Below are 72,089 nucleotides of genomic sequence, written 5' to 3' on the forward strand. Positions count from 1 at the left end.
TTCTTCCAGAGAAGTAGGCAAGCATGTAACAATGTTACATGTCCGCGATACCTGATTTGTTATTCTCACACTAAACGGAGATAATATTTTCTAATTATTTTACAAATTTTCTAATTATCAGTCCCAATGATGAATAATTATGTCCTAAAGATTATGCAATCGTATTCCTGAAACTTATGCTGCCCATACACTTGTGCGATTGCATTTGATGCAATCTTCGGTTCGATTTCCCTTGAAGCTCAGCATTCGATAAATCGCATGAAAAAAGCATTTTAGTGCATTTGATTTTACATTTGATCATGCGATTTTTTCGAATGCACCGTTCGATAAAAAAAGAGGAGGGGCCAGGAAGTGACCAGAACTCTTCAAGAATCGCATGTCGCCGTTTAGAAAAATCATGCGCACAAAACAGCATTCGTCCGCACATATAATTTGCAGCACATAAGACCGTGAGACGCGGCATTCGAGCGGCGTGTCCGTGCATCGCGTCGAATGGTACACATTTTGTGCATACAATCATTCGATTTCTCGGCCAGATGAGGTCGAAATTGAAGGATTGTATACGATATCTCACAAGTGTATGGGCAGCAGAACTATTACTGATTACCTGTAAACAAACTCCTCTGAGTTACACAATAATATTACAATGACACGCTCAGACGTGCTTGGCTACAACAGCCCGAACCCTAAGGCAGCAAGTTGGCACCACGGCTGAGGTCTAAAGTACCCGTCACTGACACTGATGAAGGAAGGAAGCTCTGTGTGGATAATGTGCTGCAACAGAACGTTCCGGCAGATAAACTGATCAAGATCTGTACAGGTGAGCTAGGAATAAAGCACAATGCAATGATACAATGACTAATACACAGCACAGTAAAATACAGCACAGTAATATACAGCACAGTAATATACAGCACAGTAGAATAGGCCAAACCAGTCTTGGGGAAACCAGTGGCGCTACTGCTCTATGGACTAATAACCTCTGTCCACTATGGCAGCTTTTCGATGGCAGAGTTTGCTGGTACCCATAAGGGTAGAGGTGTGGGTTATTAGATAGACAGAGTCTAGTATAGACAGCCAATAGGTCCACCCCCAAAAGGCCGACATGCAATAGGTTGACAGGGTGAAAATGTCAACAGGTCCAGGGATGATTACGGACGATCCCATTAATTTCAGTTTTTGTACACGGGATTGGCCGTAATCAGCCTCCTTGGTAAATTGTGTATTTTGGCGGCGCCCCCGATGTCCGTCGTACGATGAACGGATCGCATTGCATCGCATGCCATGCACCCGATGGCATGCGATGCGACGCGATTTTGACCCCCTATACGATCAAAAATCGTATAAGCACCCTAAAGGGTGCTTTTGAGCACCCAAATGGGTGCTTACAATGTTAAATGCACCCCCACGCCACCCCCCCCCCACTATAAACGTGAACCCGAAGCGTGGCGAGCGCAGCGGTACGCGTCCTACGACCTTTTCATACCCCCACTATCCACGTCGGCGTGGAGTTGAGAATAGAATAGAGTGGCGAGCGCAGCGAGCCCCGCGAGGGGACGCGGATACCTTCACAGGTATCCGCGTCCCCTCGCGGGGCGCGCTGCGCTCGCCACGCTTCGGGCTCGGTGGCTCACTGCGCTCGCCACACTATTCTATTCTCAACTCCATGCCGACGTGGATAGTGGGGGTATGAAAAGGTCGTAGGACGCGTACCGCCGCCCCTCGTGGGCTCGCTGCGCTCGCCACGCTTCGGGTTCACGTTTATAGTGGGAGGGTGGCGTGGGGGTGCATTTAACATTGTAAGCACCCATTAGGGTGGTTATACAATGTTTAATCGCATCGCATCGTATGGCATCGTATGCCATGTACAATGGCATACAATTTCAAAATTGTATGCCATCGTGCACTATCGTACGATATCGCGTCGCATCGCATACCATCGTATGCGTTATGGTATGCGATGCGATGGGCGCCGCCAAAATACACAAGTACCAGGATAATTAAACAGTCACATACATAATGCAATAATATAAAAATTATAATCAAAAAAGGTACATAGTAATAAAAGATATATTGAATAAAACAGGATGAGGTATTCTGAGTATCAGGTCTCCAGTAGTTTGAGAAATAATATTGATATTAATAATATAAGGCTTTTGAATAAAGTTTGTGTTTTACACGATTGGGAATAATGGCGGATGGTGGACCACTAATATTGAAAAGAGACAGTCCTTTTAGCATGTAATAGACACGCACATAACTTTCGGAGGCAGTTTGATGGTAAAGCACGCATTAAAAGTACATATTCTAAAGTGAAGTTTAGGGAGCAGAAAAGATGGTAATAGGCTCAGCTAATATTTGCGATATCCAGTTTGGTTGATGCGCCGGTAATTAGGCAGCCAGGGCGGCTTATGGTGGAGAAAAGCCGGTGGTGTATTACAGCTGCGCTGGTTCTGGATTTACCCGTGATGTTGAAGCGGGTAATTGCACGGTGTCCGTGCTGGCGGGTATGATGAGCCGACAGCACTTCCGATGCAGGAGACAGAGGTCACTAACCACTAACATACAAGGGTGGATCAATAAGTACCTGTGTTCAAAGACAGGTGGCGTTGCTGAGGATAGTTGGTATTACTACCTCATACTACCATCTTTCAAACAACGCCACACCAAATTTCATAGCGATTCATAGTTTGTTTGTTTTCCACCACGACAATGCACCAGCTTCCCTTATCCGGAATGGTTTGCGGCCAAATTGCATGAATTGCGCTAAAAATATTTCTATTTTTTCCATAAGCCACATTTTCAGGTTAGGGAACAGAAAGAAGTCACAGGGAGCCAAGTAGGGCGAGTATGGCGGATGCGGCAACAATTCATAGCTCAATCCATTCAATTTGGCCACAAGAATTCCGGATGAGGGTGCTGGTGCATTGTGGTGGTGGAAAAAAAAATCTACAGTAACCTATGAATCAATCTGAAATTTGTTATGGCGTTGTTTGAAAGATGGTAGTAAGTACAGGATAGTAATACCAACTTTCCTCAGCAACGCCACCTGTCTTCAAACACAGGTACTTATTGATCCACCCTCGTAAATCTGCATGACTTATTTCTGTATATATTAACTTTTTTTATATGCACTTGACTTTAATGAATAACTGGTTTACTGTCGAAGAACAAAGCTGCAATATCTTCCTTTTCAGAAGGATCTGAGCTTTGAGCTTGTCGTTTGTCCACTCATGACGGAATGAGCGCAGTTCCCTCGCCTCCCGGTAACGGGATCATGGAAATCAGAACAGAGAAAATCCACCTGAAACGTGAGCTTGGGCTTACTAGTGCCGTGTCTCTGATAGCTGGCACCATGATTGGTTCTGGGATCTTCATGTCTCCTCAGTGGGTTCTGTACTATATGGGGAGCCCTGGGGCCAGTCTATTAATTTGGGCTGCCTGCGGGCTCCTGGCTATGCTGGGGGCCCTTTCGTATGCAGAACTTGGAACCGTTATTAAGGAATCTGGGGGGGAATACATATATATTTTAAGGAACATTGGCTCTTTGCCGGCCTTCCTCCTGGCCTATACCTCTGTCACTGTGGTGAGACCAGCCGGTATCGCTGGAGTCTCTCTGAGCTTTGCCGAATACGTGGTGGCTGCTTTCTATCAAGACTGCCCGTCGCCGCAGGTGGTGGTCAAGTGCACAGCCGCTGCCTGCATCCTGGTTCTGGGCATCATAAATTGCCTCAACGTCCGGCTATCTGCTTTCATCATGAACTTCTTTACAGCTGCTAAGCTGATAGTGTTGTTGGCCATAATAGTAGGTGGTGTGGTCCTTTTGGTCAAGGGAAACACACAGGTCTTACAGAACGCCTTTGAAAACACAGCCACAGATTTTGGTCCAATAGGAGTGGCCTTTTATCAAGGACTCTGGTCGTACGATGGATGGAACAACCTCAACTACGTCACAGAGGAATTGGAGAACCCGGAAGTAAGTGAGAGTTTGTTTTTAATTGGATGATGCCCATTGCCTGCACTGGGCAGCTGCATTGACTAAAGAGAAGCCACTGATGATCCCCATCAGTTTCTAATGTCCTATACAACCATGATCTCCCCTGAAGTTCCATTGTGGCTTACAAGCACTGCACAGATCCCACTGCAATACTGCAGTGCATTCATTCTAGCCATTTAAAGTTAGCGCACAAGCATGCTATGCTAGATATTCTCCATCAACCCCAAAACCTCTGTATTTATCCTTTTTCTTTAGTGGACCTTTAATAATACTCGTGTATTCTGCGGTATTACAGGTGAACCTTCCGCGAGCTGTGATGATCGCCATCCCACTTGTCACCTGCATCTATCTACTAGTGAACGTCAGCTATTTTGCAGCAATGACTCCTCAGGAGATGCTCTCCTCAGATGCTGTAGCTATCAGCTGGGGGTCAGTCTCTGATTCATATATATACTGTATATTATCAATGCGATGATCGCCATCCCACTTGTCACCTGCATCTATCTACTAGTGAACGTCAGCTATTTTGCAGCAATGATACCTCAGGAGATGCTCTCCTTAGATGCTGTAGCTATCAGCTGGGGGGGGTCAGTCTCTGATTCATATATATACTGTATATTATCAATGCGATGATCGTCACCCCACTTGACTCCTGCATCTATCTACTAGTGAACGTCAGCTATTTTGCAGCAATGACTCCTCAGGAGATGCTCTCCTCAGATGCTGTAGCTATCAGCTGGGGGGGGGGGGGGGGGGGCAGTCTCTGATTCATATATATACTGTATATTATCAATGCGATGATCGTCATCCCACTTGACTCCTGCATCTATCTACTAGTGAACGTCAGCTATTTTGCAGCAATGACTCCTCAGGAGATGCTCTCCTCAGATGCTGTAGCTATCAGCTGGGGGTCAGTCTCTGATTCATATATATATTATCAATGTGATGATCAGAACTTTGCATGCGTCTTAGGCAAATGAGGAACACAACATGAAAAGTTGGACACAAAATGAATTTATATTCTCTCCACACAAAATGCGTCTTTAAGTAGTACACATTCCCAGAAATAGTTCCTTACAGCGCCCGTCATTAAGGGGGATGGGACGGACTGGAGGGGGCATGCAAGTGGCGAGTCTCTCCCACTGGGTATCGGTCATTGCGTCAACCCAATTTAGGTCGACATGAAGGTCCACAAAGGTTGACACCTGAAATAGATTGACATGGCTAATCTCGACAGGGTTGGAAGGTCGACAGAAGCATTAGGTTGACAATGGGAATGTGGACAGTTAAAAAGTCAACATGCATTTAAAAAAAAAATCGTCTGAGTGTCAACATAGTCGACATGGGCACCATCTAAGTGTACGGCGCTCGCCATGCTTTGGACACGGTGCCAAGCTGTGCTTGGCACACTATTGTATTCTCCCTCCATTCCCTAGTGGATGTTAGGGCATGAAATACCGCCTGTCAGCCCATGTCGGCTCAAAAATAAAAAAAATACTTGAAAAACTCATGTCGGCCTTTTGTCTGTTGACCTTCCCATTGTTGACCTTAGCCATGTCGACCTATATTAGGTGTACACCTAAGCCCTGTCGACTTTCTGTGGTCGATTCAATGCATATCGACCTAAATAGGGTCTACCTAGTGGCCGTATCCCCTCCCACTCAAGCTGTGAACAGTTCACATTATCACAGCGAGATTACCAAGCGTTCCGCAGTAATAGAGAATATTTTTTTTAAATGATCTACATCTATTAATGTCATGGAAGGTGACGACTGTGTTCTGTGAATTTATATGAACCTACTAAAAAGTCATCTTGTATTTGCATCTTGGCTTAATTTCATTTCATATAGTGAATGCAAATTTCTCAGGACGTCCTAACACTGTCTACCCATGTATTGTATTGTGTACTGGATTTGTAGCATATAATACCTACAGGGCCAGCTACAGATCTACTAGCACCCCCTGCAACAATTTACTACTGAGTGCTACCAAATTTCCCCTGACCCATATAAAAAAATAAATCAGGGAGAGTTAGATTTGGGCGGGGTGTGTTGTTTCTGTGCAGGGTAAATACTGGTTGCATTATTTTTACACTGCAGTTTAGATTTCAGTTTCAACACACCCCACCCAAATCTGAATTAGGCACATTAAACTTACAGATGGAGCTCCCGGCGCGCCAATCACCATCCGCCGAATGGGGCACGCGCATGATGGAGACGCTCGTTTGCCCCATTCTCGGCATTGGACATGCCAGCGTGTGAGACGCTTGTGCATCCAAGTCTGCTGGATCGCCATCCGGCAGATACCAGCGGATAGCACGCCAGCAGACACGCTAAGAACGGCCTCATCTGTATTACTGGATTGTGGGGGGTCCACAAAAAATGGATTAGGGAGGGTTTCCCCCCTGGGCCAACTCCTTTGATGAGTATCACACTCGTCGAGGTGCTCGCAGGGGTAGAGGAGGGAGAGGGGTGTGCAGGGGGAGGCATCAGGAAAACGTGGGCGGGCCAATGCCTGCCGGGGGGCGGGTGGCTAAAATCACATGACGCCAGCGCCCACCCCCTTTTTGGCTAACACCGACGGAAATAAAAGTCAGTTCAGACGGAATTTTCTTTCCGAAGGGCATTTGATATTCTGCATCCATCAAATGGTTTATTTCCCCTTCAGCTGCATGCCGTAGGGGGGGGGGGGCGGACTGGGGACACACACGTGCGTGAGCGTTTGGCCGGGCTGCGTTCAGGGGTGCCAAATGACAGCCCACCAGTTGGGATTTTGACGGTCAGTATTCCGACATTGCCATCCTGACTGCTCAAATGTCTGGATCCTGACTGACGGCTATTGTCCCTCGTGGGGGTCCACGTCCTCCATAGAGCGAGAATAGAACCTGTGGCTCGCAAGGAGCTTCTTTGCTCCTTCCCCCCCCTGCGGTCGGGATTCCGATGTCTGTATAATGACTGTCGGGACTCGGAATCCCGACTGTCGGGCCGGCATTCCACACCCAACATCAGTACCCAACCTATGGGTTAATGAGCACTGACGGTGTGCATGTCCCGTATGCGTGTGTGTATGTTTGTGCGTATTAATGAGTGCTGGCCGGGTGTGTGTATGTCTGTATGTCATATTAGTTGGGGCATTTCTATATATTAAGTTATAATATGAATTAAAGTTGATGCTGTGTGGAATAATATACATTGGGAACACTGATGTGTGGCATATTGTGAGTTGCAAGGAGCATGGGCACTGGCTGAATTGTTGCCTAGGGTGACCGGAAACCTTGCCCCGCCCATGGATGGGGGATTAATTATTTGCATTATGTACACTGATTGGAACAAAATATCATTCACTCTCCATGAATCTTATTACTGTAGACTGAAAGTGCTGGGGACCTGGACGTGGGTAATCTCTCTGGGTGTCGCTCTTTCCACTTTTGGGTCGGCAAATGGGACCTTCTTCAGCGGAGGACGTGTGTGTTATGTGGCCGCCAGAGAGGGGCATTTGGTAAGCTTCCGTCTCTGTCCATTTATAACAAGCGGCCACTAGAACTATGATTCTATATGGATTCTACAGTTACAGATATATATTATTATTTTACAGCCAGATGCCCTATCAATGGCTCACGTGAAGCGGCTGACCCCGTCTCCTGCCCTCATCTTCACAACCGCCGTCTCTATAATAATGATAATACCGGCAGACTTTAGCAGCATCGTAAACTTCTTCAGGTAGGTACTGTAGGACCAGATGTACTAAGCCTGAAAACTGATAAAAAGAAGAGTGATAAACCACCAGCCAATCAGCTCCTACCTGCCATGTCACAGGCTGTGTTTAAAAAAGGACAGGTAGGAGCTGATTGGTTGGTGGTTTGTCACTTTCCATTTTATCACTTTTGAAGGCTTAGTACATCTCACTCTCAGAGTTTAATTCTAATCTGCTCCGATGGGGACTGAGCGGGTCCCTAGCATCCCTTTTTTTTTTTAGGAAAGGGGGCGGGGCCATTTTCCCGTGGCCATGCCTCTTTTTCAAATTTGTTCCGGTTTCTGCCCTACGGATGTTGGGGTGTATGTTACGTTTTTTGGCTTCCCTATTTATTCACTATGTGTAACCTGTCATTACTAATTATAGCGTTTTTTCTTGTCTCATTCAGCTTCACTGCCTGGTTGTTCTATGGTATCACCATTGCTGGCCTCTTGTACATAAAGATTACAAAGCCCGATATTCCCAGACCATATAAGGTAAGTACTGAAGCGTTCTCATTGCTGGTATCCACTAACAGGATACAGGTAAACTGTAACTATGACATCACATCCTTATTTCCTGCATCCTAAGCTATTTTCAGGCTATTTACACAGTGCGACTGTTTTAAATAGGTTTTGAAATGATTTTGTTGTTTTCAATAGAACAGGAGATCAGTTTTCTTTGTACAGAACTAAATATCTCCTAATTTATGTATAAACACCAATATGCTATAGTCTCAGTGGCAAAAGCAGGATTTTTAGAGGGGGGTTTCCAAATGTAATACAAAAACGACCACAATGCAGGGCATTGGAGTGATTATGGGATTCTGGGGGAGCGTTTACAGCCCCGAAAATTGGATACTGTATGGAATGCAGTATTAATATTTACCAGTACAGATGGTTTATAGTATAGGCTGTTTCAAACATTTAAATAAGATCAGTGGTCAGGAAAAGGTTAAACATATAATAAATAAATACACAAACATAATAGAACCAGTACTGCACTTTCTAAACTCACATTCTCCCACTTCATGCTAAGGCTCCTGTCTCTTCCTCCAGGCAGCTGCTCTCTGGTCCAGTGCGATGTTTGAGGGCTCAGATCCACACATACAGTAAATGTGGTAAAAGAAGCTGGTACACTGGGCATGTGCAGCAGCTCTGCTCTGTCCATTACACTGCATGGTGTGGTGGCAGCTCTATTGATCATATTATATACCAGTGCTATTGTCATAATTGAAGGCACTTGCCAAGAGGAGGAGGGTTTCCAGGCATACAATACAATTTTCAAAGCAATAGCTACTTCTAACGTTGACGTACACAACTTAGAGGCCGATTCAGGTGGCTCGCTGGGCAAAAAGATTGTTGGGGGACTGCGCATGCACATAGGCAGACCCCCGAAGCAAGCGCCTTCGGCAACATTTCTAAATATCTTATACTGTGTACGCACCTTTAGTCCACCAACATTTTACCTTTAATGTGCAGACATATTTGTGTTCATTATTGCTCATTATCATCATCAATTGGGGGGTTATTCTAGTTCATTCTTTCTGGCAAAATCCTTTTTAGATGGACAAAACCATGTGCACTGCGGGTGGGGCAGATGTAACTTGTGCAGAGAGAATTAGATTTGGGTGGGGTTTTTCTTCAAAGTGAGATCTATATTGCAGTGTAAAATAAGGCTGCCAGTATTTTCCCTGCACAGAAACAAAATAACTCACCCAAATCTAATTCTATCTGCACATGTTACATCTGCCCCCCTGCAGTGCACATGGTTTTGTCCATCTAAGAAGGATTTTGTCAGAAAGAATGAACTAGAATAAACCCCTTGGTGTTTTCTTTCCTAGTATGTAGTCACTAGTCAAAGGTGAAACTACCATAGGTGCAGGGAGTGCAGCCAGAGCTGAGAGGGGCCACCTTCCCTGTCACAGTTACATGTGTTATATACAGGGTGTAGCTACCATAGGTGCAGGGAGTGCAGCTGCTATGGGGCCAGAGCTGAGAGGGGCCACCTTCCCTGTCACAGTTAAATGTGTTATATACAGGGTGTAGCTACCATAGGTGCAGGGAGTACAGCTTCTATGGGGCCCAGAGCTGAGAGGGGCCACCTTCCCTGTCACAGTTACATGTGTTATATACAGGGGTGTAACTACCATAGGTGCTGGGAGTGCAGCTGCTATGGGGCCCAGAGCTAAGAGGGGCCACCTTCCCTGTCACAGTTATATGTGTTATATACAGGGTGTAGCTACCATAGGTGCAGGGAGTGCAGCTGCTATGGGGCCCAGAGCTAAGAGGGGCCACCTCCCCTGTCACAGTTACATGTGTTATATACAGGTGTGTAGCTACCATAGGTGCAGGGAGTGCAGCTGCTATGGGGCCCAGAGCTGAGAGGGGCCACCTTCCCTGTCACAGTGACATGTGTTATATACAGGGGTGTAGCTACCATAGGTGCAGGGAGTGCAGCTGCTATGGGACCCAGAGCTGAGAGGGGCCACCTTCCCTGTCACAGTTACATGTGTTATATACAGGGTGTAGCTACCATAGGTGCAGGGAGTGCAGCTGCTATGGGGCCCAGAGCTGAGAGGGGTCACCTTCCCTGTCACAGTTACATGTGATATATACAGGGGTGTAGCTACCATAGGTGCAGGGAGTGCAGCTGCTATGGGGCCAGAGCTGAGAGGGGCCACCTTCCCTGTCACAGTTAAATGTGTTATATACAGGGTGTAGCTACCATAGGGGCAGGGAGTGCAGATTCTATGTGGCCCAGAGCTGAGAGGGGCCACCTTCCCTGTCACAGTGACATGTGTTATATACAGGGGTGTAGCTACCATAGGTGCAGGGAGTGCAGCTGCTATGGGGCCAGAGCTGAGAGGGGCCACCTTCCCTGTCACAGTTACATGTGTTATATACAGGGTGTAGCTACCATAGGTGCAGGGAGTGCAGCTGCTATGGGGCCAGAGCTGAGAGGGGCCACCTTCCCTGTCACAGTTAAATGTGTTATATACAGGGTGTAGCTACCATAGGTGCAGGGAGTACAGCTTCTATGGGGCCCAGAGCTGAGAGGGGCCACCTTCCCTGTCACAGTTACATGTGTTATATACAGGGGTGTAACTACCATAGGTGCTGGGAGTGCAGCTGCTATGGGGCCCAGAGCTAAGAGGGGCCACCTTCCCTGTCACAGTTATATGTGTTATATACAGGGTGTAGCTACCATAGGTGCAGGGAGTGCAGCTGCTATGGGGCCCAGAGCTAAGAGGGGCCACCTCCCCTGTCACAGTTACATGTGTTATATACAGGTGTGTAGCTACCATAGGTGCAGGGAGTGCAGCTGCTATGGGGCCCAGAGCTGAGAGGGGCCACCTTCCCTGTCACAGTGACATGTGTTATATACAGGGGTGTAGCTACCATAGGTGCAGGGAGTGCAGCTGCTATGGGACCCAGAGCTGAGAGGGGCCACCTTCCCTGTCACAGTTACATGTGTTATATACAGGGTGTAGCTACCATAGGTGCAGGGAGTGCAGCTGCTATGGGGCCCAGAGCTGAGAGGGGTCACCTTCCCTGTCACAGTTACATGTGTTATATACAGGGTGTAGCTGCCATAGGTGCAGGGAGTGCAGCTGCTATAGGGCCCAGAGCTGAGAGGGGCCACCTTCCCTGTCACAGTTACATGTGTTATATACAGGGTGTAGCTACCATAGGTGCAGGGAGTGCAGCTGCTATGGGGCCAGAGCTGAGAGGGGCCACCTTCCCTGTCACAGTTACATGTGTTATATACAGGGGTGTAACTACCATAGGTGCAGGGAGTGCAGCTGCTATGGGGCCCAGAGCTGAGAGGGGCCACCTTCCCTGTCACAGTTACATGTGTTATATACAGGGTGTAGCTACCATAGGTGCAGGGAGTGCAGCTGCTATGGGGCCAGAGCTGAGAGGGGCCACCTTCCCTGTCACAGTTACATGTGTTATATACAGAGGTCCAACTACCATAGGTGCAGGGAGTGCAGCTGCTATGTGGCCCAGAGCTGAGAGGGGCCACCTTCCCTGTCACAGTTACATGTGTTATATACAGGGTGTAGCTACCATAGGTGCAGGGAGTGCAGCTGCTATGGGGCCCAGAGCTGAGAGGGGCCACCTTCCCTGTCACAGTTACATGTGTTATATACAGGGTGTAGCTACCATAGGTGCAGGGAGTGCAGCTGCTATGGGGCCAGAGCTGAGAGGGGCCACCTTCCCTGTCACAGTTAAATGTGTTATATACAGGGTGTAGCTACCATAGGTGCAGGGAGTACAGCTTCTATGGGGCCCAGAGCTAAGAGGGGCCACCTTCCCTGTCACAATTACATGTGTTATATACAGGGTGTAGCTACCATAGGTGCAGGGAGTGCAGCTGCTATGGGGCCCAGAGCTAAGAGGGGCCACCTTCCCTGTCACAGTTACATGTGTTATATACAGGGGTGTAACTACCATAGGTGCTGGGAGTGCAGCTGCTATGGGGCCCAGAGCTAAGAGGGGCCACCTTCCCTGTCACAGTTATATGTGTTATATACAGGGTGTAGCTACCATAGGTGCAGGGAGTGCAGCTGCTATGGGGCCCAGAGCTAAGAGGGGCCACCTCCCCTGTCACAGTTACATGTGTTATATACAGGTGTGTAGCTACCATAGGTGCAGGGGGTGCAGCTGTTATGGGGCCCAGAGCTGAGAGAGGCCACCTTCCCTGTCACAGTTACATGTGCTATATACAGGGGCATAGCCAGTGGTGCAAGTAGAAAAAAGGTCTAAGTGGTACTGTGCTGTGCACCGAAGGCGTGTGTGGGGAAACGGGCGTGGTTTGGGGGCGTGGTTTGGGGGCGTGTTCATATGACATGAGGGGGAGTGGCTACATGACAAAACTTTAGAACATAATGACATTTTTGCTTGGGCTTGTGCATTGCACCCTGCACACAAAATGTAGGAGCCAGATAAACTACAAACAGGGATATTGCGCACCGAGAGCGCGTGGACAAAATTTACACAGTTACGTGTCACACACCCAATACATATTACCCATGCCATAATGCCCGTTACACATTATGCTCCACACCATAATGCCCATTGCGCTGCTGCCGCACAACTGATGCCCATTACTAATATACCCCCACAATGCCAGATATGCCCCCACAGTGCCACACATATGCCCCTACAGTGCCAGATATGCCCCCACAGTGCCACACATATATGCCCCCACCATGCTCTGAAAGCAGAAAACACATGGCATAATCCCCTAACTCCACCTCCTTACCCCCTTATGCCAAGTGTAACCCTATTATGGGTAATGTGACATGTATATAACTGTATATGTATACACAGGGGGAGAAGGCTGAACTTACGCTCCCAGCTGACTGCAAAGAGTGAGAGAGCCGCTACCGCTGCTGCTGTAGTTCCCAGTCAGACAGAGGAGGGGAGTGGAAGAGCTGTGTTCTGTTGCCGTAGAAGATGCGCTGCTCTGCCTATAGCAGCCACATATAAGCTCCGCCCATCCGGGGAAGAAATGCCACCCACTCTCGGCCCCATCCAGCCGGAGGAGAGGCGCCGCGCTGACACTTCCTATAGCAGCCTATAAGCTCCGCCCAGCCGGGGCAATAAGTGCCGCCTACTCAAAACCCATTCAGCCAGAGGAGAGGCACGGCGCTGACATTGCCTATAGCAGCCTCACATAAGCCCCGGGGAAGAGGTGCCGCCCACTCTGCCGCTCGCTCCGCGAACTGTAAAGGGATCAATGCCGCCCAGCCAGGAGATATCCTTAACCTAGAAAGCAGTGCCACTCACTAGCAGAGTGACAGCACTCTGAATGGACTCCGAAGGGAATCAGCTGTGGTGGGGCAGCGGAGGCCACGCCCCCCACCACTTACATATGCGCGCATGTGCATTACACAGTTCGGGGGGTATTTGTTATGGCGGTATGGGGTACCGGCAGTATATGTTTTACTGGTACGCCGTACCACCCCGTACCGCCATACTTACACCCCTGGGCATAGCTAGCATAGGTACAGGGAGTGCAGCTGCTATGGGGCCCAGAGCTGAGACGGGCCACATTCCATGTCACAGTTACATGTGTTATATACAGAGGCATAGCTACCATAGGTGCAGGGAGTGCATCTGCTATGGGGCCCAGAGCTGAGAGGAGCCACCTTCCCTGTCACAGTTACATGTGTTATATGCAGGGGCATAGCTACCATAGGTGCAGGGGGTGCAGCTGCTATGGGGCCAGAGCTGAATGGGGCCACCTTCCCTGTCATAGTTACATGTGTTATATACAGGGGCATAGCTACCATAGGTGCAGGGAGTGCATCTGCTATGGGGTCCAGAGCTGAGAGTGGCCACCTTCCCTGTCACAGTTACATGTGTTATATACAGGGTGTAGCTACCATAGGTGCAGGGAGTGCAGCTGCTATGGGGCCCAGAGCTGAGAGGGAATTCTCCCATTTATTAAAACTTGCAACAAAATTTACAATATATTACAATAAATAAACAAATAAATAACAAGTATTTTACATCTTAACACACATGAAATATTAATACATAACATAAATTAATGCAAACCGTAATAGATCAATTTTTACTAGTCACCTTCTTAGAAGTGACTTTACCCTTTTCAACCACCATATTTCCAGGGGAACCTGGGTCTGGCGGTTCACAAGCAGACTTAAGTACCAGGCACTGATCACCCAGTACCTTGTCTTCCATCTCAATACTTGGACCAATTACTGAACCAGATGACACTAAGCTATCACTCTGGGATACAATCATGTTTTTCCCTCCACTACTTAACTCCACACCACGTTGGTCACTTCCCTCCCTTATACTTTCCACACTGTTTTTAATCAGCTCTGTGCCAACTGGGTCCCAGTCCAGACTATCCTGGATTTCTTCATCAGAAACCATTTCAGTTACCTTTTTCTTTCCAAAATTCCCTTTCTTACTCTTTTTCACCCGTGCCACCCCTACCTTTGAGCTTACTACCACTTTCTTTGCTCCCTCATTTCCAACAATTTCCCCTTCATTTTCCTCATCTGAAGTAAAACCATCAAACCTGTTACTTAAACTGATTTCTGCCTCCTCTCCTTTTCTCTTTTTCTTACGACTTTCCTTTACTACTTGATAGGAATCTTTTTGATTTAGTACTGCAGAATTTTCCACTACCACAACAGATGTTACTTTCTTATTCTCAGTTTTCTGATTTCCCTCCTGACCTGCCGCTTCCTTACCCATTACCCACTGAAAGGTCGGCATCTGGTCATCTTTCTTTCCCCCAGTTGGCACACTCTCCTCCATATTGTGTTCTGCCCAGGGACATCTACTGTAGGGGTGACCCTCCTCCCCACACAGATTACACATAACATTGTTACATTCCTTGGAAGTATGTCCCACTTTACCACATAAAGCACATTTAGTCACTGTACAGTCGTTACTTAAGTGGCGGAAATCGCCACAACGGAAACATGTTCTTGGTTGTCCCTGATAAAAACATTGTATGCGGTCTCTACCAATATAGGCAGCAGAAGGAATGTGTGCAAAACCCCTGTCTGTATTCCTTAATTTAACCATTGCAGCCCATGCTCCTCCCCACACTCCCATGGTAAAGCCAACCTTCGTCAACTCGGATTCCACATCACAAAACCTTGTTAACCAGTATTTTATATCTTGCACAGGAATGGATTCATTTCTCACCAATATATTCACCTTTACCTTATCCTGTTTTGTAACAAGCACTGCTTTATATGCATCATATGGCTTAGAGGACCTGCACGCCTGCCATTTCATCCAAAAGGCTTGAAGCCCCTGATATGAAATAAAACTCAGATCAAAATCTGCAGTTTTCACTGGATGGATGCAGGCGTACAGGTCAGTTGCACGGAACCCCAAACTGAAGATCATTTGCAAAAACTCTTCTTTGGAAGGCGCTTCACCTTTCCCTAACCATTTAAATTGAATTAAATTTCTCCTTTTCCCCACCTGACCTGATCCCACATTTGTTTGGGGAATACTGGTGCTTACACCTGGTTTAGCCTTAACCATGTTTGCATAAGAAATAATACCTGGGACTGGTTGCTTATTGACATTAACAGGGACATTAGCACATGGTACAGATATTGCATTACCTTCCCCGGTCCCCTCTTTCAGTCTTACTTGTTCCTTTTGCAATAATTGAGCTGCAACTTTAGCTCTCTCAGGAACTAGCATCTGTCCATATACAGTCTCAATGATCTGTTGTTCACCAGGTGACAGTTCATTTGTATCCAGAATTGACATTCCTTGTGCTGTTTGCAGGTGTTGATGCTCTTTACCTGTGGAATAAACAGACTGCACTTCTTGGGCATTAACCCCTGGTTTGCCATCTGATGCCAGACACCTATCTGCACCTGATGTTGCCCCAGAGGTCGCTGCCTCAGTGCCTTTTTCCGCCCTTGCCGCCAACAAGATTTCCGTGCCAGTTATATCCATTCTTAGCTGGAAGTCAGAACGCTCCACTTCCAGACCCTTACATTCAGCTGCTGCATCAGCATTAGGAGTTTCACACAGCATGGGCGTCGGCCCAACAAGCTCAGGAGTAATTACTCCTGCACCTGCCACATCAGGCACCTGCCACATCAGTGCACCCTTCTCTGCCTGCATCACATCTGAAACTTGGGGAGACGCCTCCCCAATCTCCGCAACCACCGGTACCTCTGCAACAGAATTTTGTCTGTCCAATTGACAGACCTCCATTTTTTGTGCATTTTTCACTTCAGTCTCACAGGAAACAGCAGGTAATTCACTTTTTGCCTTTTTCTCCTGTAACCGCTTCAATGCCAATTGAGCTTTAACCCTTTCAAGGGCGGATGTTAGTGCCAGTATCTCTTCTTTTATAATTGGCCTCTCCCATTTATAGCGTGAGTTTCTTTTCTTCTTTTTATTTGCTATTTTACGGCTTATAGAAAGACTTTCTCGCTGCAGTTCTTTAATAGTGTAGCTCTCAAACGTCTCCATCTCCTCCTCCTCCTCATCCTCTGTGTCTTCCGGGGATACATTCTCTCCAGCGTCTAAAGGCCGGGACCCCCCCGCTTCACTAACAGTCAGGCTGGCAACAGCTACTGCCGCTCCACCCTGAGTTAAATCTTCACTCAGAGGAGCACCCTCCTGCAATTTGGGGGAATTCACATTCATAGAACAATTGGCTCCTTCTGCCACTGGTTGGCCACCTATTACTGTGGCTCCATGGAGTACTGTATTAGCACTTTCAGCGCTCCGGACACAGTCCATACTCAGGGAGCTTTCTTCCCCGGGGAGATCCATCCCTCCCGGGGAAGCCAGCAGGGAAAGCCCCCGTGTAACACTAGAGCTGCGAGCTCACCTCCTGACAACCTGCTCCCTGCACAAACAGCTCACTTCTGCAGAGTCTCCGCCCACAGGCCCAGAGCTGAGAGGGGCCACCTTCCCTGTCACAGTTACATGTGTTATATACAGGGTGTAGCTACCATAGGTGCAGGGAGTGCAGCTGCTATGGGGCCCAGAGATGAGAGGGGCCACCTTCCCTGTCACAGTTACATGTGTTATATACAGGGTGTAGCTACCATAGGTGCAGGGAGTGCAGCTGCTATGGGGCCCAGGGCTGAGAGGGGCCACCTTCCCTGTCACAGTTACATGTGTTATATACAGGGGTGTAGTTACCATAGGTGCAGGGAGTGCAGCTGCTATGGGGCCCAGAGCTGAGAGGGGCCACCTTCCCTGTCACAGTTACATGTGTTATATATACAAGGTGTAGCTACCATAGGTGCAGGGAGAGCAGCTGCTATGGGGCCCAGAGCTGAGAGAGGCCACCTTCCCTGTCACAGTTACATGTGTTATATATACAAGGTGTAGCTACCATAGGTGCAGGGAGAGCAGCTGTTATGGGGCCCAGAGTTGAGAGAGGCCACCTTCCCTGTCAAAGTAACGTGCTATATACACTTTTCACCATTGGGTGGTACATTGGGGCCCTTACAAACTTTTGCTATGGGGTCCACAAATATTCAGTTAAACCACTAATAATATTTTTTTCCTTCCAGGTCCCAATAATTATCCCAATCATTGTGCTTATAGCTTCTGTGTTCCTGGTGTTGGCCCCGATCATCGGCAGCCCACAGCTGGAATATCTCTATGTCGTCCTCTTCATCCTCAGTGGAATTATTGTTTACATTCCTGTGGTCCGCTACAAATGGTCTCCAAGATGGTTCCAATCCGTCACGCTCCATCTGCAGCTCTTGCTGGAAGTGGCGCCAACGGATAAAAACAGCTGAGATGGAGCCAGGAGCAAGGGGATTTATTTTGCTGGTTCCACCTGGAACACCCAGAACTTACGGTGTTTTAGCTCCCAGTAGCAGCGGTTTCGAGTTACGTACCTCCATCTGGAAGCCTCATAAACTATTATTAACATTATTAAGGTGCTTACATCAGCGGAGGCAGCCATTTTGTGACCCAAACCAGTATTGACCCAGCCCACAAAATGGCTGCAGTTGCTGTAAACTGGTGAGAGGTGTAATATAACTATTACTTTTTTCAAACATTAAATTGAATCCTAAAAGCTTAATAAATGTGTTGTTTATAGTTTTGTGAACTATTATGTAATCAGTCATCAGAACTGTGAAAAATGTAATACCGAGCGAACCTGAATTAGTCCTATATTCAAGAAGATATTCTGTGCGTCTTCCCAGCGAGACAGGGGACTGGCTGACAGCTGACTCCTCCGACTTCTCATGGGGACAAGTTTCAATACTCTGCCATGTGCCATCTGCCACCTCTGCACTGCCACTGGAGCATCTTTTTCACAGTGGGCCTCATCCGCACCTCCGCTGTTAGAAAGCTCAGAGGATTACGCTGCCCATCACATGGAGCTCATCGCCTCTCACTGGCATATGTCAGCTGCCAATAACTTGGGCACACAGTCACAGCCTGTCAGCCATGGTGGCCATTGGCACCCAAGTAGGTAGCTTGCTCTGTGGGCAACTCAGGACTTCCCTCCACACACCCAATGGTCAGCACCTCACTTTTGTATCCATTGCCCCCTGTAGTGCCACTTACACGCAAATGCCCCAGTGCAATTTATAAACATAATATCCCCTGTAGTGCCACTTATACACATAATACCTCCTGTAGTGCCACTTATACACATAATACCTCCTGTAGTGCCACTTATACACATAATACCTCCTGTAGTGCCACTTACAAGCAAATGCCCCCAGTAGTGCCAATTGCACACATAATACCACCTGTAGTGCCACTTACAAGCAAATGCCCCCAGTAGTGCCGATTGCACACATAATACCACCTGTAGTGCCACTTACAAGCAAATGCCCCCAGTAGTGCCGATTGCACACATAATACCATCTGTAGTGCCACTTACAAGCAAATGCCCCCAGTAGTGCTGATTGCACACATAATACTACCTTTAGAACCACTTACGCACATAATGCCCCCTGTAGTGCCACTTACACGCAAATGCCCCAGTAGTGCCGATTGCACACATAATACTACCTGTAGTGCCACTTACTACAAATGCCCCCACTAGTCCCGATTTCACAGATAATACCCCCTGTAGTGCTGCTTACACACATAATATCCCTGTAGTGCTAATTACACACATAATGCCCCACTAGTGCTGCTTACACATATAATACCCCGTGTCAACGAAGGACGACAGAAGGACGACATGCACTTTTAACTTTTTTTGTGTCAAGTTCTTCATTTGATCGCATAGGGGGTAATTCAGGCCTGATCGTACGGCTGCAAATTTGCAGCGGCAAGCTTTCAGGTAGATGCCGTCCCTCTAGAGTGAAATTCCACCTTGCAAATTAATGTGCCCGCTGCGTGAATATGTTTAAAACCCTTTGTTACAGGCTCACCATCAAATCATTTTTTTCACTGGGCGACAGTCGTCTCAGGCTCAGAGTAGCGCTGTAAAGGACTTGGCGCACTTTGCCGTTCCCAGTCGGAGACCACGGGGATGATAACGTATGAGAAAGTGACTAAATTGTTTTACTATCCATTACATAACATGCATAGCTGCAATCGCTGAAAAGGGTGGGTGGCCATGGTGCCGCTGGGAAAGGAGAACCACAGCTATGTACCATGTAGAACGTAGGTAATCATTTGCTTATTAGCAGAGCTGCAGTAGAATGCCAGGTTAACATTTAACAATGGTGAAGCATCATGTAAAGCATGATTACAATGCTGTACATCCCATTAGTACCACGTTGGCGTGCCAAGTCTGACATCACATTGCCCATGTTCTGATCGTATGCAGGTGGTGGAGCGGTCTAAGGAGCGATCATATGTGATTAAAAAGCGCATACTGCCTTAATGCATGAGCTTGATGGCCACTTGCTCAAGGGTCCTTGGAGCCCAACGCCCAAGCCTTCTATCCCGGGCTATCAGATACCCCCCCCCCCCCCCAGCTGTATCAGCATAACTGTCTGCCCGCGCCTGCCCTGCACTGTTATGGGAGGAAGCGCTGTCTGGGTGACAAGTTCTTAAGTAGCGCCGCAACCGCACTGGCAGTGTCAGCGCTGCTGTCCCATGCCCCCCCGCCAGCAGCAATTCTTTACATATCAAAGTGGTAGGTGGTCTGCCTGATCCAGCCTCCCCCTCCCCTCTCTGATGCGCCTGGGCCTGACATCGGAGGTTATTCTGATCGGAGCGGCCAAACGTGCGTACGTTCACTATTAGCGTACGCTCTCCGTACGCGGCCGTTGGGGTTAAGTCCACCCACAACTCAGCCGCATACGTACGGCCAGAAACAACGTCGAAAGGGGAGTGGCGTACAATTGAGCGTACGCCAACGTACACGGACGGACCAGCCCTTACACTCCGACAACTGGCGTACAACAGAGCGTACGCCACCGTTTACGGACGTCTCTCGTCCGTCTTCCCACCGACTTCTTGCGGCTATCTGAGCGTACGCCACCGTGCACGGATGGGTCTCTATTGTTTTCAATAGAAATCTCAGCTTATGTCACCGCTCGTGAGAGTGAGCGTACGTCCGTGTACGCTGGCATACCCTTCACATATATGGACCTGCAAATCTTGCCTTTCAACTATAATTATGAAAATTAATTAATTGATTGAATTAATTAATGTGCAAAATAGTGGGCATGGGCTTAAAACATTGCTGAAACATCCTTTGTAGATGTTAGATGTGGTTTATGTTATTGTATCATAAATACAAAACCTATGTTTGTATTAAAGTGAACACGTTGACACATGTCGACTTGTGTAGATTGAGTGTGCTACTGTGTAAAGTCTATGAAAGCACGTAGTGAATGTGTATAACTGTTTAACAAATACCTACCTTAGCATATATAAGCAGGTCTTAAAAAGATTCTTACCTTAAATTAAACAAACCTTTAAATGTAGTAGTAGTACGTTTATTTATAAGGCGCCGCAAAGTGTCCGCAGCGCCGTACATAGCAAACAAAAAAATTACGAGGTAACGTACAGGGTGTGTTGAAAAATACAGTATAAATAGGGGTATAGCTGGTAGAACTAAAATCAGCATCAGTTCAGAAGTAGGTGTCAAAATTGTCGAGGAGACTGAAGATGAAGTAGAGGAAGGGAAGAACAGGACGGGAGCACAGGTGAGGTAAAGAGGTAGGGTGAGTACGTGAGGAAGGAGGGCCCTACTCATAAGAGTTAACATACTAAAAATAGGTGGGTGGACGAACGAAAAACAACAGGATAAGTAGGAACGGAGGGGAATGGAGGCAGGATAGGAGGATCAAAAGAGGTTAGGAGGAGGGATAGGCTAGTCGAAAAAAGTGGGTTTTAAGGGAGCGCTTGAAGGAGGTAAGAGAATCAGAAATCCTGATGGGTGGCGGGAGGTTGTTCCAGTGCAGGGGGGCAGCGCGAGAGAAGTCTTGGACACGGGAGTGGGAGGAGGTGATTAGGTGAGAGGTCAGTCGGCGGTCAGTGATGGAGCGAAGAGGACGGGAGGGAGTGTGGATAGAGATCAGTGAAGAGAGGTAAGGAGCGGTGGAGAATTTTCTATACTTCTCTCTTTAAATGTAGAGAAGTATAGAAAGATAAGCTTCCAATGTGTTTGAGTGCTGTGTGTGGCTTGCAGGTAGTGAAATCATGGTTTTGACTTAATAGACTGCAGCATTGCTTATTACATTCAGGTGTATGTGTTTGAGTAGTAATCAGCGTAAATTAGCAAACCCAGGCGCCTGCTGGCATGCGGTATCTGTAGGGGTGGTCTGAGGTGGCGGTTGGCGGCCGCCTGTTTTGTGTCCGAAATGAACGGTGCTTTAGGCGATCGTGCGGTAGTAGCACCGTTCATTTTTGGTGCACACCCCCGTGTACGCCCATGTTTACGCCCATTTTCCCTCATTATTTCGGCCGCTCCCCTCAACACGCCCCTATGCCGCCCCCAATGCCCGTACTCTCGCGTACAGGTTTTTTCGCACGGAGAGACCCGTCCGTAAGCGTTGTGGCGTGTTCGCGCCTGCGCATTGGCGATTGTACGCATGCGCAGATCATGAAAAACCCCGGAACGTACGCGTACGGCCCGGCTGCACCAACCAGAATAAGGCCCATCATGTGACCAGCCCTGGTGTGAGTGCTGCTGCCCGCGATGTGTGGGAGACCCAGGCCCCTGGGAGACAGATCGCACTGGCTGAGACTCGGAGCTGTCAGGGCTGATGAAAGGAACATTCGGCACTGAAAATGCTAGAGGTCCACAGCAGCAATTATAGTTACTGGCGAGGGTTGTGCCACGTGTTTGTGCCGCACACTTGTGTCGCTTACCTAGTCATCCAGCTACCTTAGTGCAAACTTTTTGCCAAAAAACAATATTGCGAGGTGCGAGGTGTTTAGGATAGACTGGAAATGAGTGGAAAGTAATCTTATTGAGGTTAGTAATAGTGTAGGTGCAAAAAAACCACAAATTTGGCAATTTTTCACTGTTTAAAAAAAAATATATAAGATTCAAAACCAAAACTAAAAGGGTGGTTTGGGCAAAACCAATCCAGATCCAAAGCACGAAAGGAGATCCAGATCCCAAAAAAAAAAAAAACACGAAAAGTGTCCGGTGCACATCTCTACTCAAAATCAAATGGCTTAAGGGCCTTATTTTAGAGAAAAGGCATTTTTGGGAGCCTCCCAGCCATTTCGGGAGGTTAGGCAACCCCGCACAGAGACACAGGCTGTGGTCAGCGCTGATGTGAGAGAACCATCCCAAAAATTTCTGGGCACGCCTGCGTTGTTTCAAACATACACAGAAAATGCCATGTTTCCGCTCCTAAATTCTAGCTTCCTGGCAGTCAAACTGCGACTGCTGTGCGTTCCCATATTCCATGTGCAAGGCAAGCATAGCACATGCACACTCCTTCCATAATCGCTCCATTGCATGTTCTCTAATTAGCAATGCATACCTTATTCTGACCTATGGCCTTTATTCAGATCTGATCGCAGTACAAATTTGTTTGGAAAATGGGCAAAACCATGTGCACTGCAGGTGGGGCAGATGTAACATGTGCAGAGAGAGTTAGATTTGTGTGAGTTATTTTGTTTCTGTGCAGAGTAAATACTGGCTGCTTTATTCTTACGCTGCAATTTAGATTTCAGTTTGAACACACCCCACCCAAATGTAACTCTCTCTGCACATGTCACATCTGCCCCACCTGCAGTGCAGCATGGTTTTGTCCATTAAAGAAGGAGTTTGCTTTTGCAAACCAACCTGAATTACCCCCAGTTTGCACGGCACATTCTGCACCTGTTCTAGAAACACCATAAAAAATGTTTTATCAGTGTAGAATAAATATTGTAGTTCCGATGATTTATTGCACAATATCTATGTACAGAAAGTGCTCTATGATGCTGAAGTCAGTGATAAATAATAATCCAATAAAACTAAGCGATGAATCATTTCTTCTCCCACCCTCTGTATATTCTCATTCCTGCCAGGGGCGTCCATGGTACATTATAGGCTGTGGTGTGGGCCGGGGTTTATATTAACACTTATCTTCTTGACTGTGTCAAATGGATCTGTTCACATAAGAATGTTGGGAGATAGGAAAATTGTTTGTAAAAGTAATAAGAATGTTTTGTCCGTGTTACGAGAACATTTCTAATCACAGCAGCCTGGGCCTGATTCTGAGGTGGGAGTAAAGCAAAAAAAAAAATAACACTTCGCAAAACCATGCTGCGCTGCAGGGAGGCAGATGTAATGTGCAGAGAGATTTAGCTGTGGGAAGGGCATGTCCAAACTGAGATCTGAATTGCAGATTAACAGTAATGCTGTGTACACACGGGGGCGATAGGTGCTGAAATCGCTGGAAATATGGTCGCTGGCGACCATATTGCCAGTGATTGGGAGTGTGCCCCGGCGATAAATCGCCGGGTGCGCGCTCCCGTTTTCAGCCCCTTTCTAATCGGTGGTCGCAGGAGCTTGCTCCTGCGACCAGCTGATTACCTCTGCGGCACCGCCCAGCAGAGGTTCCTTTTCATCAGCGACCATCTCTGGTTGCTGATGCAAAGGAGACACTGGGCAATATATTGCTCAGCAATATATTGCTAGCAATATATTGCTGAGCAATATATCTCCCCCGTGTGTACGGGGCTTAACGGTGTGCAGCAGTCGCGGGCTTCAAAGCTTTATACGCAAACTGAGGTTTTATCTACATTTCTGATGTTTTTTTGTGGCCTCGGACGCTTGATCTATTGTCAGCCGCAGAGCAATATAACCCACAGCCGAATTGGTCAACTGCGGCTGTATGGGGAAGGGGAGGCAACGGTAAGCATTTTTCAAAATGTAGACATCACAGGTTGATGCAGATTTTTTGGCCTCTGCATTCTGAATTCCACAGTCATCCTGAAGAACCGGAGATTTACGCAGATGGGCGATGCGTGCACAGAGGGAACTGATGCTGCGGCTCTGGTCACAGCAGCAGATCACACAAGGGAATGTGGTCCCTTGGTGGACAATGCGCTGTGCAGTAGATAAATAAACTAAACTAAAATGATTGCCATGGTGCCAATTAAGTCTAAAATACAATAACATTTATTAAAAACATAAAGACGCTAAGACATGACATAACATGATTAAGAAATAAGCAATGCGACAGAGGGAACTACTATTTGAACCAGTCATTACGGTACCGTAATTACAGAGTCCTGTATGGAGTAGGTCCGTTCCTATAGCGCCTCCTTAGTTGGAAATGATGTTGAAACCAACGTAGTAATATCCAGCAATGGGAGCCAATGGTGTTAGTTGTGCAGTGCGTCCAGATCGACCGTGGTAGGTTCCTTTGTTTGGGGGATAGCACTCCCTGGTTTGTTTAGGCCACTTGCCAGCGTCCTTCGTGTATCTCCTTTTAAAGGGCAAAGGGTACTTCTTTACTTTCACGGCGCCAACATGGCGCCGTGCTACTTCCGGCTTCTACGCTCGCCACAAACTATGTAAAATAAAGGAACTTAACGCCATGCCAACATGGATAGTTCATACCTTCACTATCCATGTTGGCATAGAGTTGATTTTAAATAGCGTGGCGAGCGTAGCGAGCCACCGAGCCCGCAGCGTTGGCGAGCGAAGCGAGCCCCGCAAGGGGACTCAGACGCCGTGAAAGTAAAGAAGTACCGGGCAAAGTTACGCCCCAACCCAAGCAGAGTCCAGTCCCCGTGGCGAGCTGTGGGAGAATAGAAAAAATAATCCTATTCAAAAGACTGGGCGGCCACTGATTGGCTTAGCTCTTGGCCAATCAGCGGCTACCCAGTCTTTTGAATAGGATGTTTTCTATTCTCCCACTCGCCGCGGGGAACTAAGAGCAGAGTCCGGGGTAGCGGCGAGCAGAAGAATAGAAACATCCTATTCAAAAGACTGGGCGTCCGCTGATTGGCTGAGAGCTCAGCCAATCAGCGGCCGCCCAGGCTTTTGAATAGGATTTTTTTTCTATTCTCCCGCCGCTTGCAGCGGGGACTGGACTCTGCGGGCCCTGTTCCCTGCCTGCCGCTACATCTCCTGCCACTAGCCTACTACCCCTCCTGCAGCTCCCCCGGACCGGACCCTGCTCTCCGGTCTCTGGTCCCCGCTGCCCCGGACCTGCTCCCTGCCAGCTGCACCGAAGATTTATCTTATGCGCAGACCGTCCAACCTCCGGATCTGATCCGATGTGCGCGGGACCACGCCTCGGAGCAGATCGGATGTCGTACCCTACGCAATTTGGGCAATTTCACCTGATTTCTAGGCCCGTTCCTCCAGAATCGGGTGAAATCCGACCAAAATCGCATAGTGTATATACCCTATACTTTGTTACTGCCCCCTGATACCCTGATAGGCCCCCTGGCCTGTCACCAGTCCATCACCAGCAGCAAACCTGAAACTAGCTGACTTCTGACTGAACTTAAAATGACCCAAAACATACAGTGGGGCTCTTATGTGGCCTCAGGCTTATGCAGCCCTCATCCAGGTTTATTATTACATTTTATTTGTAATGCGCCGCAAGTGTTTTGCAGCGCCGTACAGAGGGCATTCAATAGAACAGTACAGAGATACAGAACTTAACATTAATGGGAAAAACCACGAAATGCTCTTACAAATTACATCGCCGGACATCACATTGCGGTGTCGAGCTATACCGCAGGGATGTTTCATTATAAGGGCGCAGGGACAGGGCTCCGAAAAGCCCGGAAGCCGGGGGGTCTGCGCATGCACGGTAATGCACTGCCCACCGCGACCCCGCTGACCGCACTGCCGCTCGGGCAGTGCGATGTGTAGCCATAGGCTACAGTGGGCTATTGCCATCCCATAATGGTGATAGCCCAGGGGTGCGAAGCCGGCTGCCTGATGTTAATACAACATCGGGCAGCTTCGCATTCCCCCGGCAGCGCTGCAGGGGAAATTGCAGCATGGATCGGAGATTCCTGCTGCGGTCCCCCTTTAATACATTTAGGTGATACTTAATATTTGCGGTTAACCCCCCGAAAATGGGTGTTTTCGGGGATTTAGCCGCAAATATTACTTGATAAATGTGCCCCAGAGATACATCACAGTATACAGAAGTTTTATTTAGATTTGAATACTGAAATAAAGAAGGTTCTTTAAATTGTGCTCATTCACAATGTTAACGGAAAGAACCGACAATCCCATCTATTGCATTGTATAATACAGCGTCTCCACAGTCATTTCCTGCAAGCCATCTCTCCGATAGAACAAAGACTGAATATTGGAGAATCTGCCCTTGTGCCGCTGCCTTTCTGCTCCCTCTTCCTGTGTTCAGCTCACATCTTGCCCTGTGTGGGCTATCAAACACTGCAAGGGCTCGGGTAGGAATTCTCAGCAGGATACAATGTTGCTCTGTGTGTCCTAGCATACTGCCGGCATATAACAGTACCATTATAATGGATAACATTGTGGGGGAACATACATCTGTAATCTACTACACTGGGAAGATCTTTGAAATGAAGTATTGTCACTTTAGGCCTAATTCGGATCTGTTCAGTAGGCTGCCCCGCCGCTCCGCAGAACGAACGCCCCCACTCGGGCTGCCCGCATCCCCTCACTGGCATGAGAAAGAGATGTGTATGAGCATGCGACCAAGGGGAGAGAAATCGGTACTTGTGTATTATCACGGCGCTCACCTTTTCCATCGTAGGGCATTGTACAACAAAAAAATGGTTTGGACCCGATTTTTAATTGTACAGGCACCCAGATGCCTGATTCCTATGTTAAATGCCCCCCCAGACCCGATTTTTAATTGTACACCCACCCTGATGGGTAATGACTATGTTAAATGCCCCCCCATTGTTAACGCCACCCCACTATCAACACCAACCCGAAGCGCGGCGAGTGTAACGAGCCTGCAAGGGGCGGCGGTGCGCGTCCTCCGACCTTTTCATACCCCCACTATCCACGTCGGCGTGGAGTTGATTTTATATAGTGTGGCGAGCGCAGCGAGCCCCGAGAGGGGACGCGGATGACTTCACATATATTCCGCATCCCCTTGCGGTGCTCGCTGCGCTCGCCATGCTTCGGGCTTGGTGGCTCGCTGCGCTCGCCACACTATATAAAATCAACTCCACGCCAACGTGGATAGTGGGGGGTATGAAAATCGGGTCTGGGGGGCATTTAACATGGGAATAAGCCCAAATCGGCCATGATCGCGTCGCATCGCATGCCATTATAATGGCATGCGATGCGACGCAATATTAAAATTGTATGCTCACGCCCAGGGAAAGGCTCAAATCGGGTCCCATCGCATGCCATCGCATACCTTAATTAGTGGCATGCGATGCGATAATACACAAGTACCGAGAAATCATTTGACGGTTGCCAACAATCGATTTTTCTCCGTATGAACGGACTTTTATTTCCGCTGGAGATGCAGGAAAAGGGGGTGGGCGCTGAAGTCACGTGACATTAGCCGCCCCACCCCGAGCAGGCATCGATCTGGCACATGTTGAGGTGCCCACACACTAGAACGATTTTTTGGCCGATTTACGATAAATCGGCCGATATATCGGCCGATGTTTACCGATAATCGGTCGAAAATCGTCTCCCGTGGATCTTTTGCTAAATCTTCTGATCTAAAGGCCCCCATACATTAGGCCGACTTGTCCTTAGGACAAGTCGGACCCAATTCTCCTATGAGCCGCCCGGCAGCTCCCCGGGAGGCTCACATACAATTTGGCACTTGATGAGCCAGTTTTTACATGTGATAAATCGCTTGCGATTTATCACATGTAAAACAAATGGGGAGCTGCAGGGCGGTGAGGAGCAGTGGGGGCGGGCGGCGGCAGTAGTGGGGGCGGGCGGTGGCAGTAGTGGGGGCGGGCAGCGGCAGTAGTGGGGGCGGGCGGCGGCAAACAAATGAGTTCCCGGCGGGTGCCGGGTGCGGCGAGTGATGCTGACCTGGCTGGGCAGCTGTGATCAGAAATAGCATCGCTGCCGCTGTGGGACGGGACGCACAGTGGCGGCTATTAGATTTTCAAAATTCCTGTCAAATGACCGGCCGTTCTGTGATTGGCTGAGAGAGCTCTCAGCCAATCACAGAACGGCCGGTCATTTGACAGGGATTTTAAAAATCTAATAGCCGCCACTGTGCGTCCCGTCCCGCAGCAGCAGCGGTGCTATTTGTGATCACAGCTGCCCAGCCAGGTCAGTGTGTCTGCCCGCCGTGCTCCCCCGCCCCCCGGTGTCTGCATGCATATGCCTGACAGGTGGGCAGGCATATGCATAGCATACAGGGAGGTCGGATGATCTTATGTGCTGACCGTCCGACCTCCCTGATCCGGTCCGATGCGCACGGGACCACGCATCGGATCGGATCATATATCACACACCTGCGATTTTGGGGCGATTTCATCCGGTTATCGGCCCAAAGTGCCGAAATCGGATGAAATCGTCCCAAAATCGTATAGTGTATGGGGGCCTTTACGTGCTGCATGAAAGATCAGAAGATTTACCAAAAGATCCATAGGAACGCGCCACAGCCCGGCAGCCGTCCCTTCCAGTGTGGGATCCGGCTGCAACCGGCCGTGGCCGTCCCGTGTGAATGGACACAATTGTGTCCATTATAAACTACTGTGTGCGGCACGGCATTTGGCCGTGCGGTGTTTCGCCGCCCAGCAACATAGGATCTTAAGAAAAATCTTTGGTAAAGATGGGCGCTTGCCTGAAATCTTTTGTCCAGGATAGGCAAAAGATTTGAAGGCTAATTTATGCGCACATCTTATGATCGCAGATCTTTCTAGTGTGTGGGCACCTTTGGAAATTGCTGATATGTAATTCCTGCACAATGGGGGTTATTCTAGTCCATTCTTTCTGACAAAATCCTTCTTAGATGGACAAAACCATGTGCACTGCGGGTGGGGCAGATGTAACTTGTGCAGAGAGAATTAGATTTGGGTGGGGTTTTTCTTCAAAGTGAGATCTATATTGAAGTGTAAAATCATGCAGTCAGTATTTTCCCTGCACAGAAACAAAATAACTCACACAAATCTAATTCTCTGTGCACCTGTTACATCTGCCCCCTGCAGTGCACATGGTTTTGTCCATCTAAGAAGGATTTTGTCAGAAAGAATGAACTAGAATAAACCCCAATGTTACTGGCGTTGTCCGACACCACAAATCCCCAGTGGGGTAAGCCACTGCAAGATGATTTCCCTCAGTGTAGAGGTTGTCGGCATTGTGCCTCTTCCTGAAACCGGTGATACACAGCGTAGCCTGCCTTGGAAGGAGCTGGCAATTCGGAGATGCTGCTGCTGCTGTTGCTGCGGAAGGCGATGCATCGTGAGCTGTCAGTCATATAATCTTTAGTTTGCCCTGTACCACCTGTCCACATGTTCGTGGAAGGGGACAATGGGAACAACCGCATTTTTCAGGGCACTGAGGACACTTTTGCTCGGAGCGTAAGTTCGGATTGGGGGTGTCCGGATTTCCCCAATACGAACATCCCTAGTCTGTGGCAAGGGGATGCGGTCATCTATTAGAATAAACTTAGGTCTACAGTCATTAGGTTGACCCCACTGGGTCGACTGGCAGGAAGGTCGACCTGACTTAAGGTCGACATGGGCCAAGGTCGACATGACTTAAGGTCGAATTTGCATAAAGGTCGACATGAGGAAGGTCGACTGGTCATAAGGTCGACATGGGTTTTTCACTGTTTTTTGAGCCAACATGTGCCGACAGGCGGTATTTCATGCCCTACCATCCACTAGGGCGTGGTGGGAGAATAAAATAGTGTGCCGAGCGCAGCGAGGCACCGTGCCCGAAGCATTGCGAGCGAAGCGAGGGTCCGATTCTCATTGCCAACTGTGTCCATGTCGACTGTGTTTCGACATTCGGATAAAAAAACAGTGAAAAACCCATGTCGACCTTATGACCAGTCGACCTTCCTCATGTCGACCTTCCTCATGTCGACCTTTATGCAAATTCGACCTTAAGTCATGTCGACCTTGGCCCATGTCGACCTTAAGTCAGGTCGACCTTCCTGCCAGTCGACCTAGTGGGGTCGACCTAATGACTGACAGATGTACCGATTCCGTGTATGTTTGCACAAAGCATGGATGTACTTTACACGACTAACTGCTGATGAGGGTATCTTCAAGCCATAAAATCAGTGAGAACACACTCAGGGAAGGTCAGAAAGATCTAGCTGGGACTTTATTACAGGATATTACATATATTATATTACAGTTTCGTGCAGTGAGGGCAATGTGGAAATGCTTCTTTTGTTTAGAAGTCATCAGGTCTATTAAATATTCACTTTGTTACTGAGAGCAATAATGAAAGCGACCATTTCATTTCCAAACATTTCTACCAGATCACAAAATTCAAACATTCTGTACTATTTATTTATTTATTTATAGTTTCTTATATAGCGCAGCAGATTCCATTATTCCGTTGCACCTTACAATTGGAAACAACAGTGATTAAACAAACTGGGTAGATACAAACCAACATGGAGGTAGGAGGGCCCTGCTCGCAAGCTTACAATCTATAGGGATAATAGGAGGGATACATTAGGAAAGAATTCCATAGCATGGCAGTCCCATCAGATGAGATGTAATTAGATATGAATGCTACTAGAGGTTATGTGGGGGTTCTGGAATATGATAGGCTTGCCTGAAGAGGTGAGTTTTCAGGGAACGCTTGAAAGTTTGGAGGCTAGAGGAGAGTCTTAGTGTGCATGGAATGGTATTCCATAAGGTGGCTGCTGCCCCACAAAAATCCTGCACGTGTAAGACGCAGATCTTGTGCAGAGAGGAGAGGTCGGGTGGGGATATATTTTGAGATAAGCGAAGAGATATAAGTCGGTGTAGTCAGAGTGATGGCTTTGTATGTAAGTAGAAGTATTTTATATTGAATGTGGTAATATACAGGCAACCAATGGAGGGACTGGCAGAGCGGATCAGCAGACGATGAATGGCTAGCCAGGAAGATCAACCTTGCAGCTGCATTCAGAATGGATTGTAGCAGTGAGAGTCTTTTCTTAGGAAGACCGGTAAGGAGGCTATTGCAGTAGTCAATGCGGGATATAATGAGTGCATGAATTAAAGTTTTGCAGTGTCTTGTGTAAGGTACGGACAAATTTGGGATATTTTTTTTAGATGCATGCAACATGATTTAGAGACAGATTGAATGTGAGGAATGAAGGACTGTTCAGAGACGAGGACGACCCCTAGGTAGCGAGCTTGTGGAGTAGGATTGATTGTTGTGTTCTCAACAGTGATAGAGATATAAGGACGGTAACTACTCTTGGCTGGTGGGAATAGATTTCTACTATGAGAACAGCAAATTAGTTTGCAGAGATTGGTCCAGGTGAATGTGGAATTTATACATTACCGCATTCTGGGCCTGTTTAGAGATGGCCGCATTATCCAGGTTGTGCATTTTTTTTTGCCACTTCACAAGCGTCAGGAGTTGCACTGCGTACATGCTATGGCTAATGTTTGACTGGCGCTGTTTGTAGGTGGTACATCCCCATTTGGGGATGTGTAACTGACTGCAATCCCAGTCAACAGGGCTCCAGTGTTTCAGTTCCTTTGGCCAGTCTGTGTGGCCACAGATTACTCAGGTCGATTATCCACCTATTGCTGTGTACACACGGGGGCGATAGGGGCTATAATCGCTGGGAATATGGTCGCAGGCGACCATATTGCCAGTGATGGATGTGTGCCCCCGTTTTCTGCCCCATTGTAATCGCTGGTCGCAGGAGCTTGCGACCAGCTAATTACCTCTGCGGCTCCCCCAGCAGAGGTTCCTTTTCTCTGGTCGCTGATGAAAAGGAGACACTGAGCAATATATTGCATGCAATATATTGCTAGCAATATATCTCCCCCCCCCCCCCCCCCCCGTGTGTACGCACCTTAAGTGTGCCGGATGTCCGCATCTTCCTGCATAAGCTGCGGTTCTCAAATGCCTCCAGAGGGCGTCTCCAGTGGAGTAACAATACCACCAGACCAAGTGTTGGCTTTGGGGTGCAAGCACCTGTTTTATACAGATTTTATGAGGTGTGGCCATTCTCATGGAAGTTGCTCAAAATGGCCTTCTAAAAATGGCTGCCGCTTAGGAGGAGACTGATAAGCACAGCGCTTTGTGCGGAAGTTCCAGATTCCGGGAACTCGTTGTGCCAGTGAGTGAGTGTCAGGCACCCTGGCATTGAGTGTGAAAACCCTGGCAATGAGGATGTAGGTAAAAAATTTGAATTAATTTATGAGAGGGGGGGGGGGGGGGGGGGGGGGTTGTAGGGGGTATGTGCCAGAAATCCCAGCGGCTGCATCATTTGTACATTTTCTCATCGATGGCGATAGTACAGTCATCGATGGCAGCATAATATCTAATGGATGAACATCAATGTTTTTGACGATCAATGGTCATCTATTTCCTTTGACTGACTGGCCCATGGGCCAAACAGCACCTGGGGGCATGGCTTCACAGGTGTCCGGGGCGGATCTAAGTTCAGTGGCCCTGCCCCTTTGGGAGAATTTTAAAAAACAAACTATTTGGCTATGCTGCGCCATAGATGGAAGAGAACCAACTGGTTCTGCCCCATTGACGGCAAAACGATTCTACATTGACCATAGACCACCCCCACCAAGGAAATACTATTGGCTCAATATTGTAACTGATACGGTGAAATGAACATTAGAGGCTAATCTGTGCCACAGTAACAGTTGCCATATATCGCTGTGTCCGGGGTATTCACGGTGATTTATGGTGGTTCCCGGTGATCCTGGGTTATGTGATATCACAGTATTGATTTGGTAGTAATGAGGGTCTTTATATACTCGCTGTAACCTGGGAAATTTATTGGGACGAAATAAACTTTTTTTTTTTTTCCTGCTTGTAAAACTCGTTTTCAAAGTCATTTGTCAGTGTAAGCGGATTATTTACACAGCTGCCCCTTGGCGGACACACTGCCGGGGCCTCCGCTTCCCATGATGATTATATACAATTACACCGTCTATCCCCAGAACTACTGCTGATTAGTGATGAACCCAAGTCTGTGGGAATTATATTGTATGGCCCATTTAAGCTAATTATTTACCATGCAAATGAGCAATAAAATAGGCTAATAGTTATCAGATAATGGTAATTGTGTCATAAAAGACAATGGGCTAGATTCTCTAAGCTTCAAAAGTGATACAATGGAGAGTGATTAGCAGTCAGCCAATCAGCTCCTGCCTGCCATGTCACAGACTGTGTTTGAAAAATGTCAGGTAGAAGCTGATTGGCTGGCTGCTTATCACTCTCTATTTTATCACTTTTGAAGCTTAGAGAATCTGTACCAATAACAGCAATCACTGCGCACTCAGGGGCTTATTTACTAAGATGGGAGTTCAATTGAATGTGATGTTGCTATGGGTAACCAATCCGATTCTATCTATTATCTTCTAGAAGGCGCTCAATAAATAAGAAGTAGATTCTGATTGGTTGCTATGGGATCATCCCGGGTGAAATGTAATAGGGTGCGATCTTATTTTTAGACAGCTAAAACTCGCACCATGTCGCATGTCACATTTGCAATTTTTGTCCGAAACTCGCAAATGTAATGGGGTTTCGCAGGTGATTTCAGCACCTTTTAGTAACGGAAATGTGCAGGTTTGTTTTAATAACAGGAGTGTGCGGATCTGTGTAGAAAAAAAAAAGTTACTTGTGTATTATCACGCCGCCCAGTTTTGTTCCGTACGCTAACGTAGTGAAATCGCATCGCATAGCATTATGGTATAGTAGCATGCTATGCGATATTGTATTGTACATGCACCCGAAGCATGGCGAGCGCAGTGAGCCCTGCAAGGGGCGGCGGAACGCGTCCTCCGACCTTTTCATACCCCCACTATCCACATCGGCGTGTAATTGAATTGAAATAGTTTGGCGAGCCACCGAGCCCGAAGCGTGGCGAGCCCCGTGAGGGGACGTGTAATGCATGTAAAGTAATCCGCCACACTTCGGGCTCGTGGCTCACTGCGCTCGCCACACTATATAAGATCAACTCCACGCCGACGTGGATAATGGGATAATGAAAAAGTCGGAGGACGCGTTCCGCCGGCTCCCGCCACGCTTCGGGTGACGCAAAACAATGCCATAGGTGATCTCATAGTAAGCACCCATCACATCTCATCACATGGGTGCATGTACAATACAATATCGCATCGCATTTGGTGCCATGCGATCCCATGCGATATTTCCTGTGCACTTAATATGGTCATCGCATCGCACAGCACTATAGGCGATACCCGATGCAATTTTCCCACACAGAATAGCACACTACGCTATTTGCTTAGTGGGTGCCGTGATAATACACAAGTACCAAAAAAAAATGTTATGGGGTCACCCCCACGAGCATAAACAGCCCCAGGCTCATTGAGCCGGTCTGAGTTCCTCAAATACGGGGGGTGGATAAATATGGGGGATGAAAAACTGGGGGTCACCCATATTTTGGAACCAGCACCAGGCTCCAACAGCCAGTGGTGTCATGCCACAACCTGGCGCCACTTCCTCCAGCCTAACTGTGATCACGTTAGGCTGGGTGGCGTGTGTGGTTATGGGCTTGCAATAAATACTTACTCTGTAAGGTCTTCTCCACATCCCCCAAAGGAAACATAGGGGGTTATTCAGACCTGCTCGATGGGAAGAGCCCTGCAGTCAGATAGCCGCCGCCCAGAAAGAGTGAAAACCCGCCCTGTGCAAGTCTGCAAATGGCTTGAGAAAATATCGATGCTAGACGGACAGCTGCAAATCCATTCACAGCTCACACACGACGTTCCCAGTCTGTAGGGTTGGAATTGACAGACTGTCCATCCAAAATCTGCCATGTTGGGAGGTATGAATCAATCACCCATTCCTGCCCCCTTACTGAGTCATTTCATAGCCATTATGTCCCCTTTCCTATCATCCCACTTATATTTTTATTTTTATCACTACCTCATTGCACCTAAAACAAATGCTCCTCTGATTCATAAGATGGGGCTGGCTGTGTCTGGGGGCAGCTGGTCGGTTCCCCCTAAGCGCACGATAATTGCAAAATCCAAGTGGGCTAAAGGACCTTTAATGCCCAGGGGGAGAAGCAAGGTTGGTGGCTCACGCCAAGGGGGAGGAGCAAGGCTGGTGACTCATGCCCAGTGGGAGGAGCAAAGGCAGTTGCACATGCCCAAAGGGAAGAAACAAGGCCGAGGGTCTTGCAGTGTCATAACTTGATAACTGTCATCCTATTGTATGCTTAATTCATTGCTAGATACCCTCTCTACTAGATTGTATCTAACCCTTAGCTCTGTCGCAGACACTCTATATTTGGGAAGGGGGGGGGGGGGGGTTACATATCCCTCTGTTTTCTCCTGACCCTCATTGGCAATCACACTGGTTGACATCATCAATTAGCAAATTGGCAAAAAAAAAAAAGAAAATCTGTGTAAATGCGTTGTTGTTTGGTTTGTGACGCATCTGTGGGGAGCAGGGATCTGACTAGGCCTGGCCGGCCGATGACGGAGAGTCTGCGGGTGAGGTAATTGCTAATTACACTCTCTAGCACTGTGCATCTAGCAAATGATTAGACATGGGGATTATATTTAATCAATAGTTGCTCAAAATCTCCTATGTAGGAATTTGTACTTTTAATGTATCTGCACAACCTTAAACCACTTCAGTATATCCATTTTATTCCCTACGTTTGATTTTTTATTGGCTATCTACAAACAGTAGATATAATATTTAATATTGATACAGTGCCTCGTGCCTCAGTAATGTCTCCAGTTAATGTTTCAATGACATAAAAAGATGTTCATGCCACACAACGGGGGATATGTAATAGGTTTAAAATCATGGAACCAGCAAGATTTTGCAACTAAATTTAAAGCGGCAATCAGTTAAAATGCAAATTCTTATTATTTATTAGCGCTGTCAATTATGAACGTCACCAAAATCCCGCCAGTTCTCTAATCTTGTCACCTATTACATATCAGCCATGTGTTAAAGCAGCAAATGCCATTTTAGATGGTGTATATTATTGTACATGTATATTATTATTTTATTTACAAGGTGCCACAAGTGTTTTGCAGCGCCGTACAAAGGAACAGTACAGGGAGACAAAACAGAACAGAAATAGATTACCAGTAATATACCTTAAGGCCTACCTCCCAACATGTGGCCTCTGGAAAACGGGACACTCGGGGACAGTTCGCGGCCGAGCGCCTTAAAAGGGGGTGTGGCATATGGAAAGGGGCGTGGCCTTGCAGGATGATGCTTCCTAAGGCTATGCCCCATTTTACATCCCTCAGCAGCGCTGAATAGACGCTGTGCGCGTGCGTCTATGCTCTTCAGGCTGGAGGGAATCCAAACGGACCCCCCTGCCGTGGGACACTGGCGGCCCCGGGCGGGACGCGGGAACATCCCCGAAAACCGTGATGTTCCTGCAGAAAGAGGGACAGTTGGGAGGTATGCTTAAGGTGCCCAAACTCGTTGCGATATGTGCGGTGTGTATTTTGTGCTAGATCTAGATGCGAACTAGTACAAAAAGTACTGCCTGCACTCACTTTTACGGCTTGCGATGTGACCTACACACGATGCTTTTTGAACTAAAAAGTTCAAAACATGTCCGATAATCGCACCGCGATTACCTTAACAGTGTATTCCAAAGTAACCCAGAGTGCACCTGCATGCACATTTATGTTTAGTTATAAATCATACAGAAATTTGGGTATATTGCGCTCTACCTGATTTATGTGCGTGGTGCTACTTATCCTAAGGGTTGTCCAGAACCCCTTATGTATAGTTTTGATTAGATGGATGGATAGCGCACTCTATGATTTGCTTTAGTGAGAATCAGTTGGGGAGGAGGGGGGGGGAGGGGGGGGAGGAAGGGGGTGAAGGGTGGAAAGTGGGATGGGGAAATATGAGGTGGGGGAAGAGAGGGTAAAGGGGTGGGGGGTAGGAAAGATGTAGGATGGGTCACTGTGGTTTCTAAATAACAGTCAGGATGATGAATGATAAAATAAGGAATTTTTATTTGTTTAAGACAACAATAATGGGTGGATGCTCCGCTGGAGCTGGTGTCGACACAGTCCAATAAAGGGTGTCGATAAATGTCGGAAAACACCTTACTGTCCCTATGGGAGCCCTTGCGGGGATTGGGATGCCAACAGGTTCCCTTTTACCATATGTCCTAAAAGGACCTATGTCTCCTATATGGGATACAGTGGGGTGTGGAGTCTCTGTGGATGTGGTGGTTGACAGCGTGTTTTTGTGGTCAGGAGTCCCTTATGGGATCAGGGTGCCAACGGGTACCTTTATACCATAAGTCCAGCGGACTTATGTCTCCTGAAGTCTTATGTGGGCTGTCCTAAAAAAAACCTCCACGTTTAACCCAACATACAGCAGAGGACATTTCATCAACACATTTGAAGACTTAGTAATCAAGGACATGGAAAAAATTGACAACAGACACAACCCTAAAAGACACAATATGACCAAAGCAGAAAAAGACTCACTCATTAAAATTAGAGACAATGACAACATCATGATAAAACCAGCAGACAAAGGGGGTGGACTGGTAATCCTGGACAAACACAAGTACATTACAGAAAGCATGAGACTACTAGGGGACACCACCACATATCATATCCTGAAGGGAGACCCCACCAAACAATTCCAGGAAACACTACAAAGACATCTCGACAAAGGCTTAGACTTGGGCATTCTCAACAAACAAGAACACGAATACATATCCCCAAAAAACCCTGTCATACCAGTTTTTTACCAATTACCAAAAGTACACAAAGACATCACCAACCCACCAGGCAGACCAATCATTTCCGGTATAGACTCAATCTCATCCAATTTATCACGATACATAGATCATTTCCTGCAAAAATACGTCACCACACAAAAATCCCGAATCAACACTCACACAATTCCTCTCACACATCAACTCCAACAACCGCAACCTCAAATTCACTACAAACTATCTATAGCACAGACAAAGTAGAATTCTTAGATTTAGAAATCTATATAGAGAATAACCAACTCAACACCCGCACTTTCCACAAACCCGTTGACATAAACAGTTACATCCTATCCACCAGCAGCCACCACCCCAACTGGATTAAAAGCATTACATTAGGGCAATTCACCAGAATTAGGAGAAATTGCACCACGATAAAAGATTACCAAACACAAGGACAAGACCTCAAACAAAAATTCAAAGAAAAGAACTACAACACCAAAACAGTGGACGATGCATATGACAAAATACAAGAAACTGATAGGGATACACTACTAACAAACAAAAACACCAACAACAAAGAAAAGAAGGACGGTCCCTACTTCATCACCTATGGCATTGTTTTGTATCACCCCCAGTATCCACGCCACCCCGAAGCGTGGCGAGCGCAGTGAGCCCGGAAAGGGGCGGCGGAACGCGTCCTCCGACCTTTTCATACCCCCACTATCCACATCGGCGTGGAGTTGAATTGAAATAGTTTGGCGAGCCACCGAGCCCGAAGCGTGGCGAGCCCCGTGAGGGGACGTGTAATACATGTAATGTAATCCGCGTCCGCTCGCCACGCTTCGGGCTCAGTGGCTCGCCACAATATATAGGATCAACTCCACGCCGACGTGGATAATGGGATAATGAAAAAGTCGGAGGACGCGTTCCGCAGATGCTCGCCACGCTTCGGGTGACGCAAAACAATGCCATAGGTGATCTCATAGTAAGCACCCATCACATCTCATCACATGGGTGCATGTACAATACAATATCGCATCGCATTGCATTTGGTGCCATGCGATCCCATGCGAAATTTCCTGTGCACTTAATATGGTCATCGCATCGCACAGCACTATAGGTGCTACGCGATGCAATTTTCCCACACAGAATAGCCCACTACGCTATTTGCTTAGTAGGTGCCGTGATAATACACAAGTACCAAAAAAAATGTTATGGGGTCACCCCCACGAGCATAAACAGCCCCAGGCTCATTGAGCCGGTCTGAGTTCCTCAAATACGGGGGGTAGATAAATATGGGGGATGAAAAACTGGGGGTCACCCATATTTTGGAACCAGCACCAGGCTCCAACAGCCAGTGGTGTCATGCCACAACCTGGCGCCACTTCCTCCAGCCTAACTGTGATCACGTTCGGCTGGGCGGCGTGCGGTGTGTATGGCCAGTTTCACACACTCTGGCTCCTGCCGGACGGTGAAATCCTGCACGCCCAGGAAGCCGTGCAGCACACAGTAGTTGTGAATGGACACTATTGTGTCCATTCTCATGGGACGGCCACGGCCCGGCCGCACGGTTGCAGCCGGATCCCGCCACTGGAAGGGACGGCTGTCGGGCTGTGGCCATCCCCTCCATGATAATCTACTGTGTGCTGCACGGCTTCCTGGCCGTCCGGGATTTCACCGTCCGGCAGGAGCCGGAGTGTGTGAAACCGGCCTATGGGCTTGCAATAAATACTTACTCTGTAAGGTCTTCTCCACCTCCCCCAAAGGAAACATAAGGGGTTATTCAGACCTGCTCGATGGGAAGAGCCTTGCGGTTAGATAGCCGCCGCCTAGAAAGAGTCAAAACCCGCCCTGTGCAAGTCTGCAAATGGCTTGTGAAAATATCGATGCTAGACAGACAGCTGCAAATCCATTCACAGCTCACACACGACTTTCCCAGTCTGTAGGGTTGGAATTGACAGACTGTCCATCCAAAATCTGCCAGGTGTGGAGGTATCAATCACCCATTCCTGCCCATCACCCCCCTTACTGAGTAATATCATAGCCATTATGTCCGCTTTCCCTATCATACCACTTATATTTTTATTTTTATCACTACCTCAAACAAATGCTCCTCTTTGATTCATAAGATGGTGCTGGCTGTGTCTGGGGGCAGCTAGTCGTACGATAGTTGCAAAATCCAAGTGGGCTAAAGGACCTTTCACGCCCAGGGGGAGAAGCAAGGAAGGTGGCTCACGCCCGGGGGGAGGAGCAAGGATGGTGAGTCATGCCCAGTGGGAGGAGCAAAGGCAGTTGCACTCGCCCAAAGGAAAGAAACAAGGCTGGGGGTCTTGCATTGTCATAACTTGATAACTGCCATCCTATTGTAGGCTTAATTCATTGCTAGATACCCTCTCTACTAGATTGTATCTAACCCTTACCTCTGTCGCAGACACTATGGGTGACATTCTATGGGGTGAGATAAATGCGCGTGTTTTTTTTTATCGCACCACTTCGCCCTTTTTCAAATCGCAACATTGGCCCGTTTTTCGCATATTTCATGAGATGCGAAAAACGGGCCAAATAGTGCGAATAGGTGCGAGGTGGTGCGATGTCTTTAGCCCTGAAAATGTGCGATTTTCATGTCTGAAAATCGCACGTTTGCAGGAAAGCGCAAAAAAAAACAAAAAAAACAGCGCGGGGTCCCCCGCCCGAGCATAACCAGCCCCGGGCTCATTGAGCCGGTGCTGGTGACATAAAATCAGGGTCCCCGACAAATAGGGGTCCCCTTGATTTAATGAAACCAGCACCAGGCTCAAGGTCCGGCACTGGTTCCCAAAATACGTGGGACAAAATGACTAGGGGTCCCCCGTATTTTAACAACCAGCACCGGACCCAACCAGCCAGCAGGGTAATGCCACAGCCGGGGGACACTTATTATATAAGGTCCCGCGGCCAAAGCATTATCCCCGTGGCTGGTCAGCATGGGCAGGGGTCCTGGGGAAGTGGGGACCCCCCCAATGAAGGGGTCCCCCCCCTCCAGGACTTACCAGCCCATGCTGAAAGTCCGGGGCTGTCCCCGATGCCCCTGGGCGGTGGGCATCGGGCTGATGGATAGTGTAAAAAAAAGAAGATAATCTATTGTTTTCTACTTGCGAACTATGAGTCCCAGCAAGCCTACCCCGCATGCTGGGACTTGGAGAACCACAAGTCCCAGCATGCGGGGCATTAAAGGGCCCGCTGGCACTTGTAGTTCTACAGTACAAAAAAATAGTTAAATAAAACACACTGACACCCAGAAAAATAAAAGTTTAATACACACATAACACACACAGTGATACTTACCTACCTTGAGCCCGTAGGTCGGTCCCTGGATCCTAGGTCGGGGCTTCCAGGGCTGAAGAGTCCAGTTCCGGGGCCTTGGTCCTGGTTCCGGGGCTGGTCCGGGGTCCAGGATCCGATGAAGTCCACAGGGGTACCTGAGGAAGGAAATCCTACTCACCTGGTCCCCGGCGACGACATCGGCATCCTCTCCGGCAGACGCGCTGCTCCCGGCTGCTGTGGTACCCGCTCTCGGACTGGAGAGGCGCAGAGATTTTCATCTTCCGTGCCTTTCCTCCGGATGATTCTATTGGCCGCCTAGCGGCCAATCAGGAGCCGACTTTCTCGGCTCCTGATTGGCCGCTAGGCGGCCAATGGAATCATTCTGAGAAGAGGCGCGGAAGATGAAACATCTCTGCGCCTCTTCAGTCCGAGAGCGGGTACCACAGCAGCCGGGAGCAGCGCGTCTGCCGGAGAGGATGCCGATGTCGTCCCCTCAGATCCGATGCGCGGTCTGTGCGCATCGGATCTGCGTCGGGTGGTCGGACCTGCTGCACGTCCGACCACCCGACTTGGGACCTAGTGGGGCGGTGCGGCGGTGGAGGGAGCAGGGGGGGCTGGGGACGCTGCGAGGGACACAGGCGGCATAGAGCCGGGCGGGGGGAGCCGGGAGCTGTCAGCACTGAATAAAAAAAAAAAGCCCATACAATGAATGGGCGGCCTGTGATTGGCTGAGCGCTCCCTCAGCCAGTCAGCAATTGGCTGAGAGAGAGCTCAGCCAATCACAGGCTGCCCATTCATTGTATACAGTAGGCTTTTTTTTCTAGCACTGACAGCTCCCGGCTCCCTCTGCCCGGCTCTATGCCGCCTGTGTCCCCCGCAGCGTCTGTGTCCCCCTGCTCCCACCAGCAGCCCCCCCCCTGCTCCCCGGGTTTTTTACATGTGATAAATCGAGACGATTTATCACATGTAAAAAATGGCACATCAAGTGCCAATCTAATCGAGCTCCCCCGGGGAGCAGCCGGGGAAGCTCAGGGGGAAGTCGGGGGCGACTTGTCCTAAGGACAAGTCGCCCTAGTGTATGGGGGCCTTTACATTCAAATGTAGATGAGCCCCAAATCAGTCAGTGAGATGTACTGTACTTGCTGGAGAAAAGACACCGATACGTGTCCGGACTTGTTCATGTATTGTGTTTTACAAGTGGTTCCATAGAAGTGGCCATTAGAAACCTTATTTAATACGCATGTAGCCATAGAGATTGGGCCTTAGGGTCCGAATTCAGCCCCTGTCTGATGGTGGGACTACTGCATTGTCAGTAATACGCATGTGTAAGCCCGGCATTAACCTGCACGCAGACAAGCGTGCAGGTTTGAATCGGGACCTTATAACCAATGCAGGGACATGGAAGTCCCGCCCCTGTGTTCTGATTGGCTCACGGGCCATTCAGTCCTATATAATGGATGAACATTGATAGTTAAAACTATCGAAGGTTATCCATCAAATAGTTTGCTGCTATCAATGGCTGGGTGCAGAATTGCCATCGATGGCAACCATTGATGGCGTCTGCACCGATGGCCATCCCTAATTTGAAAAGAGCCCTCCCCATGTTACACAAGTACATGCAGCCACCCCCATTACAGCCTATACACACTACATTACACACAGCCCCCCTCACATTAAGCAGAACCCTCCCCAGTCTATACCTTTCTGTGTTGCTTCTTGCTTGGAGCTCACCCGGCTTCTTGGTGAGGGAGGCAGCTCAGCAGGGAGAGGAGCAGGGAGAGCAGGGCTGGCCTGTGGCAAGGAGCCAAGGCCTGGATTACAATGGAGGGGTCACAAAAACCAGGAGGGCTGAGGGAGATTGCGGGGCAGCGGGAGGCTCAGGCAAATGTCGGGAGCCTCCCGCTAAATGCGGGAGGGTAGGCAAGTCTGCACTTTACATCAGCATCGGCGCCAGGGCTACTAGTACCCTAAACACAATTTTTTAAAGCGTCCCCCAAAATGCGGTAACCATGCTCCATTATACATATGCCACACACTGTGATGCCCATTATACATTATGCCAAATAAGTGCTGCTTACCTACAGGCTCATTGGTAGGGGGTTCTTTCTTAATGCCAGAGGTTACATGCTTGATTCCAGGGGATAAAGTACTCGATGCCAAGGGGGTTTCATGCTCATTGCCAAGGGGGTTTCATGCTCGTTGCCAAGGGGGCTTACATGCTCGTTGCCAAGGTAGCTTACATGCTCATTGCCCCGAGAGAGCCGGTGTGGTCTAAGCAGGCGCATTGAGAAAATCCTACCTTGTGCCCTTTTCCATCTGAGGCTAAACGGATCCTGTTCAACACCGCTCCAGAAACAACAATTCCTGGCTTGGAGTATAAAGATCTGTGCTAACACCACTTACCTAATTCTTTTCCGTGGACTCTCAGTGACTATAACCCACCTTGGGCCGACCATCTGGACCTTTGAGTGGATTGCAATTTATATGCACACCAATACAGCGATGGTAATTACCCATCCATACTGACCTGATATATTGGGGTATATCTGGGAACGGACTCTCCAGGATATTATGGTTATTCATCATTGTGGGTGATTCATTCAATTTTAACTTTATGTAGTTTTGTATATATGTCAGTGTTTTTTTTTTAATTTGTTATAGCCCATCCAATTCTTGTTTAGAACTTTTTAATATTCATTATAACTTTCAGCAATGCTTACCTTTTCCCTTTTTGTATGCATTGAAAAAAAACGCCTGGCAGAATTGAAGCAGTCTGACAGTCGGGCAGCCCGGCTTTCTTCAGAGTGGGTCCACGGCTATTTGAAAATCTCGCTACGGGTTGCCAGCCAATAAGAGCTTGCGGTCCGGCAGCCAATCAGGAGCCACCACTTTAAATTCCCTTTAATCTGGGACTGTCACTCTAATGTTTGCAAATCTATAATCATACTGATTGGGCAGGATCTATGGAGAATATAAAGTCTTGGTATTCGAACCCTCTATGAATATCCTGGATGTGTCCTTATGTTTCATTGCCAACTCACCGATAAACTTGCCTTCTTTTCTGTAAATAACTTCTCGCACAACTCCGTTATTCCTAACTTATATCTGCAGAAAAAAAAAATTTTAGCAGCTGTTTTAAAACTGGTAAAGACTTCTGTGGACACTAGATGGCGGTATAGAATAACAATCTGTAATACAGTCACATCTGTAACTACATGGGCCTGGCTGGCAGTGAAGGGTTGTTGGCTTTCAGTACCAGACACAGCAGCACAAAACAGATGTTTGCACGGAATATATTTTCCCATAGTCAAGGTCAGGAGGCGATTCAGCATAATGTGATACAGTGGTAATGCTACAGACATGGACAACATGTAGCCTAGGCCAGGAAACTGGTCCCCCCCATCCGGTTACTATTCCTGTGGTTGTTATAGTCTATTCCCTACCTAATCTTCTTGTGTCTTTGCCCTGTCCTTGGAAGGAAGGGATTCTAGGATTTTTTGCAAATGATAAATGAGCACAATGTGTTCCCCAGGCAAGAATATTGAAGTTGACCGGGGTGCCCTAAGGGTACCAAAGGGGTCTGTTCGTGAAAAGTGAAGAGAGCCAGTGGAGAAGTTGCACATAACAGCCAATCAGCTTTGAGATAACATTTATCAAATGTCTTCTATAAAATTATACATAGCAGCTGATTGGTTGGACAACTGTTCAAATGGATTACTCTTTTTCCTGCTCCCTAACTGAAGCCAATTGGATGGCTGCTTGTCCAATCGTCTTTCTCCGCCACCCTGGCTGCTGCATCCATAAAGTGCCAACATTCTACACAGCACTGTACAAACAAATAACACAATGTACAGCCCAACTAATTATTATACCACTTATGGCTGTGTGCGGTTTCTAAAAGGCTCAAAGCGAAGCTGCTTTTCTCTGTAGACATTTGAAATGTGTGTAAACACGATTTAAAGGATGCTGATGGGAGCGTCTTTTGAAATGATAGGCTGGTTTGGCTGCGCTCTGTCTGCGCAGTTCAGTAATACTCTGGTCTGAATACAGACAAAAATACCCTGTGCTCTGTCTGCACAGCAGCCAGAGAACAAAACAAACTGATCTGTGGGAGATGATTCACTGCAGCTGGGAGATTAGCTGTGCACAGGAAGAGAGGGAAGTGTACAGGAAGAGGGAGAATGGCTGGAGCAGCAGAGAGCAGGCCCAGCTTTCCTTATTATACCATGCACATGTCACATGTTACAGGAGCCTTCTGGTAATTGTGCCATATCTGCGGTTATTGTGTGCTCACTATGCACTCTGCAATACATAGCGCTGATTGCAGAAAGGTGTTTTGGTGCCATGAGCAAATACAAGCTCTCTGAGATACAATTGTAATAGCTATTGATGAAATAATCTGAGCTGAAGTTTACATACAACCCAGTTACATGTTAAGGGGGTCTATGTACTAAACCTTATAGGAGAGATAAAGTACCAGCCAATCAGGAGCTGGCTGGCCGGCCGGCGTTATTCTAGTTCACTCTTTCTGACAAAATCCTTCTAAGATGGACAAAACCATGTGCACTGCAGGGGGCAGATGTAACAGGTGCAGAGAGATTTAGCTTTTCGTGAGTTATTTTGTTTCTGTGCAGGGTCAATTCTGGCTGCTTTATTTTTACACTGCAATATAGATCTCACTTTGAAGTAAAACCCCACCCAAATATAACTCTCTCTGCACATGTTACATCTGCCCCACCTGCAGTGCACATGGTTTTGTCCATCTAAGAAGGATTTTGTCAGAAAGAGTGAACTAGAATAACCCCCTTTATCACTGTGCACTTTATTTCCAAGGCTTAGTAAATAGACCCCTTAGTCCAGGCATGTCCAAACGGTGGCCCTCCAGCTGTTGTAAAACTACACATCCCAGAATGCCTTGCCATGGTTTAACATTTAACAAATCTGTGGCAAGGCATGATGGGACTTGTAGTTTCACAACAGCTGGAGAGCCATAGTTTAGCCATGCCTGCCTTAGTCCTTCCCATACACCCAAAACTAAGACACTCTCAGGTGTCCTAGATTTGCGTGTTTTCTGTACGAGGACAAGGTCGGGCAGCTGACCTCCGGTGAGGTCAGCTGTCCGCCCCCGGCACCCCCATCATCGGGGCATTACCATGGGAACGCCCAGTGTTTTAATGGGAACGCCCATGAAATGCCAGGCGTTCCCCTGGGGCGCATCCCCTGGGCCACCGCCCCCCCACTATTGTGTGCAAGCACCCAGCATACACTATTCGCCATTGGCCGCATGCGCAAAAGAAAACCATCAAGCTCAGGTGCGAATTGGCATGGGAGCGCAGTAACCAGAATAAGGTCCCTAGTGTATGTAGTCCTCACCTCTGCTGCGTGCTCCCATAGTTGGGGGCTAGACATAGGATGCCAATCTCAACACTCGCAAGAAATCCTATGGAAAATATAAGTCTGTAATAATAAGTAGCTTGAAACAATTCCTTTGCTAGATACTCTCTACTAGATTGTACGTAACCCTCGCCAGATTTACTCAACCTTCCTAATGTGATAAAGAGGAGAGTGATAAACAACCAGCAAATCAGCTCCTACCGATCATCAAACCCAGCCTGTGACATGGCAGGTAGGAGCGGATTGGCTGGCTGTTTATCACTCTCTATTTTATCACTTTTTGATACACCTGGCCCTTGCAGGGTTAGATATACGCTCCCCACTTTCCATTCCCGGCCCTCACCGGCAATCAATCTGGTCAAAATAATCAGTATAATTTGCAAAAAAAAAAAAAATATGTTAAAATGCATTAATGATGGTTTTGTGACGCACATGCTGTACCAGCGCAACCAGGGATCGGACTAGGCCTGGCCGGCCGATGACAGAGAGTCTGCAGGAGAGGTAATTGCTAATTACGCTCTCTAACACTGTGCATCTAGCAAGTGATTAGACATGGGGATTATATTTAACCAATGGTTGCACAGTGTCTATTTTGCACATGTAACACATACTTGCCTACCTGACCCTCTTCATGAGGGAGAAAATGCTCTGTTCCTGGACTTTTCTGGTAATGTAGGATTGCCATCACCTGTGGTGAGCCAGGTAATTGATAAGAAAGGTGTTTCACCACAGGTGATGGCAATCCTACATTACCAGGGAAGCCCAGGAACAGAGCATTTTATGTGTTTTGTTGCAATAACAGCCACCCACCGACATGTTAGGACATGCAAACATTTATAAAGGGCAGGGGCTGATCTGAATATCAAATACTCTTTGTACAGCGCGGCAGAATATGTGTGCGCTATATATAAACGGTACTAAACAATCCTATATTAAACCTTATTATGTATCGTGTGTTTTAACATGTGTTCTTGCAAAGGGAAGATTTGAGGATTTATTATTCCACCTTTAAAATTATAAACTCATACATTTTAAAATATGTGCCTCAACTCGCAAGCTCCTACCGCGTGTGTGTATATAACACACGGATCTAGGCTAAATTCCCTGATTATACATGTATGAACGAGCCTGGGGACTACTTACAAGAAGAAAGAAGCAGGCAATTGAGGTAGCAAAGAAACAGGGTGGTATTTAGTTTGGGAATGTGGTAAATAATCCTAGATCATAGCAAAGCAGACATCACACAGGATAACTCCCTTATATCATTTGCTACATAATAATAACTTCCCTGTAATCTGTCAGTCCCCTGCTACAGAACAGCCTTGGCACCAAGACTTCTGCTGCTTCCCTCATTGCTAGGGGGGGAAGTAAAGCAACATTGGGCACTCCAGCTGCTGGGGAACTACACATCCCAGTATGCACAGCCACAGTTTCTGCAAGTTTAACTGTGCCAGGGCATGCTGGGATATGTAGTCCAACAGCAGCAGGAAAGTAACACGTTGCCCTAACAGCAGAACTGTGCCAGGGCATGCTTGGATATGTAGTCCCACAAAGCAGCATCAACAGGAATGCAACACGTTGCCCTAACAACAGGTCTGTGCCAGGGCATGCTTGGATATGTAGTCCCACAGCAGCAGCAGGAGGAATGTAACACGTTGCCTGCCCCGTGTTAATCCCTCCTTTCCCTGCCCCTGACACCCTGCGCTACAGCAGCCTCCCCCCGGGTTTCCCAGGCCTCCAGGGCCCAGGAAGCAGAAACCATCCGTCTGTGTCACCCCGTCAGCTGCTGCTGCCTCCCCACCACTGCTTGTCCACCTTCTCCAATCAGAGCACAGCTGCCGTCACCGCCGCCTCTGCCATTGGCTGGCTATATTAAGAAAGCGTCCGGAGCCTTTATATAGCTAGAGCGCAGGTCTGGGAGCGACAGTTGAGCTATTGACGGTTAGAACAGCACAGAAGCTGGAGAGAGAAGGGGCGGAGCTTCAGGCGGCCGATCACTGGATACATTTGTATCAGTTCTATCCCAGACGTTCCATCACAGCGGAGGAGGCGGAGCCTGATCTACCCCGGGTCCGTGCAGCCCTGCAGCCGCCTGATCTACCCCGGGACCGTGCAGCCTGCAGCCGCCTGATCTACCCCGGGACCGTGCAGCCTGCAGCCGCCTGATCTACCCCGGGACCGTGCAGCCGCAGGATCTACCCCCCAAGAACACCCCCTACCCCAGGGTGAGCAGCCACCATTAGAACCATAGGCAACCTGAGAAAGCGCCGGGCGGCGGCCGGCAGCTCCAGCAAGGTGGCGATGGCGGCGATCCGCAAGAAGCTGGTGGTGGTGGGGGACGGGGCGTGCGGCAAGACCTGCCTGCTCATCGTCTTCAGCAAGGACGAGTTCCCCGAGGTGTACGTGCCCACAGTCTTCGAGAACTACGTGGCCGACATCGAGGTGGACGGCAAGCAGGTGGAGCTGGCCCTGTGGGACACGGCGGGCCAGGAGGACTACGACCGGCTGCGGCCGCTCTCCTACCCGGACACGGACGTCATCCTCATGTGCTTCTCGGTGGACAGCCCGGACTCGCTGGAGAACATCCCGGAGAAGTGGGTGCCCGAGGTGAAGCACTTCTGCCCCAACGTGCCCATCATCCTGGTGGCCAACAAGAAGGACCTGCGCAACGACGAGCACATCCGCAACGAGCTGGCCCGCATGAAGCAGGAGCCGGTGCGCACCGAGGACGGCCGGGCCATGGCCATCCGCATCTCCGCCTACGAGTACCTGGAGTGCTCGGCTAAGACCAAGGACGGTGTACGGGAAGTGTTCGAGACGGCCACCAGGGCGGCGCTGCAGAAGAGGCACGGGCCCAGCGGGGAGTGTATGAGCTGCTGCAGACTTCTCTGATCCTGCCCCTGCTGGTGCTTCGGACTAATAACTGCCCCCCCCTGTGATGGGCAAAGGGTGCTCTCCTGTACTGGGGAAGGGCTATGATGAGGGCACGCCACCCTGACACTTGTTTGCCCCCAGCCTGTGTTGCCCTTTGCCAGTCAGAGTAATGACTGTTACCATAGGACATGAAATGCACTACCTGTTGAGGGGGAGCTTTCAGTTTGGACGGTGACCCCTAGTATTGGGGAAGGGCTACAAATGAGCTGCTGTTTGCCCCCTAGCCAGTGCTGCCCCCTTGCCAGGCAGAGCCACCCTCAGTATTCCAAGACTGGCTGTTACCATGAACAGGGGCAAGAATGTGCCCACTTCCGCCAGGGATATGAAGTACTCGCTATCTGGTGCCACTATCCTTGCCAGAGACGCCTATAGTACTGTATGCTGCTGTGCAGTGTGTTCCTGGCACTGCTGAATGGATCAATAGCTGATCCTCTCTATCCAGGACAACCTGAGGCAGTGATTCTCCTGCGTTGTACAGAAGACTATGTATAGGTTATTATGTGTACAGTAATGCTGGACTTCATGGACTTTCTCATTGTGCCTGTTTTTGCAAATACAGTTTTGTTTAATATTTTGCACAATTTATTTTTTTCCTATTGACACTCAATGCACTTATATCTGCATAACACTAACCCGATTCGCAGTCTGTGACCTCAGCAGAGGGTAGGACGCAAACCACTGTCTTTTTTTTATTTGGTATATATTTTTTATTTGCTGTAACGGAATGGAAAAGCTTTTTCCCCCTAAAGATCCCACCTGTAATCCTTTGCATTGCAGGACTGGTGGTTTACAGAAAGATGGCATCGTCTTTCTCTATAGTGAATGTACCACAGATATCAGAAGCATAATTTTTATGTTCTTTTTTTTTTTTATTTTTTTTTGGCAGTGGTACTAATCTGTGCTAAACTGACAGGGCCATAAAGAGGTGCATTTGGATATGTTTACATGAAGTTTAATGTGTATATACAGGTTTTTATTTGAAACATTAAAATATTCTATGAACAGAAAGTCCTTGTGGTGTTTCTTGTCAATTCAATGTTGGTGGTTTGGGGTTTTTACTTTGTAAATGTTCTGCATTGTCAAAGTAGTACTAGGAGTTGGTGACGCATTCCACACACTTGGGCTGTTTCAGGGATTAACTGCAAACATAACAAACTCTTCCAAGGTTGCTAGTGGGGGCTTTTGTAATTTAGTAGTAAAGAGCCCCCCTCCCCCACTGTAACAAAGCTTGCATGTCTGTGCACTGCACCCCTCCCACTTCCCCAGCAGTGAGTCCTGCAAAGCTTCAGCTAGTTCTACTGCTAATGTCATTTCAAGCCTTCTTTTGTCACTAAAACTTAAACCCAATCTCTATTTTATGAAGAAGTTGATGGTGTAGAAATTCCATGTTTGTGGGTGTGGTGATAAATATATAATTTTTTTTTTTTTTTAACTACTTACTCATGCGTGTATTTAGCACAAGTGCTTTGTGAATGAGTATGTTCTCTTAACACTTTTCCACTGTAACCCAGGAAATGGCTTTTATTTACCATTTCCTGCGCTGTACCGTGGTTTGGAGCAAGACCGTGATGTTTGTATTTATAGACTAAACCAATCCCAGGGGTAGTGCATTCAGACAAAAACCCCTGGAATTTGAAGTCTGCGGAAAAGGGGTATATAAGTCAGGACCCAAACACTGAGCTTGTTTGCTAAATATATAAAGTTACTAGTAAGCAAATTGATAGCTAATAACCTTGTGATTGCCTCTGTGTTTGTGTATGTGTGGGAGAGATGTAGTTTTACTTGCTGTCAACAGATGGTAGCGTTTCGGAGACACACAAGCGGACACAGTAGATATTTATTTGGTTGTGCGCAGCTTTCTGCAGGTTATATGTGGTTGCGGCCAGTGCAGGTGTTAAACGGTGAGGGTGGCTTGTTTTCGGTGATCCCCGCTGATTAACCCCCTTGCCAGTTACATTGCATGCACCCCAAAGTGTATACCCAGCAAGACTGATGGGCACAAGGAGCTAGCATCGGCAAGGACATACGTACTTGCTGATATTGGGAGGGGGTTGGACCAGAATGCCATCACTCATGACATCCCCTGATTGAGCTGGGGGTGTGACTAGCGATCTAAGGGCGCACTCATTACATGTGATGTGATAGGTACACACTAGACCAGAGGTTCTCAAAGTCGGTCATCAGGACCCCACACAGTGCATGTTTTGCAGGTCTCCTCACAGAATGAAGTGAAATTAGCTCCACCTGTGTATCTTTTGAAATGTGTCAGTCAGTAATGAATGCACCTGTCGTGTGATCTGGAAAACGTGAAGTGTGTGGAGTCCTGAAGACCGAGTTTGAGAACCACTGCACCATATTTTAACAATTTGTTGGAACAACATGTCGTTAGCAGCAAATTACCTGACAAATCGTCTAGTGTGTGCCAGGTATACATTGCCAGATAAAATGTCTCTCCTAACACTTTTTCACCACCAACCAAACCCTATTTACACTGCACCTTGGGCCCAGGTTATTCCAAAGACCGCACTATTTATTTATACTGAACCTGGTTCTGGCCTTCCCACTCTCCTGAGGTGCACCTCCTGCATACACAGCCAATTCATTACTTTTAAGGATTGCACAATTTGAGATGTTTACACTGCATCATTAACCTGGGCTGTTCTTCAAGAACCCTTGGGTATACCAGGCAGTGACCACGATTACTGCAGCAGTGGAAAAAGGTGAGATATTTCAGTGTATAGCCACATTAAACCTGGGTTTCTCTCTTGGGGCGGAACTTGTGAAATGTTGGGCGGTTAGCTGCGGCAGAGAATGCACTGCCGGGAGCTGGATCAGTTGGATGATTTCTCTGAGATATTGGGCTGATAATGTACAGTATGCCTGGTTGAAGATCTGTATGAGGATGTAGGCGCTCGCTGGTAACTGTGTGCTTGACACAAAGTAATCCTCGGGTTTCTAGTACTGGTACAGTAAGTAAAACATTTTCTTTATAGATGTCCCCTAATAGATTTACAGAGCTAATTGTATGTATGGAAGGGGGTGGCGGGGAGGGGGGGAGCATAATTTTATTTAAAAACAGAAAAGTTTTACCTGGCATCTCATGCGTGATCTGCAGGAATCCGTTAACTGTATCATTATAAGCAATTATTCCAGAAACTTGATCCGCCGTGTATTGCCCAGCCGTTCTGACACGTACATTTAATGGCACCTTGTACGCAAAACCAGATGTCACACCTAGGGCCTTATTTTAGTTCACTCTTTCTGACAAAATCCTTCTTAGATGGGCAAAACCAAGTGCACTGCAGGTGGGGCAGATGTAACTTGTGCAGCTATAATTAGATTTGGGTGGGGTTTTACTTCAAAGTGAGACCTATATTGCAGTGTAAAAATAAAGCAGCCAGTATTTTCCCTTCACAGAAACAAAATAACTCACCCAAATCTAATTCTCTCTGCACATTTTACATCTGCCCCCCTGCAGTGCACATGGTTTTGTCCATCTAAGAAGGATTTTGTCAGAAAGAGTAAACCAAAATAAGGCCCCTAATCTCCAATGACATGCTAATGAAAAGATTACGGGGTGAAATTTACTAAGGTGGGAGTTCTATTGCTATGGGCAACCAATCAGATACTATCTATTATCTTCTAGAAGGTGCTAAATAAATAAGTAGATTCTGATTGGTTGCCCATAGCAACATTACATGTGAAATATGGCTATTGATTTTTCAGACAACAGACTTGGTGATCATCCTAATGTAATGGCTCCTACACGCGGGGTGATATCAGGACATTTTCTAAGCGATACTACTAGATTGCTTAGAAAATGCCCCTACATCGCTCAGTGTGTAGGGCATAGTGATAGTGATGTGCAGCCCCGCGCATCACTATCGCCTGGCCATCAATATCCAGCATGCTGGAAAAATCTAGTTACATGGCCGGTCAGGGCCAGTGTTGTCACCGGAGAACACTGGCCCCGGCAGATCGCTCAGCACACAGCGCCGACACATCCCTGTGCTGAGCAATCTCCCTGTGTAGTTCCCCCTTAAGCTGCTGCCCAGAAAATAATATAGAAGATCACCAGAACCTTCGCAAAGCCGCTGCGCAGTAATGAGGAACATCGACTCCTCCAGTGAGTCTATCGTTCTGCAGCGGAACCTTCACACAGCCACTGCGCAGTAATGAGGAACATCGGCTCCTCCGGTGAGTCTATCGTTCTGCAGCGGAACCTTCGCAAAGCCACTGTGCAGTAATGAGGAACATCGACTCCTCCAGTGAGTCTATCGTTCTGCAGCGGAACCTTCGCACAGCCACAGCGCAGTAATGAGGAACATCAACTCCTCCAGTGAGTCTATCGTTCTGCAGCGGAACCTTCGCACAGCCACTGCACAGTTATGAGGAACATGGACTCCTCCAGTGAGTCTATCGTTCTGGAGCGGAACCTTCGCACAGCCACTGCGCAGTAATGAGGAACATGGACTCCTCCAGTGAGTCTATCGTTCTGCAGCGGAACCTTCGCACAGCCACTGCACAGTAATGAGGAACATGGACTCCTCCAGTGAGTCTATCGTTCTGCAGCGGAACCTTCGCACAGCCACTGCGCAGTAATGAGGACCATCAACTCCTCCAGTGAGTCTATCGTTCTGCAGCGGAACCTTCCCAAAGCCACTGCGCAGTAATGAGGAACATCGACTCCTCCGGTGAGTCTATCGTTCTGCAGCAGAACCTTCGCACAGCCGCTGCGCAGTAATGAGAAACATGGACTCCTCCAGTGAGTCTATCGTTCTGCAGCGGAACCTTCGCACAGCCGCTGCGCAGTAATGAGAAACATGGACTCCTCCAGTGAGTCTATCGTTCTGCAGCGGAACCTTCGCACAGCCACTGTGCAGTAATGAGGAACATCGACTCCTCCAGTGAGTCTATCGTTCTGCAGCGGAACCTTCGCACAGCCACAGCGCAGTAATGAGGAACATCAACTCCTCCAGTGAGTCTATCGTTCTGCAGCGGAACCTTCGCACAGCCACTGCGCAGTAATGAGGACCATCGACTCCTCCGGTGAGTCTATCGTTCTGCAGCAGAACCTTCGCACAGCCGCTGCGCAGTAATGAGAAACATGGACTCCTCCAGTGAGTCTATCGTTCTGCAGCGGAACCTTCGCACAGCCACTGCGCAGTAATGAGGAACATCGACTCCTCCAGTGAGTCTATCGTTCTGCAGCGGAACCTTCGCAAAGCCACTGCGCAGTAATGAGGAACATCGACTCCTCCAGTGAGTCTATCGTTCTGCAGCGGAACCTTCGCACAGCCACAGCGCAGTAATGAGGAACATCGACTCCTCCAGTGAGTCTATCATTCTGCAGCGGAACCTTCGCACAGCCACAGCGCAGTAATGAGGAACATCGACTCCTCCAGTGAGTCTATCGTTCTGCAGCGGAACCTTTGTACAGCCACTGCGCAGTAATGAGGACCATCGACTCCTCCGGTGAGTCTATCGTTCTGCAGCAGAACCTTCGCAAAGCCGCTGCGCAGTAATGAGGAACATGGACTCCTCCAGTGAGTCTATCGCTCTGCAGCGGAACCTTCGCACAGCCACTGCGCAGTAATGAGGAACATCGACTCCTCCAGTGAGGCTATCATTCTGCAGCGGAACCTTCGCACAGCCACTGCGCAGTAATGAGGAACATCGACTCCTCCAGTGAGTCTATCGTTCTGCAGCGGAACCTTCGCACAGCCGCTGCGCAGTAATGAGGAACATGGACTCCTCCAGTGAGTCTATCGTTCTGCAGCAGAACCTTCGCACAGCCACTGCGCAGTAATGAGGAACATCGACTCCTCCAGTGAGTCTATCGTTCTGCAGCGGAACCTTCGCAAAGCCACTGCGCAGTAATGAGGAACATCGACTCCTCCAGTGAGTCTATCGTTCTGCAGCGGAACCTTCGCACAGCCACTGCGCAGTAATGAGGAACATTGACTCCTCTGCAGACTGGAAGTAGCAATGTTGGTGGCTCATGGCTAGACCCAGATTGGGGTAACATAGGTTTGGGCTGCACACTATTCCATTCAATCTAAAGCCGTGTACACACGGCTGCGATAGGGGCTGATATCGCTGGGAATATGGTCGCTGGCGACCATATTGCCAGTGATGGGAGTGTGCCCCGGCGATAAATCGCTGGGTGCGTGCTCCCGTTTTTCAGCCCCATTCTAATCGCTGTCGGAGTCCTGCTAAGTTGTCCTGTAGGTGGGAGCATAGGTGCCGATTCTGTGGGTGCTTAAGGGCCCGAGCACCCACGGGCCCATGACCTCCCAAATCCCACTGCCCAGGCGGCATTTACTTGCTAATTTGCATCCGCTGCACCTGCACCGCTGAACCTGCTGCCTGGGATAGCAGTATGCCAGGAGTGTGCTGCCTAATGTGTGTTCTTTTTGTATACACACTGCCCTTTTTTTATAGCATGTGTGCTTACAGTGGGCAGTATTAGTCACTGTTATGTGTTGTGTATACAGTGTGCAGTATTAGCTATTGATTATTGTGTGTACATTGTGATTCAGGACCGTTAAGGTCAACATATTGCAGGGCCACACCACCTCCCCAATTTACATGCCCCTTTTCAGGAGGTCACACCTCCTTGAGCACCCTCCAGCAAAAACATAAATCTGCACCCCTGGGTGGGAGGAAAGGGGGTGGGTGTACTGTCTGCTGTGAATTTCCTGATGGAGCGGAGTGGCATCAGCGGCTGTTCTTTCTAACCAGCAAGCAGGGGGGTACGTCATAGGTGTATACAATTTTTAACTGCATTCTCAGGGAGGAGACGCAGGTTGGTGGCATGGGGGGCGTGTCAGGGCTAATTGTGTCATTAGTCCCTGCCCCCTGTGCTGCATCATTTTCTCGATTAGCGGAGTGTTTGCATAAGGGTGGGGCTAAAAGGACACGATTCGCATATAATTGCATCGTTAGGGCCCACCCCCTCCACCGGGAACGCAATCTAACCATACTAATTTGCCCATTTTACCCACTTCATTAGGAAGTGGGGAGAATGCAGAAGGGGTGCCTGCTCTTCTGGGGCTGCTGGGAAGTTCCCAAAAAAAACAGATGTCAAGATCCAGGAGAGTAGGCAAGTATGTGGCTATCAGCGCATCAGTAGGAGGGGGGGTGGGGGGTTGCCCACGGGACGCTAGAATCATGGTGCCCCTGGGCAATTGTTCGTTAAGCCCAATGGAAAAGACGACCAGTCTTCTTCTTGCCCTCTTTAAATGCTTTGGAAAATCTCCCCTTTATTAAGGTATTGTTACACTGTAGAAAATACTAAGAAAAAAGAAGCCTTCAACTCCCAGAATAGAATCATTAAAACAAGTCTTAATTGATTCTTTTCTGCCGCCACGTTCTTTGCTCCTCATGAGATTGCGGCTTATCGGTTCTCTAGTAACCAGCAGCTCATTAGCTGCAGCAGCAGCAAGGTGCCTGTGAGATGTCCCTTCCCCTCTGTAACCGGACAGGCTTTAATCTCATGAATAACAGTTCATCCGTAAAAAACAGCTGCCACTGTTGTGTGTAAGCAACACGTGTGCGCTGAAGGGTATGAGGGGCTCTATCCGGGTAAATGGACACATGTCAGAGCAGGGGAGCGACACTGCTGAAGTCTAGGAAACTATAGGGCCCATTTATCATTGAATTGCATATGCCACGCGATTTGGGCGGCATTTACCGCCCAGGATCGCATTGCATTGGGAGACTCCAGAATTTGGGGTGAGTCTCTCATTTCCCAGTCAAGTTACTGCCACTACGTCTTAGGTGAGGTTGTCGGGGCAAGTGGACTGATCATATAAGTCCAGAATTGCGGCAAACTTTCAATGGGGGCGGGGCCAAAATGATGCAATTCGTGTTGCCCTGTCCCATTCTCTCCAGTGGTGTAAGTTTGTCCCAGTAGCCCGGAGGCAGGATAAATATTGTTGACCACCCCCCCCCCCGCCTTAAAATATAGAACATGTGACATCTATGGTCCTGCTAGGAGGAGGAGTCAGCCGCAGAAGCGTTATCAACCACTTACAATTAACTGATTCAAACTTGCAGGGGAGGAGAGGTGCCCCATTGGGAGCAGGAGCCCGGCGGCAGATGACTCCATTGCCTCCCAGAGTTATGCCTCTAACCCTCTCTACAGGCCATTGGGTACTTATATGTTAGTTGGGCGCCCACTATAGTTAGTACGCTCATACCCCCACAAAGTACCGGCCATTGTGTTTCAGTCTATAGAGGTCGGCCATGATCTGACTCAGCATTACACGCTACAGCAAAAAAGTGGGAAGAAGCTGTGGGCTACAAGTTAAGGCTTGGAGTGCTGCATGTGGTCCCAGGGCAGCACTGGTATCATTGTTATTGGGGACAGGAGAGCTGCTCTATGAAGGAAGTGGTCGTGCAAGTGACTGGGATTGGGGAAAAGCTGGGTAATAGGAAATAATGAGTTATAATACAGGAGGAAGAAGGTGTGGGGTAGCCCAGGGGCAGAGCGGGGTGGAGATTGTTTAGGCCAATTACACTTTGCATGCAGAGGGAGCGGCAGTAGGGCACTTGTTAATTGGAGCGTCGGGATTGACTTCTTTGTTGTATTTGGATTGTGTGTTAATTGAGCCACAAAACAGAAATTTTATTTAGAAACTTCTGGGGCTTATACTATAAACTGCTGCAAAGGGCAATGCTTTGCTGTAACCTGTAGCAACCATACATTAGCCTTGAGCAAACTAATAAGATAATATTGTTTAGTGTGAGCAATGTCACATATTTGTGCTGGCATGTCATCGGGGCATGGTGTAAGGCAGGGGTAGCCAAACCGGTTCTTGAGATCTACCAACGGTCCATGTTTTCCAGATTTCCTAGCTGGTGCACAGCTGTAGTCAATACTAACGGTCACATTTTCAAATCTGCTGCATTCAATCCTACTATAGATCCACAGGTTGCCTGGAAAACATGCACTGTTGGTAGATCTTGAGGACAGGTTTGGCCACCCCTGGTGTAAGGTTTCTGGCCCCATAGGCGTAACGTCAAACTATTGCCCCCCCCCCCCCCCCTCAATCCACACTGCCACCAGTACGAAGTGGCATTTTAGAAGTTCCACAGCTGCCACCTACAGATTTCATAGACAACCTTAGCTTTGTCATAGTCAAAACTGCAGGTCCAACCTCCACCCCTCCTCCCAGCAGCTGGGAACAGGGCGGCTTGTGTAGGGATCGTCTGGCCATACACTGCTGTGAGAGATCGCAGTAGTGTACGGCCAGCATTAGAAGGGTAATAGTAGTATCTTACGTACGTATCATCAATCAAGGAGCAACAAGAGCAGTGTATCTGTACAGGTATTATATAAATAGGAATGTACGAGGTATGACACATCCCCTTAAGGGTGCAGTTACTAGGCACAGGAGGTACCATGTGATAAATACATAGCCACTTGTGTGTAAGTGCACAGTGGATAGCTGTTCCTCACACATGTGGACAAGACCAGTAAATGCGTGGGTGAGCGAATTCAAAGTGTCTTCACAAGAGGTTAGTGTGAACAGACAGACGTCCGTTGTTGTAGAAGATCTCCTCTAGCTCTGTATAATAGTGATCCTCAGAAGCCCATTTATGATTGAACCGCGTGTACAATGTGATCTGCGCAGCAATTACCGCCCAGGATTGCATTACAATATGCAATCCTTTCGGTTTAATGTATCAACCTGCTTCGCTGGGTGCTGGGGGTCTTCATATGCGCAGTTAGCGCTGAGCCACTACTAGGCTACAATGGGATACCGCCATCTCAGAATGGCCCCGGGGCCACTGTGATCATACCCTCCAACTGTACCATTTGAGCCGGTACGTTACCATTTTTTTTATGGTCTGTACCGGCTAAAAGCAATTTACCAGTTTATACCATTTTTTGTTTTCACTACTGAGCCCAAAAGTCAGTGGAAATGCGCAATCCGACAGGGGGAAACAGAGGGTGACAGGGAGAGGCAGGGGGAAACAGAGGGTGACAAGGAAAACAGTGGGTGACAGGGAGAGGCAGGGGCAAACAGAGGATGACAGGGAAAACAGTGGGTGACAGGAAGAGGCAGAGGGAAACAGAGGATGACAGGGAAAACAGTGGGTGACAGGAAGAGGCAGGGGGAAACAGAGGGTGGCAGGGAAAACTGTGGGTGACAGGGAGAGGCAGAGGGAAACAGAGGATGACAGGGAAAACAGTGGGTGACAGGAAGAGGCAGGGGGAAACAGAGGGTGACAGGGAAAACAGTGGGTGACAGGGGAAGCAGTTAGCACTCAGTGGCCCTAGTGCATGGCACCTGCTGCACCAATGGTAGCTCTGCCTCTGCATCTCCTCCATAACCTCCTATTCTCCTTATGTAAGCTTGCTCTCAGGGCTCTGTCAGCTGGCTGACTCAGCCTTGGTTTATTACTTTGTTTGCTACCACTTAGAAAGCATTGCTGGGGCCATGTACATAAATGTTAATAATAGTAATAGCTGATCAGACAGAAGCGCGCTGGTGATGAGAATGTTAATCATCTCTGAGCATCGATAAAGCAGCCTGAATTAATTATGCTGAGACAAGTGTTCCATTTGTGTGTCATTGTTCATTGTTACACTGATGTATGATTCCTAGAGTAAGGCTGACTGGAGTGCAGTCCCAGGTGGCGCTCAGCACTGTGCGCTGGTATGGAATGTTCTTATTCTCCGTCTAGTTACATTTATTGTGAATAATTTATCAGCTCTGTAATAACTGCTTGGTAAGAGGGTCTGCGAGCTGCAATGGAATCGAAAGTAAGTAGCAGGGGGAGGGGGAACTGAACACCATCATGCAACCCCCAAACGGCCACCAGCTGTCAATCACCTTGCAAGCGGACAGTGAAGGCTAGCCTTCGCATGCTCCGATCACACAGACTGCTCGCGCATGCGGATTTGCAGCCCAGTGAGCAATTCTGAATAGGGCTCTTTATGCCAACTTTCACTTTTTATGGTCTTCGGATTGACCTGGCCTGGACTGTATACTGAGACAGTAAGGTATTCGTAATAAATGAAGCAAAATATTTGAATGATTTATTAGAAGCATGGGATGTGAGCTGGACTTTCCTGGAAGTTTGGCAGCTTTCATAGAGCAACGTCTGCATTGATCACTGAGGGATTCATCAATGGGCACAGCCGCTGTGTACAGTCTCTGATAACAGCTGCTAATGCAACAAGTGGTAAATTAGTAAATAGGCACCACCTACCGGCTTACATGACCCACAGCATCGGATCAACTGGTCATCTGAACAATCAGTTCACTGGGCCTGCGATCAGGTAAACACCACCCCCGCCAGAGTGGCTCCCCACCCCTGTGCACACAGGGGGAAATACATTCACAATCACTCACATCGAATGGATATCCCCCTTATTGCAACCGCCGAGTCAGCTGGGAAGGGTGTGGGGAGATTGGGACCACCGCTGACGTCAGAGGCCCTCCTTCCCAACGGCCGGGCGCCGCCTGCATTTTCTGAGGCACTCCCAGAAAAAACTGGCGTGCCGCCCACAACAGCTGGCCATCTGTCAATCAAGGTGCGAACGGCCAGGGTTGACAATCAATCGCTGACTATGGGGGTTATCCTGGTTGATTTGCAAGGCTGCGATTTTGCAGCCTTGCGAGTCCACCAAACCCCACCTGGCGAATGGACGCCCACCCGCCGCCCCCTCGAAGTGCGGGTTTGCCCGCACAGGCTGCGAATGGATGTTTTGCATAAACATCCATTCGCATGCCTCGGGTAACCGCCCACATCTTTCGATGGTCTCCGACCATCGAATAATGTGTTGCGTGCGCGCATATATAAGTGACTTTTAAGTTACTTACATATGCGTGCACGCTGGCGCAGATATGGCCGGGCAGCTAACATCCGGTGATGTCAGCTACCCGCCCCCCCGCACCAGCGTCACTGCCTCATTACCATGAGAACGCCCAGTGTTATTCACAAACGTGAATAACCCCCTGTTTCCACAGATGGCTCAAACATGTGCACTGCAAATTCTCAGCCCTGCGATAGTGCCTGATTCAAACTCACTAAGCTTTGCAGCACACGCCTGTGCGTACCACACTCCAAGAAGCAGCATTCATTATTAATAGTGTTCCCGCTAGGCTGTTTTAGCGGGGCGCTGCGCCCTGCCCGATTTTTAATGGGCAAAATGCTCCCTGCCCCTCTAGCAGCGTCCTGCTAATTCAGCCTGCAGTCTGTCCCGCCGGAGTGCCCGGGCCGTCGCATCGCTGAAGGGGGCTTGCCCGGCCATGGCTACGTCCCGGCAGCTCAGTGACGTAGTCATGGCTGGGCAAGCCCCCTTCAGCAATGCGGCGGCCCGGGCACGCCTCCCGTAGTGATGCGGCGGCCCGGGCACACCCCCTGTAGTGACGCGGCGGACCGGGCACGCCCCCCGTAGTGACGCGGCGGACCGGGCACGCCCCCCCGTAGTGACGCGGCGGCCCGGGCACGCCCCCCGTAGTGACGCGGCGGCCCGGGCACGCCCCCCGTAGTGACGTCGGCGTGCCCGGTCCGCCCCTCCAGCGCCCTGCCTCATTTCGTTCCTAGAAGGAACACTAATTAATAATAATAAAATTTGCTTTATAACTTTTATTTTGTTTTCTGTCGATTCCTGGCACTGGTTTAGCGGATAATAGGTCTTAAATCTGTGCTGTATAGCTTTAAGTTATGAAGTTACTGCTGGGACACGCAAGATCCAAGACAGTAATAGCTGAATGTCTCCACATACTACACTACAGGTGCTATAAACCAGCTCTGCAGAAGAATACCCCCTTAAACTAATTAAGCATCAATATTGTCATAGTAACAGCCAACACACAATACACTTTAAACGACACAAGTAATTGCAGGCTGGGTACGTCCATCAAAGGGATCCCGTAGCATCGCCTCAGGGGGTCCTCTTGGTGAATGTCCTCTTAAAAACTTTAAAGACGAGACGAGGGTCAAGTGAAAAACATCTGGTTGGTAAAATTCAGCTGGTTTTTTCATTTTCTTTTTTTTTTTAAGAAAAAAGCCTTTCAAGCGGTTCAGATTTTTTGACATAAAAATCAATTCTTTTTGACACTTGGACATGAAAGGATCGTTTCATTGTCTTACAGCTTCCCACAAAGAACATAGCACTTTTCATGCTGGTCTTTATTCGGCATGAAAGTGTCGTATTATATTACCTAACACTAAGGCATAATTGTTGTGCGTGTGATTGTTTGGGTTACATGGCGTAATTGGGGTGCTTTTCCCATGAATACTTCACCACCTTTGATGCTTTATCCGTCATTTATGAGGTTTTGGTTGGTTTCTAGGTTTTGTTGTCATCAGGGAGTTAAAGACCGCGAAGGGTCGATCGACCAATTAGACAAAGCGAGCCAATGATTCCGGTTGGTGCAGAGCCGCAGGGATTAGAGACCCGATTCGGGCCTTTTCGCACAGCTGTGCATTCGCGCGGCGGATGGTTATTGATACAATACGCATGCGTTCAGTTCGCAGTACACGTGTGCGTGCGAGGCCATCCTGCACCGAATTCTATATACTCGCCTTTTGCAAGGTGATTGACAGGAAGTAGGCGTCTGGGGGTGCAAATCGCCTGTTTAGTGGGCGTGCTAAGAAAAATGTAGGCGTGCCAGAAAAAAACACTGGGAGTGTCCAGGAAACCGCTAGGCGTAACGGAGCATATATGGGAGGGTGTGTGACGTCGCTCTAGCCCAGATATGCCTTTTTCCAAGCAATCACTGGGCGGCTTCAGAAATGGCCGCAGTTGAGTGATTATCGGCCAACAAGACGAGAAGATCTTGCAGTGGTGATCACAGAAAGGATTTATTCATGATTGACATTCAGGGATTATTTGGGGGTGGTTACGGGGAGTGAGGGTTGGCCGCAACCGCTTCCGGGCGTGTCTCAGCCTGTGGGGGCGCGATCTGGTAGGCAGCTGCAATGGCAGCACGACCATCGGACTACTCAGATGATCTGCGAACAAGCCACTGGGGCTCGCAAAACTGCCAGTGTGCGTGTCTGTACCAAACCAGTCATCTGCGGCTATTGCATATTTGCACACAGTCATTGGGGTAAATTTACTAAAGCTTTGAAAATGAAAAAGAGGTGATGTTGCCGATAGCAACCAACCAGATTCTGTCCAGAATTTTTAAGGATATCCGGCCTGGAGCTGACTTCACACACCCTTCCCCCTAAAATGCGCAGGCACGTCTGCGTTTTCCCCGACAGGTCTGAATCAGGCTCCAAATAATAAGGATTACACACAGTCGGCTGCCTCTTGCTTATTCCTATAGGGCAGGCACGGTCATTTTATGGCGCTCCAGCTGTTGTGAAACTACAAGTCCCATCATGCCTTGCCCCAGTTTTGCTATTAGGGAATAGTAAAACTATGGCAAGGCATGCTGGGATGTGTAGTTTCACAACAGCTGGAGGGCCGCAGTTTTGCCATGCCTGCTCTAGGGGGTAGGTGACACACACACACACACGCACACACAGCTGTTACTGGATTATTATTATTATCCCCCATCTCATATCGTGATGATGGCGCCAGTATCCTCGGTTCGCAATCTTATCTTTTCTATCACTAGCAACAGCTGCTGCGGTGACTCCAAAGGCACAAATGCTCCGACATGCTAAGGCAGCGAATGAAAACACATTCAATGCTCTGTATTTGCACACTCTGGGCCTGTAGCACAGTATATGTCAGTTACAGCCCTCGTTCTTATATCGGCACATTGGGCATTCCGCTGCAATGACCCGTGCCATGAATGGATTGGGTGCTGCTGTGACACGGGGGGGAGATGGGCCATTGTCTGCACATGTCAGCATATTGTTCCCTGTTGTCACTATTGTAGGCTTCCCCCAGAGTGTGCTGAGCCCGGCACAAAATCCCTGCATGGAAAATTGTATCTGCAGCACGGAAACCAGACAGACATGGTGATGCATCGATGCATGTGTATATGGGGGGGGGGAGGTGTAGGGACGGGTCAGAGAGAGGCGCCCATGACGTTGTTGGGTAGCTTGGGAAAGTACGGTCATGTTTTGGAACTAACAAAAGGGTCTATTATACCCCTTTCAGACAGAAAAATCCCAAAAACCCAGGTATTTCCCGGATACAAAAACTTGTGTACAACTAGGCAGCAAGGGGCTGACCCCCTTTCACACAGGAGCAAAAACCCGGGTATTTCCCGTGTCGACCCCTTTCACACAGAAGCCAGATTTTTCCTGCAAAACTCTGTGTGTCATAAGAAAAGGACAGTTTTACTGTGATAGGATGCCACCTTTGCGTGGTACTGTGATAGGATGCCACCTTTGCGTGGTACTGTAGTAGGATGCCACCTTTGCTTGGTACTGTGATAGGATGCCCCCTTTGTGTGGTACTGTGATAGGATGCCCCCTTTGTGTGGTACTGTGATAGGATGCCACCTCTGTGTGGTACTGTAGTAGGATGCCACCTCTGTGTGGTACTGTAGTAGGATGCCATCTTTGTGTAGTACAGTGATAGGATGCCACCATTTGCTTGGTACTGTAGTAGGATGCCACCTTTGCGTGGTACTGTGATAGGATGCCACCTTTGCGTGGTACTGTGATAGGATGCCACCTTTGCGTGGTACTGTGATAGGATGCCACCTTTGTGTAGTACAGTGATAGGATGCCACCATGTGCTTGGTACTGTAGTAGGATGCCACCTTTGCGTGGTACTGTAGTAGGATGCCACCTTTGCGTGGTACTGTGATAGGATGCCACCTTTGCGTGGTACTGTGATAGGATGCCCCCTTTGCGTGGTACTGTGATAGGATGCCCCCTTTGTGTGGTACTGTGATAGGATGCCCCCTTTGCGTGGTACTGTGATAGGATGCCCCCTTTGCGTGGTACTGTGATAGGATGCCACCTTTGCGTGGTACTGTGATAGGATGCCACCGTTGCGTGGTACTGTGATAGGATGCCACCTTTGCGTGGTACTGTGATAGGATGCCACCTTTGCGTGGTACTGTGATAGGATGCCACCTTTGCATGGTACTGTGATAGGATGCCACCGTTGCGTGGTACTGTGATAGGATGCCACCTTTGCGTGGTACTGTGATAGGATGCCACCGTTGCGTGGTACTGTGATAGGATGCCACCTTTGCGTGGTACTGTGATAGGATGCCACCGTTGCGTGGTACTGTGATAGGATGCCACCTTTGCGTGGTACTGTGATAGGATGCCACCTTTGCGTGGTACTGTGATAGGATGCCATCTTTGCGTGGTACTGTGATAGGATGCCCCCTTTGCGTGGTACTGTGATAGGATGCCACCTTTGCGTGGTACTGTGATAGGATGCCACCTTTGCGTGGTACTGTGATAGGATGCCCCCTTTTGTGTGGTACTGTGATAGGATGCCACTTTTGCGTGGTACTGTGATAGGATGCCACCTTTGCGTGGTACTGTGATAGGATGCCACCTTTGTGTGGTACTGTGATAGGATGCCACCTTTGCGTGGTACTGTGATAGGATGCCACCTTTGCGTGGTACTGTGATAGGATGCTACCTTTGCGTGGTACTGTGATAGGATAATCGCTGGGAGTCCCCATGTGAACACAGACATGGCGCAAAGTCTGCAAGGGGCGGGTGGCTGAAGTCATATGACACCAGCACCCGCCCCCTTTTTGGCCATCTCGGGCCCAGATAAAAGTCAGATCAGACTATTATCTGCAAGCGGCCAAAAAATCATTCTTTAGTCGGCGTCATCAAATGATTGACATCCGCATGCTAATGAGTGTGTCAGCGCACACATCCATTTGCATGCCAGTGTGGGCATTCGAACAGCGTAGGGTGGGGGGCGTTTGCCCCCCCTGGCAGGCAGTGTTTACCAACTCGCTAAGCAGTGAAATAATGCTGCTTAGCGTGCAGTTCTGAATTAGGCCTTAAGTAGTAATAAAAACCTCAAAGTGCTTAAAAAAACACATTATGACTTAAATGGTAGAATAGAATACGTTTGTTATATTCTTATATTTGATTTGGCAAAGATCTTGTCATGGGACCTAGACCCACAAATGCACTGCTTTCACAAGGAATACTAGCCCTTTATGTGACTCCTGGTACTTACATGGTGCCTTATGTGTGAACTGAATTGAAGCATTTCAGTAGAGCCTGTTAAATACGCACGCTCACACACAACACAGCGAGACTGACGTCTTACATTAAACATATGCTGTCATTCGCACCTTGTGCCCCAAACGTAGTGTATTAGCGTCTTTGTTGTGTGTCTTGCAGTGAGTCTACGGTGCACACTAAAGTGCTGGATGCAAAGCAAGTCTGTGAAAACACCACACTTAGACCTTATTCTGGTCCTGTTATGCTCACCAGGAGGGAGTCACGGATCCTGACAGAGGCTTCTAGGGGCACATCCAGCAGAGGGGTACAAGGACAGGAGAGTGGAGTTTTCGTGCTGATAGGCTGAGTGGAATCCCAGTGATGGACCTCTGGACGTCTTCTGGGTAGCCACCCAGAACCAAGTCCACAGAGCACACCAGCGAGCCTTCGTGCCTAGAACAGCCCTTTTCCCATAAGACTTTATGTGTCTACCGGTACTAGTATGCCGCCAGGACTTATGTCGACAAGTGGCAGTGTGAACTTGACCCCAAGGGATCCAAGCAGCTACCGGTAGGAGATGGACCTACAGTAACTAGTGCGAGTGGTGTTTTGTGGACTCGCAAGGTTCCAAAATTCGCAGCCTAGAATGCTTCTGTGGTAACATTTGCACCCGGCATCAGCATTGATCGACTATCGAATAACTGTGCAGGCCTACAGATTGCAGCGCGCTTGTGCAGGCCCAAAAATAACGTATAGATCTAATTCCAATCCCCTCGCAGTTTCACTGGCAGGAAAGCGGCATTTATGGGCGGTAACCGAGAGTGGCAGGAAAAAACGCAGCTCAGGGAGGGTCTGTGACGTCCGCTCCGGCCACGATCAGCCTGTCTCAGACTTACTCACATTGGCACAGACTGGGTAAATGATTTGATGGTGAGTGTATTGCTTAAGGATTTCCATTGAATAGCCAGCTGTTCGCAATTCCCTGGCAGACTTCCACAGGGCAGGTTTTCTTTCTGCCTGGGCGTCAGTTATCTACTCGCAGTCAGCTGCAAATTTGCAGATGAGCATTCATGTCCGAATTAGGCCCCAGATCTGGGTCAGATTGAAATAGCTTGCTGCATAGCTGCATGTAGTAGGAACAGGGCTAATTGAATTAGTTCTGGAAGATCCGCAAACTGGGGTCCCCATCCCCATGCATGAAATGGATCTGTTTTCTGTGTATCTAGTTTTTGATTCCTCAATGCTATAACTAACAACATGAACAATCTGAGAAATTGGGGGAGAGAGAGAGAGGTGAGCAACAGAGAGGTCAGCCTGAATAAGACTACATAATACAAGTACTCACTGTGGTGGGGGCTGACAGGGAGATCCTTGCTGCACTGTTTGCTTTGGATCCCTGTGACTTGCTGGGTCCTTCTCCTCCCCTCATCCGCACAGGCAGTGCACCATGATCTCCTCTTACCAAGAACTGCTTCAGCCATCCATTAATCTGGTCTACGCTTGTCCCGGACAGCAGGGGCTGCTGGGACATGTAGTTTTTTTTATGTGACTGGCTGCCAGACACTTAAAAAAAACTACATGTCCCAGCAGCCCCTGCTGTCCGAGACCAGAGCAGAGCCGATAAACACACCACGGGGACAGAAATCAGGGCAAGGATAGATAGCTGGTAAGTAGCTATTTGATGTTAATAGTTGAAGGAACAGGTCCGGGCCCCCTTCTCTGTGAGGGCCCGGGACTCCAGACCCCACAGTCCCCCCCATGTCGGTGGGCCTGATTTTCAGAACAGCTGGGGGCCTATTCATTATGAAGCCCCATTAACTTCCCATTAGTGGACAAAGAAGTACTGGGGTATATGGGTCAAATCCAGAACCAGGCAGAACCCTGGAACGTCTTCCCGGACCCGGACACACTTTATTCATCAATCTCTGTCATTCCGGAGCTTGTAGTGTAGGCTCCCCTCCACATGGTCATGGTAAAAGCTATCACAGGCACCCCTGGGCACTACAAGCCCTGGAATGCAGAGTTTTATGGATGGATTCTGTCCGGTCCAGTTCCAGTTGTCACTTAGGGCCACATTTATCAAACAATATTTGCGGCTAAATCCCCCCAAACACCCGTTTTCGGGGGTTAGCCGCAAATATTAAGTATCTTCGAATGTACCAAAGGGGGACCGCAGCAGGAATATCTGATCCCTGCTTCAATCCCCCCTGCATTTCACATCGTATCAACATCGGGCAGCCCGGCTTCGCATACCTAGGCTATCGCCATTCTGAGATGGTGATATCCCATTGAAGCCTATGGGCTGCGGGATCGTACTGCTGCTGGGGCAGCGCGGTTAGTGGGGGTGGGCCCTAACCGCGCATGCACAGACCCCCGGCTTCCGGCTGAGCGCACCACAGGGATGGCCTCCTGCGCTTGTGGGATGATACATCAAGGCACTAATATAGCATTTTACAATCCGATACTGGGCGGTAATATTCCACCCAGATCGCGTTGTAAATGCCATAATTGATAAATGGGCCTAGGTCGCAAAGTACTGTAGCATTTAGCATTGCTAAAGTACTGGAAGAGCTGCTCCGAATGCAGTTTTCCCACAATCCCTAGCACCTCTGCTTTTGCTGTTGATAAGTATCTGCGTACAATACACACAGCTCAGTGCAAGCACGCATCTGGGAACTGTGATGGACAGTAACTGTCTGAGGAGGGTGCAAGTTCCCACACACTCCAAAAACGTTGTCAGTTGTCAGTGTGATAAAATGCTGCGGCTTCAGAGGACCAATAATATTTAATGACCCCATTACTTAAAACATGTGGAAACAGTAGTTCATGTTAATGAATGGGCTGTACTAGTAACTAGGCACACATGGAAAGGGACATTGAGTCTTTGAAATGTTTCCAGCGCCCATCCCCCACACATTCCTCCATGTCCTTATAACACGTCCCTGCATTAGGTTTCCCACTTCACCTCCCCCCACCCCCCCCCCCCGCCCCCCCAGTTGTATATAATGTATATTAGCAGGTTGCACTTGAGAATCAAATATTTTATTCAGTCCGCCGTGAGCAATGTCAGCGTTCTCAGAAGACTGATATGAGGACCCTGTTGTAATGACTAAAATTGACTAGATGAATATTCTGTATCATTTTTGTCAGGACAGCACATTTATCGAGTGATTGATTTTTTTGGATTCTTTAATTACTAATACGGTATTTTATACAGTGTTATCCATCCTCTCTGGACCTAGATTTACTTACTTGTGCTGCGGCTGCGCAACATCTCTTTGTGCAGTATTCAATGCCGGTGCGAGGGGGTTAAACTGCGAGGATCACAGAAAACCAGTGATCCTCGCAGTTTAACCCCCGCGCCGGCCGCTCGCACTACGCAACTTTCCGGGGGAATCCTCGCAGTCACAGAACTGCGAGGATTCCCCTAAACTGCGAGAGCCGCGACTAGTGCAGCAAACTCGCTGTAATTAGCCTCGGCTCTCGCAGCTTTTGGAGGCACATTCGCAAATTCCCCCTCGCTCAAAAAACGGAGCGAGGGGGAATTTGCGAATGAGGGGGGTCAGTTGAATACTGACAGGGTGAGCGGTGACTGCGAGCAAAAAGTCCTGCTCGCAGTCACCGCTCGCCCACGGCATTGAATATATGCCTTTGTCATAAGAATCACTCCGTCAGATTATGTAGCTCGCTAATTAGTTACCTTTAGCTAAATAGCTATATATTATAATATGCATCCTTCCAGCTTCATTATATTGTGCAGTAGACTAGTACTGTACTACTTACTGTATACACCTTTCACACCAGCCTAATTTCCCGGGTTGTAGCGCTGGTTTGTACGGTTCCCAGGCCAAAATCCCGGGAAAATTTGCAAGGATTTCAACCCTGCTATGGGGCAGGGTTGTGACCGGGTTGTACCCGGGGTCCTGGTCGGTGTGAAAGGGGTAGGGGGTACTAACTCGGGTTGCCGGTCAATGGTGCAGATGGTCAGGCCGGGGATCCACATCGGCGGTGGGCACAGTTGACAGGACAGACAGTGGGTGACGCAGCTCTCCAGCACCAGCCGTCTGACCTGTCATCTGCGCCCACCACCTGTGTGGATCACCGGCCTGCACCGAGGACCAGCAACCCAGTACTGTTCACCGGCCTTCGCTGCCATCCCAGCTCTTGCCCGCCTCCATCCCGCCTCCTTCCCACACCAGAAAATGCAGGAACTTTTCTGGTGTGAAAATGGCCACTCGGTGAATGCCCCAGCATGATCCCTGGGCCGAATCCCGGGTGGGTCCCTGCATTTTCTGGTGTGAAAGGGGTATTACTTGTATCAGGCAGGTTGTATTTTTCTTTATACCCCTTTCACACCAGCCTAAATTCCCGGGTTGGGTCCGGGAACAACCCGGGACTAGCTCTGGTGTGAAAGGTTCCAGGGACAAATTCCCGGGTTAATTTGCCGGCAACTCAACCCTGCTAGGTAGCAGGGTTGCTCCCGGGTCCTTCCAGGGTTACTGGCTGGTGTGAAAGGTGCAGGGACATGTCCCTGCTTCCTGTGTTGCCTCTGCTAGTGCTGATTTTCTAGCAGGGCAACTTCCTGTTGTGGTGGACGCTCACAGACACGCCCAGAGACAGCATACAGCGTGCAGGGAGACAGTGTGCATGTTCTGTGGCACCATAGACCCCAGAAGTTCATTTTAACCCCTGAAAGCCTGCAATGTGTGCCATGTCTTGGACAAATGAGGAGGTGAGAGAGCTATTAATCATTAGAGGGGAAGATGCTTTCATATGCCTTTTAATTTGTTTTAAAACACTACAAAATGTTGTGTGTCTTAATTATTAATAATCAATAATCCCGGTCATCCCGGGTTCAGTGTGAAAGGTGCCGACCCCGGTTGTCCCTGCTTCAAAAGCATGTGTGAATGGGTCCCAACCCGGGAATGTCCCTGGAATTTAATTCCC

General features: G+C 48.5%; 2 protein-coding genes across 2 annotated transcripts; both read left to right on the forward strand.

The window, feature by feature from the left end:
• Positions 1–780: 780 nt before the first annotated feature.
• Positions 781–18,288, forward strand: LOC146062784 (b(0,+)-type amino acid transporter 1-like). The gene is made up of 7 exons (XM_083174800.1): positions 781–820; positions 3,198–3,976; positions 4,293–4,426; positions 7,366–7,495; positions 7,592–7,716; positions 8,139–8,226; positions 17,787–18,288. The coding sequence occupies exons 2-7, from the start codon at positions 3,242–3,244 to the stop codon at positions 18,015–18,017; spliced, it is 1,443 nt and encodes a 480-aa protein (XP_083030926.1). The 5' UTR covers positions 781–820; positions 3,198–3,241; the 3' UTR covers positions 18,018–18,288.
• A 30,750-nt stretch (positions 18,289–49,038) lies between these two features.
• RHOB (ras homolog family member B) lies at positions 49,039–51,068 on the forward strand. The gene has a single exon (XM_083178604.1). It carries the CDS (start codon positions 49,428–49,430, stop codon positions 50,016–50,018), a length of 591 nt encoding a protein of 196 aa, XP_083034730.1. The 5' UTR covers positions 49,039–49,427; the 3' UTR covers positions 50,019–51,068.
• The last annotated feature ends 21,021 nt before the right edge of the window (positions 51,069–72,089 follow it).

The sequence above is a fragment of the Crinia signifera genome, chromosome 3 (genome assembly GCF_055691185.1).
Source record: "Crinia signifera chromosome 3, ASM5569118v1, whole genome shotgun sequence".
Classification (NCBI taxonomy): Eukaryota; Metazoa; Chordata; class Amphibia; order Anura; family Myobatrachidae; genus Crinia; species Crinia signifera.

Bases quoted from the DNA above. Each gene is read 5' to 3' on its own strand.
- LOC146062784 (XM_083174800.1), top strand. From the start codon at position 3,242: ATGAGCGCAGTTCCCTCGCCTCCCGGTAACGGGATCATGGAAATCAGA. The intron at 3,977-4,292 runs GTAAGTGAGAGT...GCGGTATTACAG, and splicing joins AGGAATTGGAGAACCCGGAA to GTGAACCTTCCGCGAGCTGT. The intron at 7,717-8,138 runs GTAGGTACTGTA...TGTCTCATTCAG, and splicing joins AGCATCGTAAACTTCTTCAG to CTTCACTGCCTGGTTGTTCT.
- RHOB (XM_083178604.1), top strand. From the start codon at position 49,428: ATGGCGGCGATCCGCAAGAAGCTGGTGGTGGTGGGGGACGGGGCGTGC.